Here is a 71,191-nt window from a genome sequence, read left to right as displayed (position 1 = left end):
TGAGTTCCCATAAAGAAGGACTAGAGGACACCAAAGGAAAGGACTGGGTAGCAGGCTTGAAACTAGTAAGAGAAAGTTGTTGTTGTTGACAAAGCAAATAGTTAACCTGTGGAACTCCTTGCTGCAGGAGGCTGTGAAGGCTACAACTAGAACAGAGTTGAAAGGGAAGTGAGATCAAGTCATGGAGGCTGGGTCCATGGAGTGCTATTAGCCAGAGGGTAGGAGTGGTGTCCCTGCCCAAAGTTTGTGGAAGGCTGGAGAGGGATGGCACGAGACAAATGGCTTGGTCATTGTCTTCGGTCCATCCCCTCCAGGGTCCCTAGGGTTGGCCGCTGTTGGCAGACAGGCTACTGGGCTAGATGGACCTTTGGTCTGACCCAGGACGGCCATTGTAAGCTCAGGGCTCAGTGTCGGGGGTCTCAGTGGACCCCCTTGATTTTCATGCACACCTGGTCCTGGGTGGCCAGGCTGGCAGCTCTCCTGCCCTAGACAGCCACTTTCCTGTGCCTAGTGCGGAGATCGTGGACGAGGTCCACGATGTCCGCACTAGCCCAGGAAGGTGCCCGCCTCTTGCGGTCCAGGGCAAGCTCCCGGGAGCCGCCAGCCTGGTCCCGGCAAGAGGGGGTGGGCTGGGGGGCATCGGGTGGGTGGCTCTGTGCCGTGCCAGGTGCAGGGTCTGCTGGCTGGGTGCTGGCAGGCTTGCACCTGGCACGGGCACCGTAGCCAGCCCGTGCCCCTTTAAGGGGTCCGGGGCCGGGAGGGGGGCATAGAGTTTCCCTGGTGTTGGCCAGAGTGGCCACCAGGGAAACCTGGGGAGGGCTAGCCTCCCACTAGTTCGAACTAAAGGGCTACACAGCCCTTAGTTCGAACTAGCTAGTTCGAACTAGGCGTTAGTCCTCGTAAAATGAGGTTTACCTAGTTCGAACTAAGCGCTCCGCTAGTTCGATTCAAATTCGAACTAGCGAAGCGCTAGTGTAGCGCATAGGAAAGTTAGTTCGAACTAACGTCCGTTAGTTCGAACTAACTTTCTAGTGTAGACATACCCGAGCATTTTACCCCCACGTTCCCACCACCTTTGGGTGTCTAGCACCAGGGCAGTTTCTAAAAACTTAGAGGTGTTACCCTCCTTGGAACATCTTTGCATTTATTTACAAGTGGGACTGTGACGGCGCGTTGGGGGTCCCCCGTCTCCTGCACCCCGAAATGGCACAAACAGACTGCACCAGCCGGTGGAATAGAGGAAGTTTATTGCCTCTCCAGGATACAGCACAGCACAGATGGAATCTGGTCACAGAGCTGGGCTAGGATGCCTCAGGCCCCCTTGAGATGGGGGAGACTGGGCCCCTAAACTCCAGCCCCTTTCCCTAGGCTGTCTCCTCCATGCTCCCAGCCAGCAACTAACTAACCCTCTTCCAGCCCTGCCCCCCAGCCAGGGCAGCATTCCACCTTCCTTTGTTCCTCTCCATGGGGGGTGTCTGGCCACTGGTTTGCATAGTGACTCATCCTGTTTTGCTGGGTCGTGGTACCCACGGCAGCCAGTGGGGGTTACCCCAGAGCCAGCAGCATAGAAACCAGCCAGGTACCCCCACTACGTCACAGGGACAAAAACAAAAGAAAGGAAAACAACTAATCTAATGGCTTAAAACTACGACTCTACTTGGGTTATGTAACTAATCTAAGTAAAAGAGCTAATCTCTGCGTGCCGGGCCTGCCGGCAAAGGGAGCTGGTGGGGCAGATGGGCACGTTAGCACGGTGGGAAGGGTTGGTAGGGCACATCTGCGCTCTTGGTGCTCAGACCCCTCCAGAAGGGCAGCTTTCTGAACGTTACCTCCGGTGGTTCGCTGCATGCGCCGTGCGTCGTGCTGGGCCTCGTGTTGCTCCGTCCCTTGAAAGTTTCCTTGACACGGGTGAGGACCCGCCGGAGAACAGGAGCCCTGCCCCTTGGTGGGGAGGGCGCCCCTGGTCTGCAGACCTGTGTGGGGGAACCCTCAGGGCTGCCTGGTGTTTTCGGCCCAGCTGGCGAAAGCTCGATTGAGCTTGTGGCCATGGACATCGCTGCTGGGTGACTGCTGGGAGCCTTTCTCCCCTTCCCATCCGGCGCCTGGCTTCTGCGGGCGGGAAGGAGCCACCCCACCGGCCTCAGGTGTTCTCTGGAGACCCCCTTCCTGTTCTGTGCAGCTCCAGCTTTTCCCCGCTCCCTGCGGCACCGGCCTCGCTCTGGTAAATGTGGAGTGTCACCGTCAGTGTCTGCTCTGTCCTGTCAGGCCCCGGAGGGGGCGATGTCGGGGCCGACCCTGCCAGCAGGTCACAGGGCTCGCCCGGCTGCCTGCCGCACCATCGCTCCTGCCCGTCTCCATGGCGATGTCTTGCCCCGGTGTTGGGGGGCGTTTGGAGCCAGAGGAGCCGGCGCTTTGCCCCTCTGTCTGCCACGCTGGGCGATGGGCTGGGCGTTCGTCCCCTCTCGCGGCCCTCGGATACTTCCAGGAGTACGAGCGGGCCAGTCGCTGCCTTGTGTCCGTGGGCAGGGCACGTGTGTCCATCCGCCTGTCAGAGAGCCAGCCTCTGCCTCGGGACGGGCGCCGTGAACTCCCTCCGGGAATCCTGCACCCTCCGGGGCAGCCCCCATCTCTGCTGCACCTGCAGCTTGGCCAGGTGGAACTCCAGCCGCTTCCTAGCATCACTCTCCAGGAAGGGCAACTCCCCGAGGATGGGAACCACCTCGACCTGGGGCCTCGAGGTCTCACCAGACTCCAGGCCACCTCTCCGGGCTAGGATGGGGGGAGGCATCTTTGCTGGGGACTCTGCCGCCCTCCCCTTCCCCAGCTCTCCAGGGCGCTGGGGTGGCCTGGCCGGGCTGGTGTCAGGGGCTGGCGCAGCCAGGGGGGTCCGTGGTGGCAGGGATCCCGTGGGGCAGACACAGGGCTCCTGGGTGCGCCGGCGTCTAGACTCAGCTCTCGGGGGTGGAGGGAGCTGTGCTGGAAATCCACGGGTGGGCGGAGCTGGGAGTAATTCCCACGGCTGCTTGGTGTCCCACTCAGCCAGCACTGGCTGCCCCGGGGTGGGGGGTTGCTGTGCTGGGGGCAGATGAGGGCTGGGAGGCTTCTGGGGGGCTGGGAAGTCCTGCTCCAGCTGGATTCTCTTAGTGTGCACAGCTCCTCCCACTCAGCATTGACCTGGAGGGGCACCTTGCTTGGGTCAAACATCTCCCTGGGGTGTCCCTCCGGCAGGGGCCGAGCAGGGCGGCTGGGGGCCACCTGGGCCAGCGACTCTGTGTCCGGGGGTGGGGGTCCCAGCACACGGGGCCCGAGCTCAGCTGGGGCTTTGTGCTATTCTAATAGAAAGATTAGCTACTCAATAGTGTGTGTGTGTGTGTGTGAGAGAGAAACAGACCCACCCACCCATCCACACCCACTGGAAAATTGTCCTCCTCTAGTGGCTGATACATTGGATGATGACAACCTACTACTGCTACCAGTTAGTGGAGTTTCTCCTTTTGCTCTAGTGAGGGAGGGCTGAACTATGGGCCTGAACATCCTGGGATGAACCCAGCTCCCTGGCCCAGCCGTCACCTCTCCATCCCTGGACTGTTCCTACCGCTCCTGGTTCCCCTCCTTGCTCTGGGTGTGCCGGGTCCGAACATGCCTCCCTCTGCCCAGGCAGGGACCGTCCTCTCCAGCAGCAGCCCCTCTCTGCAGCCGGCTTCTTGGCTTTCTCCACCCAGCCTGCTCCTGCCCAGCTCAGCCTGTTCCCATCCCTTCCCCACTGCTGTCCCTCCCTACAGGGACCTCTTGTTGGGTTCCTAGGCCCACCTGGCCGCCTTTGGCCCTGCCCTTGTGGGGTGGAGAGGGCACATAGCCCTGCTGCTGGGGCAGAGGGCAGGTAGCTCCCCCCCACATATGTCTCCTGCAGCCGCTTGCTCAGACTGTCCCTCTCCTGCCTGGTGTCCCCCATCACAAGAGGCTGGTTCCTTTTCTCCTCCACACTCACCCTCAGCTGTTGCTGCCGGGATGCCAGGGCTGGCTCAGGCTTTTGCCAGGCCTCCCTGCTGCTACCTCACGTTCCTGTCACGGGTCCCTGGCCTGGGCAGATAAAGCCTCTTGGGGGCTTTTCCCTGCTATTTTAGGATCCTGGAGTGTCTGGTTTTCCCTGCCCCTCTTCTCTGCATTCACTCCCCTCCCCGCGAGTCTGGTGCCCCCGTGCATGGTCTTACGTTGTCAGATCTTCAGCCAGGTACCGAGTCACGTCCTGTATCCTCTCCTCCACGAGCCGCAGGCTGTGAGCCAGGGTGAGCTTCTCCAGCGGCGTGTGGCGGCTGGGGACAGAGAGAGCAGAGCACTGAGTGCAGGCCTGGCCTCAGGCCCTCGCTTACCCAGGGGCGACTGAAATTCTTCCTGCTCCATCCCCATAGAGGTCGAATCGTGCCTGGCTGATGCTGGTGAGGGGGTGGCTGGAATGGGAGGTGAGCCCGGGCTAGTGCTGACAAGGTGAACATGTACCCTGCTGGCAGCAAGGCAGCATAAAGGATAAAGGCCTACTACCGCTACCAAGTGCTGGAGCCACCTCTCCAGCGGGGGGCTTTGTGCTGCGGGGATGAGGGTCTAGGTTTCAAATGCTGCTGGGAAGGGGCGTTACACAAAGCTGCCCTGTCCCCTCACCCTGAACAGTCTGGGGCCTCACCCTGCCCACTGTACCAGAAAGGCCTCTCCGCCGTACGTCCCTGGTGTGCACAGGGCTGCTCACACAAGGTATTCCCCCCCCCCCTTGGCAGGGGAAGATGGGCCAGTCCACCCCACAATCTCCCCCTGCCCCTCATCAGCTGCATGATGCCCTAGGGAGGGAATGAACCACTGCACAGACATGGGGGGCGGGGGGATTTGAGATGGCAGCTCCTGGGAACGAATTCCATGATTCCCAAGGAGAATAATGGCTCCTCTGGCCCATCGGTCAGGGCGGAGAGGGGCTGGGTGGGGGGAAATGCAGGAGGCCAGTCCAGAGGAGGGGCCTGGGCCAGGCAGGCTTTTGGGGGGCCTTGCTCACCATGTCCCTGGGGATTGACAAGCCCCCTCCAGCTGGTCCTCACAGCATCCGGAAGCTGCCAGAAGTGAGACATAGAGAGACACTGAGCGGCCTGGAGACCTGGCTCTCCCAAGCCCCGTGGTCTGGGGCAGCCTGTGACTGGAGCCCAGCCAGAGCCCCAGCACCACTCCAGGCACGGAGGGACCAGACCCGCTCTGCGTGGCATGGGGCCCACATCGGCCACCACAGCTGGGGGGCTGAGGGACTTACCATTCAGCACCTGTTGGTGTCTGCGCCTCGTCCTCCTCGGCGGGGCCTGCCACACGCAGAGAGAAAGCAGCCGGGTCAGGAGAGAGCGCGGTGAGGCTGGGAGGGCAGTGAGCCCTGAGCCAGGGGAGAGTCACGGAGCCCTGGGCAGTGGTCCCTAGTGGGAAGTGCTGCACCAGGGGACAGCATGGCAGGCCTGCAGCCGACACAGGGCACCCAGCACAACCTCACGGGCTGCCACGGACAATCCAGGGTGCCGGGAGCCTGCGGCGTTTCTAAGACTTGCAGGAGGAGCCGGCAACGTTCTGTCTCCTGCAGAGAACCCTTTGGGCCAGTGGGGCTGGGGGCGGGGCCAGGAGGGGGCAAGTCCAGCTGGAAGGGGGCCTGTGACCAGGGGCTGGGGAGAGGCTGCTGCTTCTCCTAAGCATAAGCCCAACGTGCTGGAAGTGGCACACGACCGGGACTCAACAATGGATTGGTCCTTGGTTGGATCATTCGCTTCCCTGGCCCCAGCCCGGCCAGAGACCACAATGTGAGCACCGATCCCTGCCCCCCTGAGGCTGCAGCTGGTCACAGGAATGGCAGGGGGTTGCTGGGTCTGTTCTCTGCCCTCCACAGCGGCAGCCACTGGGAGATGGGGCCCTGTGGATCCCACTACTGACACCACGTCTGCCGGCCTCAGGGGGGCTGATAAAGTCCTGCCAGCTTCAAGGGGGGGGAGGGGAAACACTTCTCCTGTGTGCAGAGAGGCGGAGCAGGCGGGGACTGTCCCGAGGGGCTGTGCTCAGAGCCGTACGATCAGTCCCAGCACGTACGACTGGAAGGGGCCGTTGGCTCAGCTAGTCGGAGCGTCTGGCTCACACAGGCCAGACCAGGCCATCCCGCGGGGAGTCCCATGGCCGGCGTGTGGCTCAAGGGATGGGCCTCCCTGCTCACCCGTGCTCGGGAAGGAACCCAGATCTCAGCCTGTGGTCGGTGCCTGTTGCTCCAAGTGGCGTCCAGGCCAGAGGTCTGATGGGAGCCAATGGGGCAGAGGGTTTTAAAAGGCTCCAAGGCGGCCCTGGGAGAGAGGAGCTCCTGGGAGAGAGGAGTCAGGCAGCCATCCAGCCTTTCCCCTCCCTCTGGGATGATTCTGTAACTTGCTGCAGGGGGGCAGCTCGCCAGATCCATGCCCAAAGTCCTACAGGAAGCGCCACCTCTTCTCCGCGCTGCAGGGTTATTCCCCAGGCTTTCAGGGCTCCCGTCTGTCTGTTTCTAGGCATCTTTGCAGGTTCGGGGTTTGTACAGAGAAAAGGGCACGAAAAATCAAGGACAGTGATCAAATGTGAGAACAGGGCTGCCGCTGCCGGGTTCTTCACCTGCACCGAGTGGCCACCAGGTGTCACTGGTGAGTCCAGTCGTGTGTGAAGCGGGTTCTACCCGTGCAAGCTCAGCCCCCGGTGTATTTGTTATCTCTAAGGTGCCGCAGGCCTGCTCCTGTTCACAGTCACAGACCAACCCGGCGACCTCGGAGACGTTTCCCGTTGTGGGTGCGGCTCCTTTGCCCTGGCCCCATCCTGGCTCGGGCAGGGCTTCCCAAACGCTCTGTCCGACACCGTCAGCAGCGAGGCCGGGCAACTGGGCCCCAATGCAGGGGTCACATGTTCTACCTTCACAGCCTCCCTTGTCAAGTTCTGCTGCCTGAATTGGGACGCGCCCCCGCCCCTTTTCGGGGTGTCTGCAGCAGGGCCTGTCAGCCTGCCCCGTTCATAGCATGAGCCGGGCCCGTGGGCGCTGCAGCAGAAATGCCCTTTGCGAGTTTCCCAGCGGTTCCCAGAGCACCCTTCGGTTTGGGATCTTGTCCTGCAGGGAGCGTGAGCCAGTGGGGAGGAATTTCTGGCCAATGAGCCGGCCTCCTCCTTGTTTGGAAAGACACCGGCCAGCCCGGCACCCCCTGCGAATTCCTGAGGCGCTGTTCAGATGAAGAGCCAACTCCTTGCACTCAGGGAACCCCCTGAAATCCCACAATAGCCTAGTGTTTGGGTGCTGGATTTACCACCGCAAGCTCCAGAGCCCTACTCCTGCTACGGGATTTATTACAGGCCCAAGAGCCTGCTCTGAACAGCTCCCTCCCCCCTGCTCCTTTGCTCTCCTTGGTCCTTCCCCCAGGGCAGGGCGGCTCATGGCCCTGCACAATTCCCTCTGTGTGTTCCCACAACTAAGGGGTTCTTAGCAGCCTCCAGTTGCTCCAGTGTTTTCCCATTAACTCCAGTGTTCCCCCATCATCTGTCCCAGCTTGCGCCCCGCTGGGTGCTTAGAGCCGTCTCCTCCGGCTGTGGGGTGGCCCCTCATTGTCTGGCTGGGCCACCCCCTGGAGTCAGGATGTTAAGTATCAGGTAACTGACCGATCCAATAGTCGATGTGTTTTTGCTTTGACTATTCGATGAGTCGATCCGGCGCCTTCGCCTCTGAAGCGTATCAATGACCCTAGGGCTGTTGCTACACTTCAGAGGTGAAGGTACCAGAGCCTGAGGTCCGTTGAGGACTCCCCCGCTGGCTCCGGGCTCCAAGCGCGCTGCCGCTTTGAAACGCCGCGAGGAGCCCAATGTTGGGTTTCCCGTGCATGTCAAAGGGGCAGCGCTGCGTGGAGTCTGGGGCAGAGACCTAGCGAGGGTGTTACGTGCCCGGGGGCAAAGGAAAAGTTTGCACCCGCCCCCCCCAATCTGGCACAGAGCTGAGCCCAACCCTGGCAGGAGGGCTGGGGGGAAGCTTGTACCATGTCTTCCCCTGCTGGTGGAGATGGAGGAGGGTCGGGCTGGGGGCAGAGAGGCGGGGAGGAGGGCAGGAGGCGGGCGATGGAGGAGCAGGTTGAGCCAAGGGATAACAGGGAGAGCGGTGGGGGATTAAATTGGCACCCCCCTAGCATGGCACCTGGGGGCAACTGCCCCCCCCCCCCGCCCGTCTCTGGCTACATCACTGGTCCAAGGTCCCCAGCTGATCCCCGGCTCTGTGCAGCACTGCAACTTTGAAGTCCCCCCTCTTCTCCCCGACCTTCTACCTCTATAGGCTAAAGGCAGCCAGGGGCAAAACGACTAGTCGACTGGTTCTTCACATCCCTAAGTTGTCCACACAGCAGCTCTCAAAGGGGCGGGGCAGTGTACTCCAGACTTTCCTACCCTCCGTCTTTCCCTCGTGCAGACGGCAGAGGCAGCCCCCTCCTCGCTGCTGCGGGGTTAGATCGGGCCCGTGTGGTCGGGGGCCAACAGAACCCGTCAGACTGACCCATGGGAACAAGGCCTGGGGGTTCCCTGCTCACCGCCGTGGCAACCCCCGTCAGCGTCAGCCGGAAGGGAGAAACTGGCCGACTGACACACACAGTCACAGCGACTGACACATGCATGCAAACAGCCAGCCAGACCCATCCCAGGCCGCATTGATTCTGCTCCATCGGGGGCCACGAATGTCAGTGAAACCGCCACGGCCAGAACGGGGCTGGCCCAGGTCACAAGGCGAGAGCCGCTCGAGAGCCCCCAGAGCCGCTCAGGGGGAGGCTCCACAGTGAGTTACTAGTCCCAGAGTTACTAGTCGCCCTCCTCCTAAGGTGGCGCGAGGTGGGGCAGGGGGCTGGGCTAGACGGCCTCTCGCATCCCTTCCAGGCCTAGGATGCGACAACAGCCTGACGTCAGGGCCCCGTGATGCCGGGGGCTGTACAAACACCTGGCGAGAGACAGCCGTGCTTCCCACCTGAACCGAGACAGCCAAACGCTTCCCACCTGAACCGAGAAGACAAAAGGGGGTGGGGGGGCAGTGTTCCCTGTAAGCCGAGCACTTGGGCGGTTGCCCAGGAGAGAGTTGGGTGCTGCCCAGCTGATTGGCAGGGTGCTCACAGCCGGCAGCATGGGTTTCTGTTGGTGGTTCACAGCTGCACATGGAATTATGAGGCCTTTTTTAAACAATTAACAAAACTATCCAAAGCCCAAGATTTGGTGGTGATGGGGGACTTCAACTATCCAGACATATGTTGGGAAACTAACACAGCGAGGCACAGGCTATCCAATAAGTTTCTGGACTGCATTGGAGACAACTTTCTGTTTCAGAAGGTTGAAAAAGCTACCAGAGGAGAAGCTGTTCTGGATTTGGTTTTAACAAATAGGGAGGAACTAGTTGAGACCTTGAAAGTGGAAGACAGTATAGGGGACAGTGATCACGAAATAATAGAGTTCATGATCTTAAGGAAAGGTAGAAGGGAGACCAGCACAATTGAGGTAATGGATTTCAGGAAGGCAGATTTTGATAAGCTCAGAGAACTTGTAGGTAAGGTCCCATGGGAAGCAAGACTGAAGGGAAACACAACTGAGGAGAGTTGGAAGTATTTCAAAGGGACGTTGTTAAGGGCCCAAAAGCAAACAATTCCGCTGTGTAGGAAAGATAGAAAATATGGCAAAAGACCAGCTTGGCTTAACAAGGAGATCTTGCACGATCTCAAAATAAAAAAGGAGTCCTATAAAAAATGGAAACTAGGACAACTAACAAAGGATGAATATAGGCAAGCAACACGGGAATACAGGGGCAAGATTAGAAAGGCAAAGGCACAAAATGAGATCAAACTAGCTACAGGCATAAAGGTAAACAAGAAGACCTTTTATAAATACATTAAAAGCAAGAGGAAGACCAAGGACAGGGTAGGCCCACTGCTCAGTGAGGAGGGAGAAGCAGTAACAGGAAACTTGGAAATGGCGGAGATGCTCAATGACTTCTTTGTTTCGGTCTTCACTGAGAAGTCTGGAGGTGTGCCTAACGTAGTGAATACAAGCAGAGAGAGGGTAAGTTTAGAAGATAGGATACACAAAGAACAAGTTAAAAATCACTTAGGAAAGTTAGATGTCAGCAAGTCACCAGGTCCTGATGAAATACATCCCAGGATACTCAAGGAGCTGATAGAGGAGGTATCTGAGCCTTTAGCTATGATCTTTGAAAAATCATGGCAGACAGGGGAGATTCCAGAAGATTGGAAAAGGGCAAATATTGTGCCCATCTATAAAAAGGGGAATAAGAACAACCCAGGAAACTACAGACCGGTCAGTTTAACATCTGTCCCAGGGAAGATAATGGAGCAGGTAATTAAGGAAATCATATGCAAACACTTGGAAGGTAATAAAGTGATAGGGAACAGCCAGCATGGGTTTGTGAAGAACAAGAAATGCCAAACTAATCTGATAGCTTTCTTTGATAGGATAACGAGCCTTGTGGATAAGGGAGAAGCGGTGGATGTCATATACCTAGACTTTAGTAAGGCATTTGATACGGTCTCGCATGATATTCTTATTGATAAACTAGGCAAATATAACTTAGATAGGGCCACGATAAGGTGGGTGCATAATTGGCTGGATAACCGTAGTCAGAGAGTTGTTGTTAACGGTGCTAAATCCTGCTGGAAAGGGATAACAAGTGGAGTTCCGCAAGGGTCTGTTTTGGGACCCGTACTGTTCAATATCTTCATCAATGATGTAGATATTGGGATAGAGAGTACGCTTATTAAGTTTGCAGATGATACCAAACTGGGTGGGGTTGCAACTTCTTTGGAGGATAGGGACATAATTCAAAATGACCTTAGCAAGTTAGAGAAATGGTCAGAGGTAAACAGGATGAGGTTTAATAAAGAGAAATGCAAAGTGCTCCACTTAGGAAGGAACAATCAGTTCCATACATACAAGATGGGAAGCGACTGTCTAGGAAGGAGCATGGCAGAAAGGGATCTAGGGGTCATAGTGGACCACAAGTTGAGTATGAGTCAACAGTGTGATACTGTTGCAAAAAAAGCAAATATGATTCTAGGTTGTATCAACAGGTGTGTTGTAAGCAAAACTCGTGAAGTCATTCTGCCGTTCTACTCTGCACTAGTTAGGCCTCAGCTGGAGTACTGTGTCCAGTTCTGGGCGCCACATTTCCCTCCCCAGTATTCCCATCCCTGTGAGTCTCCTCCTGCTGCCCCCTCCACGTCCCTTGTTCCTGGGAGTGAGGCCCCCCTGCTCTCAGGGCAGGGTCCGTACCACAGCTGTCTCGCCTTAGGCCACACAAGCTGAGAGATCAGGGGACTGGCTGCACCTCTTTGACCACTGCCCATGGGCCCTGCTCGCTCCAGAGGGGTAGATAGAGAGATTTGTAAGGGGGAGGGGGAGGATGAGGAGAACTGGGTCCTAGTCCTGGCTCTACCACAGCTGTCCTGTGCCTCAGTTTCCCTATCTATGGGTAGGACATTCTACCACCCCCCACTCAGGGCTCTGCTGGTGATCAGGCCCTCACATACTACACGGGGTCCCTCCCCCACACTCCAGTGCCGACCTGCCTCCTGCCCTGGCACCGCTCTACTCAGGTTCTCCCCTTTACGCAGCAGAATGACAAGCTGAACTCCAGCTCAGCAGGAGATTTGTGCTTGACCACACTGAGTGTGAGCCCTGCAGAGCGTCGCCCAGGAGAGCAGGTCGCTCACTAGGGACACGCTGGTGCACGGGGGTGAGAGCAGCCCGGGGCCCCCAGGGGGCAGAAGTGCCTTGTAGGATGCAGGGAGCTCTCTGCTGCCATCTGCTGGTGAGTAGGGGAAATGACTGAAGGGGCCTCATTTGCATTTCAGCTGTGGGACAGTTTGGGACATTTTTGTCAATATACAGAGAAATCTGTGATTCTGGAGTGATCAAAAATCATTGCCCCTGTCGGGTAACAAAAGGTACGAGAACTGCACCAAATGTGCCGGGGCTGAGGGGTCACCCTGATCTAATCCCGGGGTCGGGTATGGAACCAAAATACCCTCCAAAGGAAAAACAGGGGCAGGAGGGTGAGAGTTTGGGGGCCTTTCCCTGGAGCAAGCATATTCCCAGTGCCAAGGATTTTGTCCTGTGTTTCCGATCTCCCTGGGGACTGTGCAGAGAGGCCTTTGTTTAAGCCCCAGAAGCCAGCAGTTGAGGTGAGGGTCTCTGGTGAAGGTTTGTCTCCCTAGGAACAGAAGGGCTACGTCTACACTGGCATGATTTTATGGAAATGCTTTTAACGGACCTTATGTTCCGAGCCAAAAATACCTGGTACACTTGGTTAAGAGAGGACTCCCCCTGCATGGAGGAGGAGGTCCGCAATTTCCCCCCGTTTGTAGAAACTCACCTAGACCCATGGTTAGTCACTGACGGGAGCACAAAGAGACGTGATAAAGCAGGCATGTATTGTCTTAAGTGTGAGGAAATTGAGATCCCTCTACTCCCCCAGGGAACCGGAGCTCAGCTGGCTGAAGCCGAAGGTTTTCGAATGGGATTAGAGCATGTCTTTTCAGTCCACACAAAGTCTGATATTCCTGTTGTAGGTGTAGACTCACGTTATATAGTTAGTATTATTACTGGACACGCCCGAGCCCAAAAGGACCCAGAGTTTTGGGATTCCCTCTTACGAAGGGTAAAAGCTCATTGTAAAAGGGGCTATGTAACACATTGCCCATCGCATAAGTCTAATACATTCTGGGCCCATGCTTTCTTAGATTACTGTTTACAGAATGAGGGACCAGCCGAGCAGCCCATGGAGGCCAGCGTAGCTGATTCTGAGACCTCCCGGGGGCAAACCAAGCTAGCCGAATGGTTGCATAGGGAATGGGGGCATTTTGGGCCCCAAAAGAACCATGATCGGTACAAAGCCCACCTGGGCCTTGAAAAACCTGATATTTCTTTAAAAGATTGGGAGCAGGCCAGCCAGCGTTGTTTACAGTGCCACAAGGTTAAGGCCATGAATCATATTGCACACACTTCATCCGCCTTTTCCAGCCAGTACTTTAAGCCAGGAGAGACATGGCAAACGGATCTAATGGGGCCACTCCCTGGTGCAAAACAGTACCCAAAGGCCCTGGTCATAGTGGACCTCGGAACCCGACAGCTGTGGTGTGCCCCTATGAAAAGAACACACGCTGTAGCCGTAATTACAGCATTTAATGCATGTTTTAGTCATTGGGGCCTTCCAAAAGAGGTCCAAAGTGACGGAGGCCCACCATTTTATTCCAAAAAATTGGAAAATTTGTTCTGCCAGCATAACATTACTCACCACACACATCTCCCATATCACCCCGAGAGTAATGGTGTGGTGGAGCGCAAGATTGGCACCCTTAAGAATACAATACGTGCCAGCAGTAAACACCCAGATTACAAAGGGTGGCATTTGTTACTTTCAGAATCGCTTATAAACATTAATGCAGTTTGTTCAAGGTGGCCCGACCTGGTCCCTCGTGTATCACCTCCGTGGCTGCCCAAATATCAAAAGGATGACCTAATTTGGGTCACCCAGCCAGATGCCTCTACCGCCCGAAAGCCCGAACCTGCTGTGGTCGTAGGACCCGGCAAATACCCTAACACCTACTGGATAAAAGAAAAAGAAAAGCAACAGCAAACCTTAGTTCATCACAATTGGTTAAGCAAGCGATCCTAACAAGCGACTGAGGCGCGTGTGTTTTTGTTTTGCAGGATAATCAGTCAACCATCGAGGCATGGATGAAGGCGTACGCAGTCCAAAGAAACGTAACAGACTGTTTAGTCTGCTCTCTTCCAGTTCGTCACGTTGGTGAACCCCCATTTTTTGTTGCACCCATTTATCTTAATTTTTTCACTCCACATCCAACATGGAGCGCCAGCCTCACCCATTATCCTTTTTCCAAACGAGCTGCCACTTTAGATTCCCTTTTGTTAACATTGCCCTATGCTGCTAATCCACCACTGTCTACTCACTTTTGTATAGATTTACCAGGCATACCGTATAGTATGCAACAAAACTCAGAACACTTTTATATTGGCTCCCCCATTTACGTTGGTTTTCAGCCTAATTGTGCCTTTTATATGAATATCTCAGGAGTCTTTAACTCAACCAATCACAATGTTACCAAAGATTGGTACAATAGCACAAACAATGTTTTTGGCTGGAATCTAACCAGTATTTTGTACTATGATAAGTATCGAGAAACTAATCCACAGGTTACTCCTACCCCTATGCCGTATCCTTTTCTGTTTTGCAAACAGGAATTTTATGTGTCAGACGGAAAGTAATCGCCACGATGATGGTGGTCTGCGCATTACTCCATTCTATTCATTGCCTGGTGCTTATATAACCATCGTAGATGTAAACGATGAACTAGCTCCCTGGTGCAGTGACCATCCTCGCCTCCAATCGTTGTACCCGGGACACTTCTGGCTTTGTGGAAATCAAGCCCATTCTCGGTTACCTATTAATGCAAAAGGACGTTGCACCTTTGGCCATGTAGCCGTTCAAGGAGGAGGCATTTATGTACAGGACTCCTCACTGCCTCGTTTTGTGGGGCGGAAAACCCGCGATTTGTCCTCACTCTGGCAGTCGGTAGGCACCTGGTTTGGAAAAGCAGCTATAGCAATATCCACCTGGAATCCTGTTGGAAATCTGATAATGCGAGAACAACTTGAATTGAATGCCCTGGCTATTGAACGCCTCGGCAACCAAACAAGCAAGGGACTAAAACTACTATCAGATAAAATTGAAGAAATACGTGTATATGTTATGCAAAATAGATTAGCTCTTGATTACTTGTTAGCAAAAGAAAATGGTTTTTGTAGTTGGTTAGATGAGTCACAATATGGTTCTATGTTTAAAGATAAATGTTGTATGGAAATTAAGTCAATTGAACAAAATGTAAGTGATGTAATTGAGAATATTGAGCAAATTGTAACGGATGTCAGGGAATCGCGCACCTTTTTCGGACTGGGATGGCTAGCCTCATGGTTTGGTTTAGGACGATACAAAGAACTTTTTGTTTCTATTTTCATCACATTTATAACATGCATTGTTTGTCTTGTTCTAGGATGTGCTGTTTTAAAAGCCTGTACAAAACGCATTGTTGCGCAAGTGCTTCTCGTTGAAAGAAAATCTTTACTTGGCGCCGATAAAGGCGATGAGGAGGAGGAGGTATAATTGGTGGCGTTTGGGCCGCTCTGCCATGGCCACGGGGGCATGTTGTAAAGCAGGCTTTTTCTGTCCACGGCCTTCGCGTATAGCCCATCCTGCCACACAAGGCCCCTCACACAAAACCCAGATACTCAGAGGAGCATGGGAAGCACAATGCAGTTTTTGTGAATGGAATTTGATCTTATAGGCATTCTGGGACTCACAGGTGCCAAAAAAAATAGGGAGGTGAGCATGACTAGATAGTGCTTACAGATAAGCCTCATTTGACCGTAGCTTGACCAGTCTTAGGGGCAAGGGAAAAAGTAAACGTAGGGGAATAAAACACAATTGTCTTACACTGACTATGCCCCATCTGGTCCTGTCCACGAGGGGATCACGCATACATCACGAAAATTCCTATAGGGCAGTATTGTCATACTACCTCATCACTAGCCTATCAGGCCCTGCCAAATGCAGACCCTAGCATGGCACAGACACTGAAGTTTTGTATAAAAGACCCTCTACCCCTTTGTTCGACGGAGGTTCCGTGTATTGAGGGAACGTGTCTCTTTTTTTGCCCGGCTAAAGGATTGATCACCCTGAGGCTGCCTCCCCACCCTTCGAGTCAAATATAGGGGTGCACGAGTCCTGAGCATGCTCCGAGTTCTAGTGTGTCTTTTTGTTGTTATCGTTTCTGGATTTGTAAGTATTGCTTAAATTTATTAATTGGTGGTTTAGTTAATAGTTAAGCTGTATTAATTATATCCTATAATCCTGTGAAGTATAAGTAAGTCATATTAATTGTATTGTATAGATAGTGTGATTTTGTGCTATGTGAAAGGGTTAAGCTTTAGCCCAGGTATTAGTGTTAGAAGAAAACCCTTTGAGTTGTCAACTTGTAACAGTAAAAAATCAATGACTAACTCCACCAGCTGTCCTAAAGTGACATTGGAGGGATTGGCTGGGGGTGGTTCTTTTATCATCATTATTTTGGCTTTGTTTTTTATATTTTTCATTTGTATGCTACGTTGTCTTAGGCGAATTAGGGATAGTGATCTGATATAAGTGAATTGTAATCAAAGAATTGTAATCAGTTGGGTATAATTGTGCCCAAGCTTTTCTACGCTGTAAAAGTACTGAGCAATTGCTAGTTTAAACACCTACTTGTTAACTGCTGGTTTTGACCACTTAATAAAAATCATTTGTTTCACCATCATCCAGTAGTTTTCACTGGGTAGTCGGCTTTAACCCTTGAGGCTCCCATCACATCACCGAACCAAGGCGTAACAATGATCAGGGCTTTTTTGCGGAAAACAAATCTGAGCTGTCTCCACTGGCCCTTTTGCGCAAAAGTTTTTCGGAAAAAGACTTTTGCCCGAACGGGAGCAGCATAGTATTTCCACAAAAACACTGATGATTTTACAGGAGATCGTCAGTGCTTTTGCAGAAATTCAAGCAGCCAGTGTAGACAGCTGGCAAGTTTTTCTGGAAAAGCACCTGCTTTTCGGGAAAAAGTGGCCAGGCTAGACACAGCCAAGCTGTGAGCAGCCAGGTGATTCCCCTGAGCAGCCCACGCAGCGCTCCTCTTAGGGCTGGAGATGGGCCTGCCCACACTCAACACTTTGCTGACCCTGGACAACTGTGACAAGCAGGGTGCCGCAGAGGAGGGCCGTGGCTACTGGACGCTCATCCAGAGAGGGTGGAGTTAACCCCTGAGAAGACAACCAGCCTGGGGGGAACGTGACTGTGATCGATCTGACACTCCCCGGAATTGGTGATTTATTATTACTGGACGATCTGCTGTGTTCTGCCCCCTTTTCTCCCAGCAATGTCTTTGCTTTGTCAGTGCGCTCGGCGTGGGCGAGGGGACAGCACTGCCTGCCAGGGTGCCCACACAGGGATTTCATTTCCCAGGTTTCCGGGAGGGGCTTCAAGCCAGTGTGATGTTTTCAGCTGGAGCCCCATGGCAGCGTCTCCAAGAAACCTCCCTGCTGCACCTAGAGGGAGATGGTCAGGGATTCACTGGCTCAGAGGCTGTTCCGGTCTAACTCTGTCTTTCCCCTGTTTGGCTAGGGATGAGCTGGCCGTGGCTTTCAGGCAGGCTGGAGGGGGAAGGGCTGAGTCAATGGGACCTGAATCACTAAGTAAGCTGGGCCCCACACGTCTCGGTGCCCCAGCTGTAAACCAGGGACCCTTCCCTGCCTCACAGAAGCTTGGGAGGACACATGCATGCTCTGCATCCCATGGCTGAACAGAGCTCATTGCATAGATTTCCAGTATGGCCAATGGACGTGTGTACAGTGAGGAACAAGGAGCGTAGCCATGCTCACAGGGTGAGGAGCTCTAGCCTGGGGGGCAGCGAGTCTGGACACCGTGGGGGCCATGGTGGAGAATTTGCTGGCCAGGGGCTCCTAATGTGACACTCTGGCCGAAAGGGCTAACGTGAGCCGGGGATGCTTGCGTATGGGTATTTCGAGGGGGAGCACCGGGGTTACTCCACCTCTGTACTTGGCACTGGTGTGGCTGGGGTGGGAAGAGTGTGTGCACTGGTGTCCACTGGTCAGGAAGGCTGTGGACAAACTGACGAGGGGTCAGGGAAGGGGCACGAGAATGATTTTCGGCTTGGAAAGCCGGCCTTGTTAGTGATGGGCTACAGTAGCCATCCTGGAAATCCGGGCACATATTGTGCTGTAGAGCATTAGGAGATGCCCATTTACACGTCGGGGAGGGAGTCTGAGCACTTGCAAGTTAGCAGCTCCCACGGAAGTCAGTGAATGGGGATTCACTGGGGATTCACTGGGGATTTCTCTCTCACACTCAAGCAGGTTGCATGTGCTTGGGGTGCACACAGCTTTGAGGAGAGCCGATATGCTAGTGACTGAGTCAGTGGCTGTCCCTGCATCTAGCAAGTGAAGTTGAAGGAGGCATCAAAGCACATTTGCTCCCATCTAGTGACCAGCTGCCCCCAAAAGCAATTTCAATATTTCTTTTAGAATTGCACCAAACATAAGGCCTGACCTGTACCAGGAGCTCACTCGAATGTGGCTGCGTAAGGCTGATTTTCTAAACCGTGAGTCAATACTACCAGGCAAGCCCATTCTGTGGACTTTAGGGGCTGTTAAAGTTGATTTCTGTGCTCCTGAGGAATAACCACTGCATGCGATCTTGCATGGCAAACTTGCAAGCAGTGCAGACGCAGCACTGAGAAAGTCGATGTTCTTGGCCTCTGAGTGGGGTCCCACAGTACCCACGGTCACCGCTCTGGCCATGACTTTCCACTCTGCTGCTCTCAAGGTGAACGAGAAAAGCCCCGGGAAGATTTGAATTTGATTTTCATTTCCTGTGTGGACAGAGTGGTGAGCCGAGCAGGCAGCCCACCTGAGGAGCACACCTGGCCGTGAGTTCCATGAGTTCAAGTTTCAGGAGCTCCAGCGTGGAGCCAGAGCCGGACTAAGGGGGGGGGGAGTGGGCAGCTGCCCAGGAGGCCAGCCAATGGCGGGGGGTGCCTGTTGGCAGCTGTAAGGGGCACGTGGCATCCCTTATAGCTGTCATCAGGTGCCACGCGCCCGCCTCCCACAGTGCTGTCCCACCCCATCCCTGTGGTGCCGGCCAGCAGCACCCTTCCCCCCTGCCCGTGGGGCCCTGCACAGCCAGGTGCTGCGTGCCAGCAGCAGTGGCCAGAATGGGCGGGGCAGCACATGCGCCGTGTGCCCCGGGGGCAGGCCTGTGCTCCCTACGGGGGCAGGCCTGGGCATGCGCCACAATGGCTCGGACCGGCCCTGCATGGAGTGTGAAAGATCCTGGATTGCATGGGTGTGAGGGGAGAGGAATCTGTTCGCGTGGAGTTCTGAACCAGCAAATGAAAAGCAGAGAGCTAGGCAACGATCACACAGTCCGTGGTGGAGGACGGATACGCCAGGGACTCCCAGCGGCGCTGTGTGCTAATAAAGGTGCTGAGGCAGACCTACCACAAAACAACGAATCAAATGAACAGTCTGGAGCATCGCCACAAACATGCCATTTCTAGACGCAGCAACAGGCGATCCTAGGGAGACCCTCTCAGGGTAGCAGCATGGAGGGCAGCATGGTGGAAGAGAAGGAGGAGAACGGTCAGCAGGTGAGCAACTGAGGTGACCGATAACCAAGAACTTTTTATAACCTTGGAGACAATCCCCTCCTCCCAGGATGTCTCAGTCGGGCACTAATGCCAGGGAGGGCTCTTCTGGTGAGTTCACACTTCTGGGCTGTGTCTACACTGGCCCCCTTTTCCGGAAAAGGGATGCTAATGAGACAAGTCGGAATTGCAAATGCCGCAGGGATTTACATTTTCCCCGCGGCGTTTGCATGAACATGGCTGCCGCTTTTTTCCGGCTCGGGGCTTTTCCGGAGAAAAGCGCCAGTCTATACGGGATCTTTCGGAAAATCAAGCCTTTTCCGAAAGGTCCCTTATTCCTCTTAAAATCATTAACAATGATTAACAATAAGGCCATGAGGCATAACAGGGCAGTTGACAAGGGCTTCCTTTGTCGACCGTGGAGCGTCCAGACTACCGCGCTGTGCCACCAAACAGCTGATCAGCACAGTGCGGCAACCATTTTTATGTAAATGAAGCAGCGATTATTTAAATCGCCGCTTCATTTCCCTATGTCTAGAAAATTAATCTACATGGCTCCATCGCCGGACCCATGTAGTCTACACATACCCTAAGTGAGCTGAAAAGAGGCCAAACTAGTGTCCAAGTCAGCCCCGGGGGATTATGGATTTCTTTATCTCGTACGTGTGCAGCATCACCCCCATTCCGTGCAGACCAACTTTCCTGCCTCACCCAGTTGCCCTAGATTATGGGGAGGGGCAGTTCTCAAGGGAAGCCTCACACACAACCCCTAGGGAAGCATCACAAAGCAGAAGCTGCCCACTCATATTTCTGATCCTCCCCCCCACCGCCCGAGTGTCCCACCATGGACTCCTTTTCTGTCCCTGCTGGGTTCCCTAAATAGAACCACACGACTTCTGAGCAGCGCTCTCTTTACTGCTCGTATCAGAACTGGAGGGGTTTCCAGGCAAGCACACTGAGGGCAGCGGTGAGCTGAGATGTGCGTGGCTCTCAAAACTGGCCATTCCTACATCCTTCTTTCAAAGCCTCTCTGATTTGCACTGCCCGGCGCTGTGCTCTCCCTACTGCCCGGTACTTGGCTGCTCAAAACCTCTGGCTTGGTGATCTTCCCCCGCCCTGCCAGAGACCTTTCCCCCTTGTTCTCACAGAGATTATGGAGCACACAGCAGGCTGCCACCACCAAGGGCACGTGGCATTCGCTGAGGCCTCACCCAGTCGAGAGACTCCAAACCCTTCCCTTTAAACGCCCCAATGCACATTCCACCCCCGTTCTGCACTGGCCTAGCATGTAGTTGAAGAGCCCTTACCGGGGTCCAGGCTGCCCGTGACCAGCCCCATGAGCCACGGGAGCAAGGGGCAGGCTGAGTCCCCCAGGATCCCTGTTGGCATTTCCACCACTCCCATTCTAATATTCCGGTCTGGGGAACGAGTTCCAGCTCCCAGCTTGCCCAAGACTCCAGTTTCTCACAATGCACCTTTTCTAACCAGCCCTCATGGGTGTCAGTGATGCAAAGGACAGAGAAGGGGGGCCCAGAATGTCGGGGGGCTCCTCCAGTGGAGCAGTGGCTAAGGTGGCCATCGCCAGAGGACAAAGGTCAAGCCCCACCCCTCCCACCGCCCAGGGCCAGCCCACCCCAGCACCCCTAGGACAAAGGAGGGATAAGCAGAGGGCCAACCGAGGCTCCCAAGGGACAGAGTTGGCTCCATTGGGACATAGGATGGATAAGGAAGGGCCCAGAAGGTGGAGGAGTACCTCGGGCAGTTTGTGTGTCCTTGGCCAGGTGGTCTGGTGCACAGAGGGGGATGTGCGTTCCATCTACTGCCCCACTGCACTTAGGGAAGCCCATCACAGCAAAAGCATCCACTGTGGCAGCCACGTTTCCCAGTCACTACCCTCCATGGCAGAAGGGTACTGATCGCCTGGGCTCCCAGCATCCCCCACTCCAAATAGATTCCCAGCTGTCTTTGCCATGTGCATCTCCTGCAGGTATTCTTGTGCATCAAGGCAGGAGAAAGCCATTCACAGAGTTCCATGGAAGTGATCTTCAACATGCAAACGTTTTGCAGTCGCTGCTGATCATCCTGTACCTGCATCGCAATGCGATCCCACCAGACTGTGCTTGTCTGAGGGCATGGCATGTGGTTTGATATTTAGATCCAAGGGAAACCAGGACACTCCAGAGAGACTTAACCACTTTCTCATTTATTACAGGCTTTAAGCAGTTACCATAGTTGTTTACATTTCACAAGCCTTAAAAACAATGACTCTGCAATTGAAACCATGAATATGATACATTTAAAGCAATTAATACAGCACAAAGCAATGCAAAAGCAATTTCGAGAGAAGATTATTATAATACAGTAATAAAGCCCAATTCACTGACACTTCATCCGTATGCTACCTAAAGTACCAGGCAGGATATCATGGTCCCTTTGATTCCCACACATTGGAATGCCATATACGAGGTCGCTGGCGTGAAGGGTCTATTACTTCTAGTTACAATGAGCAGGACGTTTGGGTCAATCCTCCTCCCTGCCTCCCATCAATTCTTCTTACTAACCCCATTTTATAGCAAAGCGAGACTCGGTCGTTCTAATATCTACCAATCAACTGCGTATTGCGTAAGATTACCTGTTATGCCCATATTTGGGATACATCCTGCGATCCAGGCTGGTGCCAAATACTATATACTTGAATGGCAGCTCAATGATTGTATCTGTGATTTTTCCTTATTAGAAATGGTATGTACCAGTGCCAAGTTTCTCCCAATGTTCTCGGCATGGTGTCACTACAGCATACTCCCTATGCACGATTGTTTAAAGCACGCCTGACTTTCAATGCTCCCACTCCCCCTCGGCCTGGCCTGTGTGTGTACATGCAGCAGACTTGAGACAGGCCTGGGTTTGCTTTGTTAGAAAGCTGCACTCTGGGCAAGACAGCCGTCGTTAGTCTGGTGGAGGCAGGGCCGGAGAATGCAGACATTCTTATTCTGATCAAGACGGGTTGTCCAGGCCCCCTACATAGCACCCGAATTGGTGTTCCACTGTGTCCAGAGGAGCAAATGCTGGCAGCATTTCCAGTTCACTCAGTTCAAGGGATCGCAGGAACAGCCTGTCCATGACCTGTCGAGATTCATCCTCTTTCTGGCAGGCCATGACCGCTCAACACACTCCACCATTAGGTGCCCCCAGGTGAACATCCTCATCCCAGTGTGTTTATGCACAACGGGGTCCATGAAGAGATCCCTGCTCCTGCTGATACGGTACCTGCAATGGTAACCAGGGCCCCAAAGGGCACAAACAGACTGTTTCCTGCTGATCTCAAGCAAGGAGGAGGGAGTAGACAGATGCATTATGGGATGCTGACGACATGAACCCAGAACCACCCGCTGCACAATGTTGGTCCCAGTGTGCACCTTTGGCATAACCCAGAATACAGACTGGGATAGGCACTGTGGGATAGCTGCCCATAATGCATTGCTCTAAGAGTCGGTGGTAGTCTCCTTGCTGAGGACGTGTTACTTTAAACTGTGTTGAATTCTTGTGCACTGCAGGAACATGGACCTTTGACTTTAATAAACTTGGCATTACCTGGTAGTGCAGACATGGCTGAGTCAGAGAACTAGCATATGGGAAAGGTTCATTTAACAGAAGGGTACAACTTTAATTTTAATTCAAAGGAATGATGAGTATGGAGACTGAAAGACAGGCACGTGGCTCACTTCAGAGCGATAGCTTTGCTATTTATGCACGGAGGGGGAGGGTATTTTATTTTCTGTGCTTTGTGTCACTCAGGTGAGCACGTAGCTGAGAAATTCTCTAGCAATGATTGTTGTACACAGCCAGTCTGCCAGCTGCACTCTCCCCAAAGTGAGATCCACACAACACACACAGCAGTGATCAAAGCTGGGTCTAACCACTGTTCAGACCAGAGCTCTCCCGTCCATTACACGGTTTGGGGCAGCTGCCTGGGCCCCACACTTTGGGGGCCTCTTGACGGCTACTTCAACCATCGTCTGGACAGGATCTGCAGGATCAAGGACAGCCTGGGGGAATTAGCCTGGAGCAGGGTAGCATCAGGAGTCTGTTCCCCCCCCCCCCCCACACACACACACACATGCTACAGTGGCTGCCGCTGGAGCAATCTGGCAACCTGCTCCACTCTGCTGCCATCGCCCAGCCTTCACTGGGGGAGTGGGTGGAACAGAGACTAGGCCGGGTGGGGAAAGGGGGGTAGGTTGCCCCATCCCCCTGGAGATGGCCCTGATTCAGACACACCCGCACCCTCTAAAATCTAAACACTTGTAGACAATGAGTATCATGTAGCCCTATTGAACTCTACTGGAAATGCTTTTCCATGACGAGTGAATCACACACATTACATTGGGTGCTAGCAATACCCCGGGCTTTAATCCTCCCCTTCCCCCGACACAGATCTTCCCAATTGTTTAGAAAGGGCTCTGCCATGTCAACTTACAGTTATTCCTTCTGACTGGCTGAGGATTACACACGGCTCAGCTCTCTGAGCAGAGCATCCTTTGTGATGTTTCTCCATTGAGAAGGGATTTTCCCTTTGCCTTCAAATGTTCTACCATAGAGTTTTTCTATCTCAGGTTTGAAATGACACACAAACCATTTCCAGTAAGGTTGCTCTGACATGTCTGGTGTGATGCTCCACTCGGAGTAAGGGGGTCCTCCTTCCCAGTACCTCTTATAGGGAATGTGTTGATCGTCATTAAGTATGTATAGACAATCACTTGCTACAAGACTGGAACAAATCTCAGTAACTAGATGGTCTGTTTTATACCAACACCCACCACTCACCCCTCGAGGCCGATGGAAGGGCACACTGTGGTCTCCATCATGACCAGACACGGTGTTTATGCAAAGAGCTGAGCAAAAAGGGCACTGCTCCCAGCACCCACCGAGCTGTTCAGCGAGGATCTCATGGGGCTTTCGTGAAAATGGCTCCATATCAATGGCAGCAAAGTCTTTTCGCAGGTTTCCCACCACAGGAGTCAACGCCTTACTCAGGGCTTCCTTAAGAAACTCCATGTCAGTTACCTCCTGATGTTCAATGCTTTTTAGCTCACTTCTGGGAAGAGTTAAATACTCTTGAAGCCTCCTGCAGAATTCATCCAGCCAGAAGGAGACGTTGCCACTTTTGTCTTTAGTAACTTTAGTTGAGTCACGAATAGCTGAAAGGACACGTGTATGGAAATCATCCAGGGAATTGTTTAGGAAACGCTGCAGTTTTGGATTGTCCTTGTCTAAGCAATAATCATCAACACTCTGCTTGATAAAATCCTCAAAAAAGTGTTTTGGGGACTGAATGTATTGCCTGTACTCCGCAAAGTTTTCCTTCTCGGCCAGATACACAAGAATATGGTTTTCTAGGTTGGATCTGTTCCCATTGAAAGCTGGATGTATAGACTTCATCTCATTGGCGATGTCAATGACCGTCCTGTCATAGACGGCCTGGCGGAGGGCTGCAGCGAGCTTGCTGCATAGGAACTCAGCAAATGCTGCGATGGAGGTTGCTCCTTGGCAGGAAATCTGGAAGCACTTGAAGAAATCTTCCCTTTTGCTCTCCAGGTAGACGATCGGGTCGTGTGCTTTTTTAAATGCCCTGTGCATGGCTTCAAACCTTCCTGCTGCCATTTTGCATAAAGTTACTGATAAATCAGCTGTGTACTCAGGAGTCAATGTGAATGCTGGGTTCTTAGATGCCAACGTCACCTCTTGTCTTATTTTATTCAGTATTTCATGAATGTAACTGGGACTGTAATCCAGTCTCTCCCGCTCCTTGCTACTGATGATAGCTCTGACGCCCTGCATGATACGGGCTGTCACCTCCTTTATGCAGTCTCTATCGCACTTCTCTAAAGTCTTTTTGAACACAAGCAATGTTCTCTTCATGGTGACATGCTTGGATAAATCAGTGGAAAACCAATCGCTGGATGAAGCCTTAAGTTTTTCCAGTATAACAGATTTTGTTTCAAAACATTTGAGCAGGATGTTTTCTATATCAATCTTGATGTTGGGCTCCTCAGCAGAAGGGACATCCAAGGCCACTTCACAGACCCATTCGTTCCACAGGCGGTTAAAGTTCTCTCTCAGTTGATCGTCACTCAGTTTCTTGCCTTTTAACGACAGAGCCAGCTCTTGGCTCTTTTCAAAAAGCTCCTTTTCATACCCTGCCTTTCTCTCATCCAGTTTGCTTTGCTTCTCCCTTAGCCTAATAAGTTCCTCAGATTTCTTCATCATTTCATCAATAAGAGACGATTTAAGCTCTTTCAGTTTCATTTCCATGTTTGTTTTCCACTGAATCAATATTTCAGCATCTGGGTCTGCACTGAAAAACTTTTCGAGTTGATCCATGACAGCAGTGTATTTTTCTCTGACTGCTCCTTCAAGGCTTTCTCTGGTGATTTGGAGCATTTCTCTGTTCCTGATTTGATTGTTCAGTTTTATCTGCATGTCTAGCATGTGACTTCTCAGCTGCCAGCTCCATTGGCTGAACTCCGTTTCTAACCTGTTGTAGGCTGCGATCTCCAGCGTGTTCTTGAAGCTGAAAACAAAGTTCTCATTCAACAAAGCCTGCCACAAATCACCGATTCGGACTTTGAACTCTGACAGCCTTAAAACTCTGCCCTGGGATTCCTGCTTGGCAGCCATGAGAATCTTGCTCTTTAGATCCTGCACGTTTTGGCTGTAGCTGGGGTTGGGCGGTGCCATCGGGGGGTCCCCTTCCCAGAGGTGAGCAAAGTAATGGATGTGAGTGTTCACATCAAATCGGATAACGTCACTAAAGCAGGTTACGTCACAGCACTCTTCCTGGGCTGCTGTAACGGCCATTTCATCTAATTTCTGCTGGAGGCGTCTTTGTCCTTCCATATTCTTCTCCTTTGCTGTTATTTCTCCGACATTCTGGTGCACGAACAAGCAGCTTGGGGAGAGCTTGACTTTCTTCATCCTCAGAAACGCCTGCACAGCGATCTGCAGGATATCTTGCATTTCCGAAGGGTTCTCGCCAAAGATATTGATCACTGTCATGTTACCAATCCCAATGACAAAGGTGGCCAGTTCGTTATCATGACTAAGGGATAAATTATTGGCCATCTCTATGGCCCGAAGCCCTTCCGTATCAACAACCAGAATATAATCAAAGTTCAAATCCTGCTGGAGATTTTCCTCAACCTTAATCAGCTGCATGAAGGCTCCCCTGGTGCATCTTCCCGCACTGACGCTGAACTGGAGACCAAACATGGCGTTCAGGAGGGTAGATTTCCCAGTGCTCTGGATGCCAAGCACAGAAAGAACAAACACCTTCCTGTCTCCCAGCTTCTCAATTAATGAGTCAAAAACTGCTCCCACCCATTTCAGTGGCACGTAGGAAGCGTCACCGTCCATCAGCTCAATGGGATACCCCGACACCATCAGGTCAGCTACTATTTGAGGTAGTTTAAGAAAACATTTGTCCTTTGTGTCCATCGCATCCAGTGCTTCGTAAATCTGGCCTGTCTCTCTCCAAATGTGTTCAAGGCCAATTGTAGAGTCATTGATCTCAGCTGAGAGTTTATCTAAATCCACTTGCGACTGAGTTTTCAACCTATTTCCTTCTGTTTTCTTTACCAGCATTTCAGACCATAGCGTGTGGTATTTCTGGTGAAGTTTTACAAGACGGTCAGAGGACAAGTCATCCATAAACACTTTCATCCACTGCAGGAAGTACTTTTGAGAGGCCTCTGGATGTGAGTGGAGAAATTCCAGCACTGATTTCATTAGCGTATTGAGGGGAAATGCCTTACTCAGCTGATCACGTCGTATTGCAGCTTTCTCCGATTCGATCTGGCTCCGGTGCTGTTCAATGCTTCTGTTCTTTTTATCATGCAAGCGGGTAAGTTCCTTGTCCTTCCTACACCACCGGTGCCATAATTCCCCTTGCAGAGGCAAGAGCTCTCCCTTCATGCTTGCTAAGGGATGCTCTTTCAAGAAACCCATCAGTTCCTGGGCCTTTGCCTTGGCTTCCTTGCACTCTTGCTTGTCTGCATCAACGAGGAAGCCCTGCCGGCGAGCCGCAGTCACACAAGCATCCAGACTACGAGTGGTGATGGAGCCTGCCAGTAAGTCTCTGATTGTTGCTGTGATTTCATCTATTAATTCTGCCTCGTTTCTGTTCTTGATGCCTATTCTGATGTTCTGGCTTGATTTGCCAGCCACAGTGTTCTCCTTTTCAGCAAAAAGGCAGATCAAAGGCTTTGGGGATTGCCAGAGATCACGGAGAATTGTCTTGCCCCTCGTGTCCTTCTGATCCGTATCTGACAAGAGAACCACGTTGACCGATGCGATCTCCTGTAAGAATGTGGCCTGTGGCTCGTGCTCTCTGGCGTCCCCGTGCAGGTTGGTGAATGCGACACAATTGTCGAATCTGTCGTCGTCCTTTCCCCCTGGGCAGTACCAGGCGATTTCTACAACCCCCTTCATGAGCAGGCAGTGTCTGCTGCTGCCCCTGCAGTGACGGTGGAAAAACACGTCATGCTTGTGCTTGCTCAGCAGGGCGTTCAGGATCTGGGACTTAGACGAATGAGGCGACTGGCCAATCCGGGTGAAGGACACCAGGGGCGTCTCTGCTTGGTAAATCAGTGTGTTATAATTTGTAATGCTGGTCTGCTCTCCTGACTTTTTGGCACTTTTCCAGCTCTTTTGAACCTGGCTCAGGGCCCACAGGGGGAATTCTATTTGTGCGGTGTGAGGATTTGGCACCAGCAAGGGGAGTGCAAACTGGCAGAAAGCGAGCTTCGTTGCAACATATTGTCTCATGAAATCATCGGCACAGTGAAAAATTGCCATCTGGAGATCCATTGGGTATACGTGTCCCTGGCTTGTAGCAGATTCATGGGCTCCCTCACTAAGATCATCAAAAAAGTCATCAAACGTCTCTGAGGAGTCACACTCTTTGTCTGTGGCATTCAACCCCCTTGTTATAGCTGGTTTGGTTTGACCCTCATCCTTACAAACCAGGTATCGGACCCGATAGTCCCCCATTAACAGCTTTTGCAAAAAACAAAATGGCAGCTGATTTTCTGTGCAGGGCTGTCTGTCCTGCAAAGACGTCTCGGTAATGAGTTTGAAAATGGCTGTCCCCATTTTCCTATGATAGTACTTATCAAGTCCAAGTCGTTTCATTAAATTCAAGAACTCCTGATTTTCATTAGTTTCACATCTCACACCACTAGTAAATGGCACTTTGGATTCTACTTTTGACACCTTGGCTCTTTGACAAACATCTTCTAGTTCTTTGATTATCTCCTGTTCCTTCAAACTAACGTTCTCCACTTCAAAATTCCCATTTAAAAGGCAATTTAAGTCTCTTTCCAGAACTTGCCAATCATTCCATGCACCATGCTTTCTAAGAATACCTGATATTTCATTGGACAGTAAGTTTCCCATGTGATGTTTCATAAAAGTCAAACGTTTATTCTTCTCCTCCAGAGTTACACTGTTGAATTCAGGGGTCACTGTCAGACCTGTCCACAGCAGGAATGCCTGGGCTCTGGAAACATTCCGATCTCTGTGACTCAAATACTCCGTATGTGCCCTTTGCATTGTGTTTAACAAGAAAGTAATTTCTGGGCACCCGAGGAGATACTGAAAAGTGTGACTGTCCACGTGGTACCCTGTGCTGGCTGCAATGCAGAGCAATAACAGCTCAATGTCCATCTGCGATTTCCCTCTGAGCGCCTGTAGTAGGGAAGACAAAGCCAGGCTCACATTTAAGGTGGCCTTTACCTTTGCTGCCTGCACTGTTGCTTCAGAGGATGTGGGGCCGTGGGTAACTTCCTCTATGTGAGTGTTCATTTCCCGTAGGACTGGCAAGAGACCACCTAATTCGGAGATAGACTCATTCTTTAGCTGCGTCTTACCTTCATGAAAGATCCACTGCATAATGCAGGAAGATTTGGGGAAGTTCTTAACTGAATAGACATGAGGGTCCAGAAGGAAGTGCAGCAGAGATCTGATGTATTCAGTATTTTGTGATGGCAAATCTTTGCACCGTGACACTGTATTTGCCAGGAAATCCTGGAGCGCCGTATCCGACAGGCACACGTCAATCCACACACCGTAGTTCTTGGTTTTTGTAGTCAGGCTTTGTTTGAGATTGAGCAGAGTCACCAGCTGTTCTTCATCCCCCGTGGCTTCCCAGGATTCCACTCCCTCTAAGAACGCTCTGGCCTCATCCACTGCACTGGCTAATCCCTCCCCCAACAACGTATCGACGCTCTGGTTAGTTAGGGCGCCATAGGCATCTCTGAGCCTGCTGCTGACTTGATGAACATCTGCAAAGTCTGGTCTGTGATTGGCCAGGATTATCTCCCACACGGGAACTAGCTGAAAGCCTCTGTCAATCACAGACCAGGTCTTGTTACTGGCCAGCAGCCCAGATTTCCATGCTGCGAGTGAATCCACCCCAGGGGGGCCGCCCGTCTTGGTCACACGCAGCTGAATCTCTGTTTGCTCCTGTTTTCGGTCTGTGCCCTGAAATGAGGCTTCAGCCCTTGACTTGGATACAGTGACACCGGCTGCAATGCCCCAGCCCAAGCCGCTGTAGCTGCCCCCGACGTAAGAGCTCAGCGTGTCAGATGCTCGTTTCTTCACCTCGTCCAGCTGCTCTGCCCGGAATCCCTGTGACGCCGCTTTCCACCAGAATATCCCGCCCAGGTGGAGGGGGCCCTGGTTCACGTGAGACCCGAATCGCTTGAAGAAATTCCCGGCCTGGCTCTTCAGCAGGGGGAGCTTGTCGGGCTCTGGGGTGAGACTCAAAAGCTGCTCGATCTCTTTTAACTCCTGCAGCGCGGCGCTGGACAGTCGGAGCCGGTGCTTGGGGAAGTAGCAGGAGGCCAGGGGGATGTAACTGTACTTGGTGGTGCAGAGGTAGGTGTGCTCAGAGCGGGACCTGTGGGTGCTTTCGGACTCTGAAGAGCTGCTGCAGTCGGTGGTGGTGTCCACACTAAACTCCCCAAACCCATCTTTGGCTGAAAGACTCAGGCTGTATCCCAACGTTTCCATGGTCCGTGTGAATGTGGACTCTGCTGCAGCCGATGGAAACTCCTTCATCTCAAACAAGGGCCCTTGCTCTGGGCCGAGGAGCTCCAACCCATCTGGGAGCTCCAGGAGCTGCTCGCGCTTCTCCACCATCTCGGCAAGCTGGTTGGTTTTGTAAATGCCCTGCAGGGCCAGCCCCCCCGACGCCCGTCTCACAACTTCCCTGTCAGGGAGAGTCTCGCTCTGGGACACCGACTGCTCCAGGAGGTCTAACTCCTTGTGCGCATTCTCCACCACCTCTCGTAGCGGCTTCTCAGCCGGTGCCCAATACTCGGGGGCTACGTCCATCGCTCGCCGCAGCTCCTCCTCTTTCCTCCTTACAACCTCGTCCTGGCGGCTTCTGCCTTGCTCCTGCATCGCCTTGAGCTCCTGCAGCGCCGACTTCGCCTGCTCCTGCCTCTTCCTCAGCCCCTCCACGCGCTCCCCCTGCAGCTGCTGCATCGTGGCCTTGGGGTCTATCTTCAGCAGGTCTTGGAGCGCCTGCTTTTCCCACGCGTGTCGTATGTCACGTTCTAACTTCACGCAGTCTTCAGACTGCAGGTGTTTCAAGGCTTGGGCAGAGGTAACGCCCAGCTGTGTGTGCAGTTTAGGCAGCCAGTACTCTGCACTCAGACCCACGGCTTCCAGGATCTTGGCTAGATCATCCTTTGCAGCATCTCCCTCCACGGAATGCCTGGGGCTTTCCTCTCCCGCAGACATGGCTGTGAAATGGAGCAGACAAACATATCAGGACTTTCATAATGCTGTCCCACCTTCCTGCCTCTGCTTGTTGTCATCGCAGCCTTATGTAATATATGCTATACCGTGGCACTCAGCTACAGCCAGGGTGGATTGATTACTTTCATGGATTGATAACTAGTTAGAAGACAGGAAACAAAGGGTAGGACTAAATAGTCAATTTTCAGATTGGAGAGGGGTAACTAGTGGTGTACCCCAAGGGTCAGTCCTGGGACCAATCCTCTTCAACTTATTCATAAATGACCTGGAGAAAGGGGTAAGCAGTGAGGTGGCAAAATTTGCAGATAATCCCAACTTGCTCATGATAGTTAAGACCAAAGCAGACTGCAAAGAGCTTCAAAAAGATCTCACCAAACTACATGATTGGGCAAATGTAATTTCATGTTGATAAGTATAAAGTAATGCACATTGGAAAAAGTAATCCCAACTATCCATACAATATAATGGGGACTGATTTGGCTACAACTACTCCAGAGAGATATCTTGAGTCATTATGGATAGTTCTCTGAAAACATCCACTCTGTGTGCAGCAGAAGACAAAAAGGCAAACAGGATGTTAGGAATCATTAAAAAGGGATAGAGAATAAGACAGAAAATATCTTATTGCCTCTATATAAAACCATAGGATGCCAACATTTTGAACACAGCGTATAGATGTGGTCACCTCATCGCAAGAAACATCTCTTGGCATTGGAAAAGTTTAGAAAAGGGCAGCAAAAATGATGATGGGTTCGGAACGGGTCCCATATGAAGAGAGATTCAAAAGACTGGGACTTTTCAGCTTAGAAAAGAGGAGACTGGAGATGGGGGGGAGATAGGCTAGAGGGCTATAAAAACATGATGGCCGTGTCTAGACTGGCATGATTTTCTGGAAATGCTTTTAATGGAAAAGTTTTCCGTTAAAAGCATTTTTGGAACAGAGCGTCTAGATTGGCACTGATGCTTTTCCGCAAAAGCACCTTTTGCGGAAAAGCGTCCATGCCAATCTAGACGCGCTTTTCCGCAAAAAAGCCCCAGTCGCCATTTTCACAGAAAACAAATCTGAGCTGTCTACACTGGCCCTTTTGCCCGAACGGGAGCAGCATAGTATTTCCGCAAGAACACTGACAATCTTACCTGCGATAGTCAGTGCTTTTGCGGAAATTCAAGCGGCCAGTGTAGACAGCTGGCAAGTTTTTCCGGAAAAGTGGCTGATTCTCTGGAAAAACTGGCCAGTCTAGACACAGCTGACAGGTATGGAAAAAGTGAATAAGGAAAAGATATTTACTTATTCCCCCAATATTATGTCTACACTGCAGAGTTTTTCCGGAAAAAGTATACTTACATTCACACTGCTATTGTGTACTTTCAAGAAAAAGTGAAAAGCACTGAGGGTTTTTTCCAATGGTGGTAAACCTAATTCTACAAGGAAAAAGCCTTTTTCTGAAAAAGGTCTGTGACGGCGCGTTGGGGGTCCCCCGTCTCCTGCACCCCGAAATGGCACAAACAGACTGCACCAGCCAGTGGAATTGAGGGTGGTTTATTGCTCCTCCAGCACAGCGCAGCACAGATGTAATCTGGTTACAGGAACTGGGCTAGGATGCCTCAGGCCCCCTTGAGATGGGGGAGACTGGGCCCCTAAACTCCAGCCCCTTCCCCTAGGCTCTCCTCCATGCCCTCCGACAGCCAGCAACCAACTCCCTAACTTCCAGCCCTGCCCCCCAGCCAAGCCAGCATTCCACCTTCCTTTGTTCCTCTCCATGGGGGGTGTCTGGCCACTGGTTTGCATAGTGACTCATCCTGTTTTGCTGGGTCGTGGTACCCACGGCAGCCAGTGGGGGTTCCCCCAGAGCCAGCAGCATAGAAACCAGCCAGGTACCCCCACTACGTCACAGTTCTCCCCCCTCCGAGAGCGAACTGAGCAGGGTCACTCCGCTCGTGACCTAGGGAAGTTCGGGTCCTCTGCGTGGGAACCCGCCCTGGGGACATGGGTGCTCCCCTTGACTCGGGCCGGCCGTGGCGAGGCCCCACATGAGCTGGCTTCCCTCTGTCCACTCGCCGCCCCGCTCCAGGGCGACTGGCACAGGCCTGTCCTCGGGGGTCACACCCACCCTTCCGCTGGCCTTGATCTCTGGCCAGGGTCTCTCGGGCTGGGGCCATGAGCCCAGCGAGCCTTCTCTGGACAGCCAGGGCGGCTTCCACCCCCGATGCTCCATCCAGGGAGGACTTCCCCTCCCATAACTCTCTCAGCAAGCCCAGAGGGTCCTCTATCTGGGGTAGAGACCCCCAAGCCGCTTTCCTCCTGTCTTGGGCCTTCCCGCCCCTCTGGCAGGAGTCACAGGACCGGCAGTACCGCTGCACGGCCGTAAAGATTCCCGGCCAATAGAAGTGCTGGAGCAGCTTCAGCCGGGTGCTCCGGATCCCCCGGTGGCCCCCAACGGGGACATCGTGGGCCAAATACAGCAGCTTGAGGCGATACTTTCGGGGGACGACCAGCTGCCGCTGGACCCCCCATGCCCTCACCTTCCTGGGGGGGAGCCACTCACGGAACAGGAGCCCACGCTCCCGCAGGAATCTCTCCTGGCCACCTCTCCCCCGGGGCTGAGCTGCATGGAGGCCAGCCTGGTCCCTCAGCCTCTGCAAGGAGGGGTCTGCCTGCACCTCAGCCTGGAATTCAGCTGCTGAGGCAGGGATCGGGACCTGTCCCCCACCTCTGCCTAGGTCCGGAGTCCCAGCCTGGCTGGACCCCGTGTCCACTGGGATGGGACCCTGAGGACGCTGCCAGGAGTCCTTCCCTGGACCCACGTTGTCAGCCCCCCGCTGGCTCTGGCTCCAGGTAGTGACTAGAGCCCGCTGGGATTCATGGGGCCACTCCTCTAGGTCATTCCCCATCAGCACCTCGGTGGGCAAGTGCGGGTGCACCCCCACTTCCTTGAGGCCTTCCTTCGCCCCCCATTTCAGATGCACCCGGGCTACAGGCACCTTAAACGGGGACCCGTCTATGCCCTTCAGGGTCAGCTGCGCGTGGGGTAGTATCCGCTCTGGGGCCACTATGTCGGATCGGGCCAGAGTCACCTCCGCCCCCGTGTCCCAGAAGCCCGTCACCTTCCTACCATCCACCTCCAGGGGTATGAGGCACTCGCTCCGCAGGGGCCGTCCTGCCCCCACCCGGTACACGGAGAAATCCGCCTCCTGAGAATCAGACCTCCCAGGGGAGGTGCACTGAGCATCCTTCCCCTCTCTCTGAGCTGAGGTTTGCCTGCCAGCCCCTGCCTCTGGGGCAGCCTGCCCTTCCTCCCGCCCCAGCCAGTTAACCCTGGAAAGTCCCCGGTCCTGGGACCTGGTGCACTGAGCCCTCTTGTGGCCTTTTTGCCCACAGCGATGGCAAGTTAGGCTTTGGGCTGTCTCTGTCCCGGCCCTGGCTGGTTCTCTGGGGCACAGATGACCTGTTCCTTGGTCTCGCCCCGTAGTTGACTCCCTCCGTCGCTCAGCCGAGATCCGGTCTCTGCGCGGTTCCCTCTCTCTCCGGGACTCCCGTTCACACCCGGACCGGCTCTCCGTGAACTCATCCGCCAGTCTCCCGGCCTCCTGGGGGTTCTCTGGTCTCCGGTCCTTGAGCCACAGCCTCAGTTTGGGTGGGCACGCTTCATAGAACTGCTCCATCATGACCAGCTTGAGCAGCTCCTCTGCGGTCTGGGCTCCGACTCCAGACACCCACTTGCGGCAGTATTGCGCCAGGCGGGAGGCCAGGTCCACATAGGTCTCCCGTGGCCCTTTCTGTACCCCCCGGAACTTCTTCCTGTACATCTCGGGGGTCAGCCCGAACTTGTGCAGCAGGGCCTCCTTGACTCGGTTGTAATCCCCTGGCTGTAGGTCCTCCAGCTGACTGAGCACTCCGGCCGCCTCCTGGCTCAGTGCGGGGATGAGCTCCTGCAGCCAGTCAGCTGGGGGAACCCGTTGCAGTCCACAGGCCCTCTCAAAGGCACTGAGGAACCCGTCTATGTCACCCATGTCCTTCAATTGGGCCACCACGGGCCTCTCCAAGCATCTGGCAGTCCTGGGACCCTGGGGCCCATCCGCACTTGGCGCAGCCGGTGCCCCGCCGGTTCTCCGCTCTGCCATGGCCAGCTCATGCTGCCGCTGCCTCTCTCGATCTTGGCGCTCCCTCTCTCGGTCCTGGCGCTCCTTCTCTCGGTCCTCTACTTCCAATTCCCTGATCCGCAGCTGGATCTCCAGGCGCCGCAGCTCCGCTGGGCTGTCCCCTGCCCTAGATGGGCTACGGCTTGCAGGCCTCCCGGGAGACGCTGTCTCATCTCTCCGTTGGGTTCCAGCGCTCCTCCCCCTCTCTGAGCCTGACACACTCTCAGGGGGGGTCTGGCTGCTTCCCCTGGGGACAAGATCCTGGCCCTGTGGCTGGTCATTATCTTCCAGCTGGGCAATCAGCTGGGCCTTGGTTGCTTTCTGCACAGGCAAGCCCCTCTCTCTGCACAGCCCCACCAGCTCTGCCTTCAAGAGTCGGGCGTAGGCCATCTGCCCGCTGGGCCCCTCGGTGCAGACTCACCAGTCTAGTGCTGCAGCGCCCCACGATTCCCAGGAACCGCTTCGCTCTGTCTCCAGCACGCCTGGCTCCAGGGCTCTTGCTTCTACAGCGCCTTGTCGCTCACCGCTGGAAGCTCCATCCACGGGGTGCAGTGGATCCCACTTCTGACACCAGTGTGACGGCGCGTTGGGGGTCCCCCGTCTCCTGCACCCCGAAATGGCACAAACAGACTGCACCAGCCAGTGGAATTGAGGGTGGTTTATTGCTCCTCCAGCACAGCGCAGCACAGATGTAATCTGGTTACAGGAACTGGGCTAGGATGCCTCAGGCCCCCTTGAGATGGGGGAGACTGGGCCCCTAAACTCCAGCCCCTTCCCCTAGGCTCTCCTCCATGCCCTCCGACAGCCAGCAACCAACTCCCTAACTTCCAGCCCTGCCCCCCAGCCAAGCCAGCATTCCACCTTCCTTTGTTCCTCTCCATGGGGGGTGTCTGGCCACTGGTTTGCATAGTGACTCATCCTGTTTTGCTGGGTCGTGGTACCCACGGCAGCCAGTGGGGGTTCCCCCAGAGCCAGCAGCATAGAAACCAGCCAGGTACCCCCACTACGTCACAAGGTCTATGAGGACATGGAAAAGAATCAAATATCAGAGGGGTGGCCATGTTAGTCTGAATCTGCAAAAGTGACGAGAAGTCCTGTGGCACCTAGGGGTATGTCTAGACTGAATCCCTCTGTCGGCAGAGGGATGAAGATTAGGTAGGTCAGTATTGCAAATGAAGAGGGGATTTAAATATCCTGCACTTCATTTGCATAAAAATGGCTGCCGCTTTTTGCAGACTCAGCACTTTGTCCGCAAAAAGCGGCAGTCTAGAGGGGGATCCGTTGAGAAAGAAAGCCTTTTTCGACAGATCCTGTAAACCTCCTTGCAGGAGGCATAAGGGAACAGGGGACTGCAGACAGGGGAGTTGAAGAGGGAGTTGAGCAGAGGGAGTGACTGATGGTGATGAAGACCCAAAGCGCTTGTGCCAGTACTTCTCCTGTCTCCTCCACCTGTGCCTGTATCCAGACAGAGAACCTGAGCATGGATGCCTCTACCCAGGTCCTGGTGTGGTCTTGCTGTAGTTGTGGCTTGCAATTCCCACTGAGTGATCTCCAGGCTGGGGGAGACAACCGTTGTGAAAGGTGCCTGCTGGTGGAATCTCTCAGGCAGCAGGTGGGAGAGCTACAGGAGGAGGTGGCCAGGCTGAGAAGCATTCGAAGCCATGAGGAATTCCTGGACAGTATTCCTGTGGAGTCCACGGAGGTCACTGTCCTAGGATGTGGGACTGTTGACCAGCCACTTATGGAGGAGGCAGTGGTGCAGGGAGACAAGGAGTCACCCCCCACAATGGAGGAGACCAGGCCTTGCACCACCAAGGTTGAGCAGTCTCCTGCCACCACTGCGAGGAGGAAACGTAGGGTAGTGGTGGTTGGAGACTCTCTTCTGAGGGGAACGGAGGCACCCATCTGTCGCCCTGACAGCTCATCTCGAGAGGTATGCTGTCTGCCAGGGGCCTGTATTCGAGATGTTACGGAGGCATTGTCGAGGATTATCCGGCCCTCTGACTACTACCCCATGCTACTCATCCACGTGGGCACAAATGATACTGCCAGGTGTGACACTGAGCGGATCAAGTGTGACTACAGGGCTTTGGGAGTACGGGTGAAGGAGTTTGGAGCGCAGGTGGTATTTTCTTCTATCCTTCCTGTCAAAGGTAGGGGCCCGGGCAGAGAGAGGTGCATCCTGGAGGTGAATGCCTGGCTGCGAGGAAGGTGTCGCCAGGAGGGCTTCGGCTTCCTTGATCACGGGGTGCTCTTCCAGGAAGGACTGCTTGGCGGAGATGGAGTTCACCTTTCCAGGAGCGGGAAGGCCTTGTTTGGACACAGACTGGCTAACCTTGTGAGGAGGGCTTTAAACTAGGTTTGTCGGGGGCAGGTGAGCAAAGCCCACAGGTAAGTGCTGCATGTGCGGGACTGGGAGATGGGTTGGAAATGGGGGGGACTACGGCCTATAATGGCAAGGAGAAAGGAGGGTCAGGGAACAACAGGGAGGCAAGATCAAATCAGTATCTTAGATGCCTATATACAAATGCGAGAAGTATGGGTAATAAGCAGGAAGAACTGGAATTGCTAACCAATAAATACAACTATGATATCATTGGTATTACAGAAACCTGGTGGGATGGGACGCATGATTGGAATGTTGGTATGGAAGGGTATGGCTTGCTCAGGAAGGACAGACAGGGAAAAAAGGGAGGAGGGGTTGCCTTGTACATTAAAAATGTACACACTTGGACTGAAGTGGAGATGAACGTAGGAGATAGCTGTGTAGAGAGTCTCTGGGTTAAGCTAAAAGGGGTAAAAAACGAGGGTGATATCATGCTAGGAGTCTACTACAGGCCACCTAGCCAGGTGGAAGAGGTGGATGAGGCCTTTTTTAAACAATTAACAAAACTATCCAAAGCCCAAGATTTGGTGGTGATGGGGGACTTTAACTATCCAAACATATGTTGGGAAACTAACACAGCGAGGCACAGGCTATCCAATAAGTTTCTGGACTGCATTGGAGACAACTTTCTGTTTCAGAAGGTTGAAAAAGCTACCAGAGGAGAAGCTGTTCTGGATTTGGTTTTAACAAATAGGGAGGAACTAGTTGAGAACTTGAAAGTGGAAGACAGTATAGGGGACAGTGATCACGAAATAATAGAGTTCATGATCTTAAGGAAAGGTAGAAGGGAGACCAGCACAATTGAGGTAATGGATTTCAGGAAGGCAGATTTTGATAAGCTCAGAGAACTTGTAGGTAAGGTCCCATGGGAAGCAAGACTGAAGGGAAAAACAACTGAGGAGAGTTGGAAGTATTTCAAAGGGACGTTGTTAAGGGCCCAAAAGCAAACAATTCCGCTGTGTAGGAAAGATAGAAAATATGGCAAAAGACCAGCTTGGCTTAACAAGGAGATCTTGCACGATCTCAAAATAAAAAAGGAGTCATATAAAAAATGGAAACTAGGACAACTAACAAAGGATGAATATAAGCAAGCAACATGGGAATGCAGGGGCAAGATTAGAAAGGCAAAGGCACAAAATGAGATCAAACTAGCTACAGGCATAAAGGGAAACAAGAAGACCTTTTATAAATACATTAAAAGCAAGAGGAAGACCAAGGACAGGGTAGGCCCACTGCTTAGTGAGGAGGGAGAAGCAGTAACAGGAAACTTGGAAATGGCAGAGATGCTCAATGACTTCTTTGTTTTGGTCTTCACGGAGAAGTCTGGAGGTGTGCCTAACGTAGTGAATACAAGCAGAGAGAGGGTAAGTTTAGAAGATAGGATACACAAAGAACAAGTTAAAAATCACTTAGGAAAGTTAGATGTCAGCAAGTCACCAGGTCCTGATGAAATGCATCCCAGGATACTCAAGGAGCTGATAGAGGAGCTATCTGAGCCTTTAGCTATGATCTTTGAAAAATCATGGCAGACAGGGGAGATTCCAGAAGACTGGAAAAGGGCAAATATTGTGCCCATCTATAAAAAGGGAAATAAGAACAACCCAGGAAATTATAGACCGGTCAGTTTAACGTCTGTCCCAGGGAAGATAATGGAGCAGGTAATTAAGGAAATCATATGCAAACACTTGGAAAGTAATAAAGTGATAGGGAATAGCCAGCATAGGTTTGTGAAGAACAAGTCATGCCAAACTAATCTGATAGCTTTCTTTGAAAAGATAACGAGCCTTGTGGATAAGGGAGAAGCGGTGGATGTCATATACCTAGACTTTAGTAAGGCATTTGATACGGTCTCGCATGATATTCTTATTGATAAACTAGGCAAATATAACTTAGATAGGGCCACGATAAGGTGGGTGCATAATTGGCTGGATAACTGTAGTCAGAGAGTGGTTGTTAACGGTTCTAAATCCTGCTGGAAAGGGATAACAAGTGGAGTTCCTCAAGGGTCTGTTTTGGGACCCGTACTATTCAATATCTTCATCAATGATGTAGATATTGGGATAGAGAGTACGCTTATTAAGTTTGCAGATGATACCAAACTGGGTGGGGTTGCGACTTCTTTGGAGGATAGGGACATAATTCAAAATGACCTTAGCAAGTTAAAGAAATGGTCAGAGGTAAACAGGATGAGGTTTAATAAAGAGAAATGCAAAGTGCTCCACTTAGGAAGGAACAATCAGTTCCATACATACAAGATGGGAAGCGACTGTCTAGGAAGGAGCATGGCGGAAAGGGATCTAGGGGTCATAGTGGACCACAAGTTGAATATGAGTCAACAGTGTGATGCTGTTGCAAAAAAAGCAAATATGATTCTAGGTTGTATCAACAGGTGTGTTGTAAGCAAAACTCGTGAAGTCATTCTGCCGCTCTACTCTGCACTAGTTAGGCCTCAGCTGGAGTACTGTGTCCAGTTCTGGGCGCCACATTTCAAGAAAGATGTGGAGAAATTGGAAAGGGTTCAGAGAAGAGCGACAAGAATGATTAAAGGTTTAGAGAACATGACCTATGAAGCCAGACTTCATGAACTGGGCTTGTTTAGTTTGGAAAAAAGAAAATTAAGGGGGGACATGATAGCGGTTTTCAAATATCTAAAAGGGTGTCACAAGGAGGAAGGAGAAAATTTGTTCCTCTTGGTTTCTGAGGACAGGACAAGGAGTAATGGGCTTAAAGTGCAGCAGGGGAGGTTTAGATTGGACATTAGGAAAAAATTCCTAACTGTCAGGGTGGTCAAATATTGGAATAAATTGCCAAGGGAAGTGGTGGAATCTCCCTCTCTGGAGATATTTAAGAACAGGTTAGATAGACATCTGTCAGGGATGGTGTAGGTGGAGCTTGGTCCTGCCTTGAGGGCGGGGGGCTGGACTCGATGACCTCTTGAGGTCCCTTCCAGTCCTATTATTCTATGATTCTATGATTCTATGATTCAACGGATCCCCCTCTAGGCTGCTGCTTCTTGCCGACAAAGTGCTGAGTTGGCAAAACGCAGCAGCCATTTTTATGCAAATGAAGCACGGGATATTTAAATCCCTGTTTCATTTGCAATGTCGACTTGCCTAATCTGCATCCCTCTGACGACAGAGGGATTCAGTCTAACATCCACGGGTTCATTCACCTGCTCGTCTACCTATGTGCCAGCAATGCCCCTCTGCCATGTACATTGGCCAAATTGGACAGTCCCTATGTAAAAGAATAAGTGGACACAAATCAGATATCAGGAATGGCAATATACAAAAACCTGTAGGAGAACACTTCAATCTCCCTGGACATAGAGAAGCAGATTTAAAGGTAGCCATCCTGCAGCAAAAAAACTTCAGGAACAGAATTCAACTGCTGAGCTATAGTTCATCTGCAAATTGGATACCATCAGTTTAGGATTAAACAGCAAAAGCAGTTTCTCCTCCCTTGATCCGTGAGTCAAGACATAGATCCGTCGGCAGGGAAAGCCTTTGCCAATTGATCCTGTATACCTTGTTTCACGAGGCATGAAGATCGGTCGGCAAAAGCTTTCCCTGCCGTCCGATCCGCTTCTTGACTCGTGCGTTGTGCCGACAATCAACTGAGCTGGCACAGCGCGGCAGCCATGTTTATTTTAATGAAGTGGGGATTATTTAAATCCCCGCTTCATTGACTATGTTGGGTTGCCTATTTTATATGCCTCTGTTGCCAGAGGCATGTAGTCTAGATGCACCCGTTGGCTGTGTCTAGACTGGCCAGTTTTTCCGGAAAATCAGCCACTTTTCCGGAAAAACTTGCCAGCTGTCTACATTGGCCGCTTGAATTTCCGCAAAAGCACTGACGATCTCATGTAAGATTGTCAGTGCTTCTTGCGGAAATACTGTGCTGCTCCTGTTCGGGCAAAAGTCCTTTCGCGCAAAAGGGCCAGTGTAGACAGCCAGGTTTGTTTTCTACAAAAAAGCCCCGATCGCGAAAATGACAATCAGGGCTTTTTTGCGGAAAACCGCATCTAGATTGGCCACGGACGCTTTTCCGCAAAAAGTGCTTTTGCGGAAAAGCGTCCGTGCCAATCTAGACGCTCTGTTCCGAAAATGCTTTTAATGGAAAACTTTTCCATTAAAAGCATTTCCAGAAAATCATGCCAATCCAGACGTATCCTTTGTGTTCACACCTCCATATCAGCTGCTAGAAGTGGGCCTCAGCCTCCCTGACTGAATTGACCTTGTTATCTCCAGCCTTACTCTCGATTGGAACTCTTTTCTTATGCCTGTATATTTATACCTGCCTCTGGAATTTCCACTACATGCATCTGACCAAGTGGGTCTTTGCCCACGAAAGCTTATGCGCCAATAAGGTCTATAAGGAGCCAAAGGACTTGTCGTCACTTTTACAGAAAAGAGTGGTTTTTTTAAAGAAGAGGCCTGCAGGAAAAAGCACAGGTGCCCTGATGGCTACTCCATCCACAGTAATCACAATTTAAATGCAAGATAGCATCCAATGAATGTGGACACTATCTTTCAAAAAAGCAGATCACTTTTTCATTGCGCTTTTGCTGTGTGGTTGCTCTCTTTTGAAAGAAGTTTTTCCAGACGATCTCTTCCAGAAAAGCATCTTCTGAAAGAAGCCCGCCATCTACACATAGCCTAAAAGAAGTAGTGGCCACCAAATGAAATTAAGAGGCAGCAGGTTTAAAACAAACCACTGGAGAGGGAGGGCCTGCACACCCCTGCTAAGAGATGTAACCCCCTCCCCTATCTCCTGTCTCTTTTCAGGGATCTATACAACACTGTGAATTGGGGTGAACTTATTGATTTAATGAAGTTTTTCTTCACACAGCGCACAGTCAACCTGTGGAACTCCTCGCCAGAGGATGTGGTGAAGACCAGGACTTTAACAGGGTTCAAAAAAGAGCGAGATAGATTAATGGAGGTTGGGTCCATCACTGGCTATTAGCCAGGATGGGTAGGGATGGTGTCCCTGCCTCTGTTTCTCTGGAAATGAGTGACAGGGTAGGGGTCACATGAGGATTCTCTGTTCTGTTCACTCCCTCTGGGACACCTGGCATTGGTCGCTGTGGGCAGACAGGACCCTGGGTGGATGGAGCCTTGGTACGACCCAGTCTGGCCGTTCTTATGTTCCTATTTTCTTGATAAGAAATTATGACTTTAATAACATTTAAAAAAATAAAGGACTGTGCTTAAAATACATTTTTCTTTTTAAAACTAAATGTATTTGAAATTATTACAGAACATATTAAGGCCTAATCTTAGAGCAAGGTATTCAAATCATTTAAATTACATAATATTAAGAAGTATGTTTGCTGCCTACTTTTTAATAGCACCTGCAATCAGAGTTTGTTGAAGGGCTAAACCAGCTTTTGACAACAATAGCCTCTTCTGCAGGTGCAATAAACGTTTTCTTTATCTTAGTTTATTAAGCTAAATCAGTTCATTCTACGTTAAGAAACCAACTGGGAGTTGATGAAGCAGGAACTCTTGTTTTCCTCTTTCAATTTCTGAATAAAAACTAAGCATGAGAGAATGCTTAGTTCTAAAACTCTGAAGTTTGGGGTGAGCAGAGACAATCATTGCATTCATTAAATACAGATAATACTTCCTTTAATAAATCTGTCAGCTTAAAATATGAAATACATTTGATATACCATCCAAATTAATGTATATTTGGCTAGATAACTGCTCAAATAATTTGCATAAGAACATAGGAACACAGACACATGCTGGGGTGTGCAAGGGTTAGGTAAGGGTTCTTGGTTGGCGCGACCAGGGTACTGGGGCACAGCCCAAGAAGGAAGACCCTGCGTCTATTGATTTACAGACTTGTTTTAATTCCTCCTTCCCTGCTCGTTCAGGAGAGATGAGGATGCAGCTGGACCCAAGATGTAACTTTTTAATGAATGGCCTATGTGTTAGCAATGCTATCCTCCTTACTTCCTTATCCTTTGTGAATTATACATTCAGGGTCACATCTCCTGTACCCCTTGAAAGTTGCTGATGCCAGGAGCTTTGTGATGTGAAACCTGCTGACATCAGCCAAAAAGCTGTAAACAGGGATGGGTATAATTATATTTACCACATGGTTATGAATGATTATGCATTATATGGGTGTCCACATTACTAAATGAGGACCTAAAGAGTGAAGTAATTGATCAGTATACTTACATACTAACTAAGGGTATGTCTACATTTACTCCCTATCTCGAGATAGGGATGCAAATGTAGTGTACCGAAATTGCTAATGATGAGCGGGATTTAAATATCCCATGCTTACTTAGCATAATTGCGTCCGACCGCCATTTTGAAATCACATTATTGTGAAATAAAATGCCCAGTGTAGATGCGTTATTTCGAGAGAAAACCCTTCTTTTGAAATAACTGTTAAACCTCACTGTATGAGGAATAATGGTTATTTCAAGAGAATGGTTGCTCAAGATAGGGAGCAAGTGTAGACATACCCTAAGATAAAAAGCTTCGGAGGGGTAGCCAAGTTAGTCTGTAATAGGAAATATTTTTTAAAAAAAACAAATAGTCTGTGCCCATGAAAGCTCATGATGCCATCTTCATATTTAGTTAGTCTTTAAAGTGCTACCAGACCATTTGTTGTTTTTAAGATAAAAAAGTGTACTTGTGTTAACTCATTGCTCTCTCGCATCCCAGATAGGTGGGATCCGAGACAGAACAAGTATCAGCGTCTAGACTGGCGCTTTTTTCTGGCAAAGCTCCGTGCCGAAAAAAAGCGGCAGCCATTTTTATGCTAATGAAGCGGGGGAGATTCAAATCCCCGTTTCATTAGCAATTGCGATACGTCTAATTTGCATCCCTTTTACAAAAAAGGGATGCAGTCTAGACACAGCCCATGTCTACACTGGCATGATTTTCTGGCAAGTTTTCCGTTAAAAGCATTTTCAGAAAAGCGTGTCTAGATTGGCAGGATGCTTTTCCGCAAAAGCACTTTTTGCGGAAAAGCATCCGTGGCCAATCTAGACGCAGTTTTCCACAAAAAAGCCCCAATCACCATTTTCGCGATCGGGGCTTTTTTGCGGAAAACAGTACGGTGCTGTCTACACTGGCCCTTTTGCGCAAAAGTCTTTCAGAAAAAGACTTTTGCCTGAACGGGAGCAGCACAGTATTTCCGGAAAAGCACTGATGATTTTACAGGAGATCGTCAGTGCTTTTCCAGAAATTCAAGCGGCCAGTGTAGACAGCTGGCAAGTTTTTCCGCAAAAGCAGATGATTTTGCGGAAAAACTTGCCAGTCTAGACACAGCCTATGTGTTTAGTGGTTAGCAAACAGAAGAGACAGGGACACCATTTCAGATTTTGATAGGAGTTGCCGACCTGTGCATGCCAAGAGTGGACTGAGGATAGATACCTCAGCAATGTTATTGAGCATGCTCAATATAAGCCAAGCACTAAATGGGGGAGGGAAACAAACTCATCTGCCTCTCCCACCCACCCCATATCTCACCTCTATCCAAGGGCTACTAAGGCACTGAAAAACTCTTTTTTTTTTTTTTGACAGACAGCTTAGTAGATAGCTGACAGGAGCACTGTATCTAATTCCTATATAAACAAAATAAAATTAAATAACTATTAGACCCACTCGGCTCTAACAAGAACATGTTCTGACTTCTTATGGCAAGTCACTTAAAGGACATTTGCTAGCTTTAAAATTTTAATGTATATTCTTACTTTGTTACTAAGTCTGTGGAGAGAGGCCTGCTCGGCTCTGTCTCAGCTCTGGGAGGGGAGTGGAGTCTAGTGAGTTACAGCAGGGGGCAGATACATTTGGGCTCTATATAAGATCAGAAAGGCCAGACTGGGTCATACCAAAGGTCCGTCTAGCCCAGTGTCCTGTCTGCTCACAGTGGCCACTGCCAAGTGCTTCAAAACGCACAAAAAGACGAGGCAAACACCATGATCCATCCCTGTTCCCCATTCCCAGCTTCTGGCAAACAGACACTAGGGACAGCGTCATGAGATCCTTTTGTAGCACTTAGCAATCAGCTTTTGACTTAACTGTTTTGAGTAATTTTTTAGTATCTGCAAATTTTGCCTCCTCACTGTTGACCCCCTTTTCATCTGAAGTGGGTTGTGCCCACAAAAGCTCATGATACTATCTACATTTTTTGTTAGTCTCTAAGGGTATGTCTACACTGCTGCCCTAGTTCGAACTAGGGTGGCTAATGTAGGCATTCAAACTTGCAAATGAAGCCCGGTATATTTAAATCCCGGGCTTTATTTGCATGTTCCCGGGCGCCGCCATTTTTAAATGCCCCGTAGTTCGAACTCCCTGCCTGCGGCTGCATGCAGCACAGACTAGATAGTTCGAATTAAAGCTCCTAATTCGAACTACAGTTATACCTCCATGAAGGAGGAATAACGGGAGTTAAATTAGGAGCTTTAATTCGAACTACCTAGTCCATGCCGCGTGTAGCCGTGGGCAGGGATTTAAAAATGGCACCTGCCCGGGGCCATGCAAATGAAGCCCGGAATATTTAAATCCCAGGCTTCATTTGCAAGTTCGAATGCCTACATTAGCCACCCTAGTTCGAACTAGGGCGGCAGTGTAGACATACCCTAAGGTGCTGCTGGACTATTCATTGTTTTTTAAGTTTTTACCCTTTTCCCAAGAACATTTATAAGGTTAACAGTACTGATCCAAATGCAAATCCCAGCAGCACAATGCTCATTCCTACTCTTTTTTTATCTTATCTTTCAAGAGGAGTGCCCAGCAATATTTTCATGATAATTTAGTAATCCTCCAGGGTATGTCTACACTAGCCCCCTAGTTTGAACTAGGGAGGCTAATGTAGGCATTCGAAGTTGCAAATCAAGCCCGGGATTTAAATATCCCGGGCTTGATTTGCATCTTCCCATCTGGCCGCCATTTTTAAATCCCCTTAGTTTGAACGAACTGCCCGTGGCTACACGCGGCGGTTTAAAGTTAATCCGAACTAAGTCCTTAGCTCGGATTAACTGTTACACCTCATTCCACGAGGTTACTTGAATAACTACTCTTGTTATTCTTAATCACCTGCCTCCCTCTTTTTTATAACAAACTCCCTTTCCCAGAAGCAAAACTACAAGCAGCCCAGGGGGCGGGGATGGGGGCAGGGGCGGGGGGCAGGGAAGGGTGTCTGAAGAGTATGGTGAGAGGCTGGTCTCAGTGGGGTCAGGTGGCAGAACGAGGAGCAATGGGCTCAAGTTGCAGTGGGGGAGGTCTAGGTTGGATATTAGGAAAAACTATTTCCCTAGAAGAGTGGTGAAGCCCTGGGATGTGTTACCTAGGGAAGGTGTGGAATCTTCATCCCTAGAGGTTTTTAAAACAAAGATTAACAAAGCCCTAGCTGCAATGATGGAGTTGGGTTGGTCCTGCTTTGGGCAGGGGGCTGGACTCTATGCCTCCTGAGGTCTCTTCCAGCCCTGGGGTTCTGTGATTCCATGATAACCAAGGAAGATCAGTGAATGTAGGAAATGGAGTTAATTATTGAAACATCTAGCAGATGAGCAAGTGGGATTCAGGAAAGATAGAAGTACCAGACAGCAGATATTGGCACTAAGATTGATTGATCGATTTTCAGAAGGCATTTGACAGTACAGATCAGAAAGTGACTTGGGCGGTGTTGGAGTCACACAGAGTGGATAGGAGACTGATACAGTTGTCGAAGGATATCAATGATAATGCGGAGGCAGCACTGAGAATGACTCATAGACTCATAGACTTTAAGGTCAGAAGGGACCATTATGATCATCTAGTCTGACCCCCTGCACAGCGCAGGCCACAGAATCTCGCCCACCCCTCTTAGAATAATCCTCTCACCTATGTCTCAGATATTGAAGCCTTCAAATACTTTGAAGGCCCCAACATGCAGAGAGTCCTTCAGCTGTGATCTGTGCCCAATGCTACAGAGGAAGGCGAAAAACCTCCAGGGCCTCTGCCAATCTACCCTGGAGGAAAATTCCTTCCTGACCCCAAATATGGCGATCAGCTAAACCCTGAGCATGTGGGTAAGACTCACCAGCCAGACACTCAGAAAGTTCCCTATAATGAATGGTCAATTAGTTACCAAGATCATGTTATTTCATCCAACCATCCCCTTATCATAGAATCATAGAACTGGAAGAGACCTCAGAAGGTCGTCAAGTCCAGCCCTCCGCTCTAGGCAGGACCAATCCCATCTAAATCAACCCGGCCAGGGTTTTGTCAAGCCGAGACTTAAACACCTCTAGGGATGGAGACTCCACTACTTCCCTAGGTAACCCATTCCAATGCTTCACTACCCTTCTAGTAAAATAGTTTTTCCTAATATCCAATCTGGACCTCTCCCACCACAACTTGAGACCATTGCTCCTTGTTCTGCCATCTGTCACTACTGAGAACAGCCTCTCTCCAGCCTCTTTGGAACCTCCCTTCAGGAAGTTGAAGGCTGCTATCAAGTCCCCCCTTACTCTTCGCTTCTGCAGACTAAACAGACCCAAGTCCCTCAGCCTCTCCTCGTAGGTCATATGCTCCAGACCCCTAATCATTTTGGTTGCCCTCCGCTGGACCCTCTCCAATGCGTCCACATCCTTTTTGTAGTGGGGGGCCCAGAACTGGACACAGTACTCCAGATGTGGCCTCACCAAAGCCGAATAAAGGGGAATGATGACATCTCTGGATCTGCTGGCAATGCTCCTCTTAATGCATCCTAATATGCCATTAGCCTTCTTGGCTACAAGGGCACACTATTGACTCATATCTAGCTTCTCATCCACTGTAACCCCCAGGTCCTTTTCTGCAGAACTACTACTTAACCGGTTGGTCCCCAGCCTGTAACTATGCTTGGGATTCTTCCGTCCCAAGTGCAGGACTCTACACTTGTCTTTGTTGAATCTCATGAGATTTCTAGTGGCCCAATCCTCCAATTTGTCTAAGTCACTCTGGACCCTATCTCTGCCCTTAAGCGTATCTACCTCTCCCCCTAGCTTAGTGTCATCTGCAAACTTGCTGAGGGTGCAATCTATCCCCTCATCCAGGTCATTAATAAAGATATTGAACAAAACCGGTCCTAGAACCAAACCTTGGGGTACTCCACTAGAAACCGACCGCCATCCTGACATCGAGCCATTGATCACTACCCGCTGGGCCCGGCCTTCTAGCCATCTTTCTATCCATCTTACCGTCCATTTATCCAATCCGCATTCCCTTAACTTGCTGGCAAGAATATTGTGGGAGACCGTATCAAAAGCCTTGCTAAAGTCAAGGTATATAACATCCACTGACTTTCCCATGTCCACTGAGCCAGTTACCTCATCATAGAAGCTAATCAGATTGGTCAAGCACGACTTGCCCTTTGTGAATCCATGCTGACTATTCCTGATCACTTTCCTCTCATTCAAGTGTCTCAAAATGGATTCCTTTAGGATCCCTTCCATGATTTTTCCAGGAACCGAGGTAAGACTGACCGGCCTATAGTTCCCTGGATCGTCCTTCTTCCCTTTTTTGAAGATGGGCACTACATTTGCCTTTTTCCAATCATCCGGGATTTCGCCCGATCTCCATGACTTTTCAAAGATAATGGCCAAAGGCTCCTCAATGACATTTGCCAACTCCTTCAGTACCCTTGGGTGCATTAAGTCTGGACCCATGGATTTGTGTACATTTAGTTTTTCTAAATATTTCCTAACCTGTTCTTTACCCACCAAGGGCTGTCCATCTTCTTCCCATCTTGCGTCGCTTAGCACAGTAGTCCAGGAGCCTACCTTGTCCGTGAATACAGAGGCAAAGAAAGCATTGAGTACTTCAGCTTTCCCCACATCCTCTGTCACTAGGTTACCTCCTTCATCCATTAGGGACTGCACACCCTCTCTGATCACCTTCTTCTTGTTGACATGCCTGTAGAAACCTTTCTTGTTATCCTTTACATCCTTAGCTAGTCGCAACTCCATTTGCGCTTTCGCCTTCCTGATAACCCGCCGGCATTCTCGAACTATACATTTAAACTCCTCCCTAGTCATTTGTCCAAGTTTCCACTTTCTGTAAGCTTCCTTTTTGTGCTTAAGTACACCAAGGATTTCCCCTGTAAGCCAATCCGGTCTCCTACCAGGTTTGCCTCTCTTGCTACGCGAGTGGAGAGTTGGGAAGTTGATTTAGAATGAGAAAAGGTATGAGTTAAGGAGATCCGATATTGCCGAGTATCTTCATCATTCACTTAGAGAGAGCGATGGACAAGGTCAAAGAGGAGGTAGAAGGGATATTGGTGCACAGGATGCGAATTAACAACTTGAGGTTCATGGATGATATCGTTATCATCGAGGAAGATGAAGAGAAACTAGCGAGAACGGTACAGCTGCTAAATGAGGAAGGGAAGAGGTATGGACTGATTCTGAATATCGATAAAACCAAGATAATGGTATTTGGAGATAAGGAAATAGGAAGGAAGATAAGTGTGGATGGGCTCAAACTAGAGTACGTAGACAAGTTCTTGTATTTGGGGAGCAATATGACAGATGAGCTGGACTGTAAGAAGGAAATAGCAACTAGAATAGCGCAAGCAAGAGCGAGTTTGAAGGCAATGGATAAGATCTGGAAAAGTAAAGCAATTAGCTTAGGAATTAAGCTGAGTGTCTTGAAAATGTGTGTATTTAGCAGCATGTTGTAGGGATGTAAGACATTGGTGCTAACAAAAGATTCAAAGAGAAGGATATTGGCATTCGAGAGGAGTTGTTATGGAAAGATCCTGAGAATAGGATGGATGCACGAGGTCACCAAAGAGGAATTCTATAGGAAGATACAGCTGAAAGAGAACCTACTGCAGAAGGTTATACAACGGAAATTACAGCTATTTAGGCATATCTGCAGAATGAACAACGAGTGAAAAGTGAAGACGCTGGTATTCGGCATAATGGATGGTCCGAATAGGAGAGGAAGGCCCCCCAAAGAATGGGTAGATGATATAGTAGATTGGTGTGGGGTTGGCTACAGAAACCAAACCACTCTGCACTTGACAGGGAAAAATGGAAGGAAATAGTGAGGGAGGCATCAGACACCAACAGGCGCTGAGCCCATGCTTGTTGATGATGACGATAATGAATTACAATCAAATACCTGGAAATGCCCTAACCTGGAAACCATTTTAAATAATCCATTCAATCTACACAAGCCAAGGGATCTCACCTGTCAACTTTTCAATTTTATCCCTCACAGAGTTGTAGTTCCCATGAAAGAGCGAGCTTAAGGAATTATGAGACAGGAAGGAAAATGTAACGTGACCCTTTTTAAAAACTGTCAAAGCAAACCTGAGGTGATATTTTCCTCCCCACTTGGCACAGAGAAATCAAGCTGTGCACAAATGACAACAGACGGTCTTGCTCGAAGCACTTCTCCATCATCTGAACTGAGACCTTCAGTGTCAGCTGAGACATTAAGGCCAGGCTTTGTGCACTGTGTCTCCTGGGATGACTGCCTTTTGCATTTTTATTCACAGCTGGACCAGCTCTGAGTGCAATGCATCGACCACCTCCTCCACCATCCTCCTGACCCCACGAGAGCCGCAGGTGCTAGTGACCCCATGACAGCTTGGAGTAGGAACATCTGGAGTGCCTCCATTCCTTAAATAGGAACTTTGAGGAGGACCGCTACAGGCACCGTGCTGACGGAGAGCTGCAGTGCAACATTTGGCAGCATCTGTCCCAGCACCAGGAGACAATGTGCATGGCATATACTAGCACCACTAAGCACATGGTTGCCACCAGGGAGCGGTTCAGCAACCACCCTCCAGCACCCTCTCCCCCTCAAATCCACCTAGCACCCACCCTTGTGTCTGCCCCTCCAGCTTCTTCTCCTTGGGTGTGTCTAGACAACATGGCTCCGTCCACGGAGCCATGTAGATGAGGCAGGACGACAAAGGGAAATGAAACTGCGATTTAAATAATCGCCTCTCCATTTAAATCATAGAATCATAGAATAATAGGACTGGAAGGGACCTCAAGAGGTCATCGAGTCCAGCCCCCCGCCCTCAAGGCAGGACCAAGCTCCGTCTACACCATCCCTGACAGATGTCTATCTAACCTGTTCTTAAATATCTCCAGAGAGGGAGATTCCACCACCTCCCTTGGCAATTTATTCCAATATTTGACCACCCTGACAGTTAGGAATTTTTTCCTAATGTCCAATCTAAACCTCCCCTGCTGCACTTTAAGCCCATTACTCCTTGTCCTGTCCTCAGAAACCAAGAGGAACAAATTTTCTCCTTCCTCCTTGTGACACCCTTTTAGATATTTGAAAACCGCTATCATGTCCCCCCTTAATCTTCTTTTTTCCAAACTAAACAAGCCCAGTTCATGAAGCCTGGCTTCATAGGTCATGTTCTCTAGACCTTTAATCATTCTTGTCGCTCTTCTCTGTACCCTTTCCAATTTCTCCACATCTTTCTTGAAATGTGGCGCCCAGAACTGGACACAGTACTCCAGCTGAGGCCTAACTAGTGCAGAGTAGAGCGGCAGAATGACTTCACGAGTTTTGCTTACAACACACCTGTTGATACATGCACGATATTCTTATTGATAAACTAGGCAAATACAACTTAGATAGGGCCACGATAAGGTGGGTGCATAATTGGTTGGATAACCGTAGTCAGAGAGTTGTTGTTAACGGTGCTAAATCCTGCTGGAAAGGGATAACAAGTGGAGTTCCGCAAGGGTCTGTTTTGGGACCCGTACTGTTCAATATCTTCATCAATGACGTAGATATTGGGATAGAGAGTACGCTTATTAAGTTTGCAGATGATACCAAACTGGGTGGGGTTGCAACTTCTTTGGAGGATAGAGACATAATTCAAAATGACCTTAGCAAGTTAGAGAAATGGTCAGAGGTAAACAGGATGAAGTTTAATAAAGAGAAATGCAAAGTGCTCCACTTAGGAAGGAACAATCAGTTCCATACATACAAGATGGGAAGCGACTGTCTAGGAAGGAGCATGGCGGAAAGGGATCTAGGGGTCATAGTGGACCACAAGTTGAATATGAGCCAACAGTGTGATGCTGTTGCAAAAAAAGTAAATATGATTCTAGGTTGTATCAACAGGTGTGTTGAAGCTCAGGGATCAGAGTTGGGGGTCTCGCTGGACCAACTTCATTTTCTTGCAAACCTGCTCCTGAGTTCGCATGTGGCCTTTGGTGGCCAGGCTGGCAGCTGTCCTGCCATAGATGGTTGCATTTCTCCATCTAGTGTGGAGATCATGGACGTTGGGGGCATCCCCCCCAAACCTGAATAAGGTCCATGATCTCCACCCTGGACCAGGAAGGCGCCCGTCTTCTCCAGCTCTGTCAGGCTCCTGGGAGCTGGCAGATTGCTCCTGGGGAGTGGTGGAGGGCTGGCTGCCAGTGGCTTGCTGGCTCATGTTCTGGGGCCACCGGGTCAGGGCAGTGACTGCTGGCTCTAGGCCGGCAGGCTTGGAGCTGGCACAGGCGCTGTGGCCAGAGTCAACCCCTTTAAGGGCTCCGGGGAGGAGTGTTCTTGGTTGAGCCTGGAGTGGCCACCAGGGCTCCCTGGGAAGGCTGGAGGCCCCCTATTTCGATATAAGTGTCTACACAGCACTTAGTTCGAATTAGCTATTTCAAATTTGGTGTTACTCCTCATAGAATGAGGTTTCCCAAATTCGAAATAAGCGCTCCAGTATTTTGAATTTATTTCGAAATAGCGGTTTGGCTGTGTAGATGCTAGGAGAGTTATTTCAAATTAACTTGCTGTGTAGATAAACCCTCACAGGTTTGCCAGACCCCTGAGGAGTTCCCCAAGCCCAAGCCCCTTCCCACAGCAGGAGCAACTCCAACCAAACCATCCCAGGCAGGGCTTTGTGAAGGCAGGACTGAAAAACCTCTAGAGAGGGAGATTCCATGTCCCCTTCCCTAGGGAACCCCATTCCAGTGCTTCACCACCCTTCTGGCACAATAGCACTACAGCCAAATCTGCATGAGCACGGCCACAACAGTCAATCTCCCCACGTTGAACTGGTTCCTGATGGAGCAGTAGCTGTCCAGCGAGGAGAGCTTCCAGAGGGCGATGTGATGTGCTTCTTCATGGGGATGGTGGGTCTCATATGGGTGTTCCTTCACTGGAGGGCAGGGACGAGCCACTCACACAGCTCCAGGAAGGTGGCCTTCCACACGCGGAAGTTCTGGTTGTCCTACCACTCCATGACAATCTGGTCCCACCACTCAGTACTGATCTTCCGGTGCCAGAAGGGGGAGTGCATGGTGTGCAGAGGGGGTGGGTGGGAGAGACCATGGTGCATGAGGAGCACCAGGTCTGGGTGAGGGAGTCACCCCTTTTGAACTGCTTGTTGTCCTCAAGCAGGGCTGGGGGGACAGCCTGCACAAACTGCGCCAGGAGGTGCAACAGGAGGTCTAAGAGCCGGTGAGTGCGTTGCAGCAGGTCCAGCTCCATGCTCAGAGTGCTGTGGTATTTGGAAGGGCAACCAGAGCATGCGGTGTGGTGCTTGCTGTCCCTCAAGGAGATAGGCAAAGGTGAAGAGTCTGAGATACGGCTGTAGATGGGAGCCCCTTTTAAGCACAAGTCTCAGCTAGCTCAGGCACCAGCTACAGAAAGAGACTGCTGTCCCAATGCCCTTCCCAGGGTGCTCCGGAGGGCTTTAAATGCGATTCAGGCTCTAATGAGTGTGGATGCTCTATTTTGATATAGTTATTTTGGGAGTTACTATTCTGAAATAACTTATTTCCAAATAACATTGTAGTGTAGCTATACTCCACATTGCTGATCAAGCAAGCTAGGAGGGTGAGCTCCTGTTTCCTCCATGGCCTTCCAGCTGGGGAAGGAATGCAGCACTCCCCTTCTTTCCCTGCTCCTAGTGGCTCGTCAGCCCTGCTTGCTGAATTTGGCTTTAGCAAATAAGTGCTTTTGCAGAAAAGCATCCGTGCCAATCTAGACGCTCTTTTCCGAAAATGCTTTTAACGGAAAACTTTTCCGTTAAAAGCATTTCTAGAAAATCATGCCAGTCTAAACGTAGCCAAGGTGTTTGGCTTACAGCACTTGTGTGCTCCAGTCCTGCAGTGCCCTGTAGCATCTGTAAGGGTGAAGTGCTAAGGTGGGTTATTCACATTCTGAGGCCCCTCTCACATGGGTTAGGAATAGGGGAACTGCATTACAAGGGTAGCATTCACCTTCATTTTATATTTCCTGTGGTTTGGAGATCAGGTTAGCCTCTCTCCACACACTGGAAGGGCACAAGGCAGCACTAGACAGCCTTAGTTCTGTGTTATCAAAGTGTTGGACAATTAATTGTTCTATAGTAGTTTGGATTTTCAAGGCTGTCTGCAGAGTAAAGCCCTAAAAACTTACTTTAAAAGAATTAAAGCTGGGATTCTCCTTTTGAGTGAATCGGGAAATCATGAACCTCTGTTCTCCCTGCCCTGTGACATTCCTCGTGCAATGAGGTTTAACAGTTATTCTGAGAGAAGGGTTTTCACTCAGAATAACGCATCTACACAGGGTAACTTATTTCGCAATACTCCGAATCCAAAATGGTGGCTGGCGGCGAATATGCTAATTAAGTGCAGGATATTTAAATCCTGTGCTTCATTAGCAATTTCGGTATGCTCCATTTGCATCCCTACTCCGAACTAGGGGGCAAGTGTAGACATACCCATAGTCATGGGAAGCAGCATAAAGTACCATTTTCTGTGATTATTAAAGAGAAGAAATAAAGGCTGCCTAAGTGCTCTTGTATAAGCTGCTCTTCCACCAAAAGCAGAGTGCTAACAATCCAGGAAACTAAACTACATCCAAATGATTAAACCAACTCTTCAAAAGAAAAATGTTATTTACAAAAAGGTACCGAAGACTCAGCCCCCCCTTAGTCGTAGAGACAATATGCAGACTCTGTACTGTGCCAGACTGACAGAGACTGGGCTTTCAGTTTATGGTTTCGACAGGTCACTGCATCACTGATTAGCAACTAACAGATCTCAGTAAAATAAAATACATAAGTAAAACCTATAAGGGAAATGATCTGAGTGTTTTGGAGAAAAGAGGAAGTGGGCAAAGCAAATTGCTTTTACCGGGATCATATTAAAGTTAAAACTAATCCTTAAAAAGAGTTAACATCGAATCCTTTTAATTCGTTGGGCTGCATCCAGTGTCAGTGTAGAAAGGAAAGCAAACTCTTGCCAAGCGCTGCTCGCCTCTGAATCTGTAAGTGGGAGGCAGTAGGGAAGGAAACAAGGGTAACTTCACCCTTAGGTGAAATTCAAGTATTAACACTGTTACTTGCGTATTTGTACTGGCCAACTGCAGTCACACCCTTGGGGGTCTCAATCAGTTGCTGCAGCATCTTGGGTCCGGAAATAGGCATCAAGTCAGTTGCAATTTCAAACATACCGACTATGTCTAGACTGGCATGATTTTCCACAAATGCTTTTAACAGAAAAGTTTTCCGTTAAAAGCATTTGTGGAAAAGAGCGTCTAAATTGGCACGGACACTTTTCTGCAAACGCACTTTTTGCGGAAAAGCGTCCGTGCCAATCTAGACGCACTTTTGCGCAAAAAAGCCCCGATCGCCATTTTTGCGATCGGGGCTTTTTTGCGGAAAACAAATCTCAGCTGTCTACACTGGCCCTTTTGCGCAAAAGTTTTACGCCAAAGGGACTTTTGCCTGAATGGGAGCAGCATAGTAATTCCACAAAAAGCGCTGATTTCTGACAGTAGGAAGTCAGTGCTTTTGCAGAAATTCAAGCTGGCAAGTATTTCTGGAAAAGCGGTTGATTTTCCAGAAAAACTGGCCAGTCTAGACACAGCCACCAAGTTTGGTAAAAGAAACCAGCAACATATGTTCTTCTGCGTTACACAGGATGTACCTTAGGAAAAGGCAGCTGCCTTTGTTACCCACAATCCAGGTATTGTTACAAGGTTTAATTGTACAGAAGAGTATACTTGACCTGTCGCTTGCAATTCTCCCTTTTAAGGAGCCTGAACAAATACAGTTAGTATTTTAATATTTGCTGATACTTTACATAATTTTGCTGAGGAATAAGAGTAGAACACAAAGCAACGCAGCCATTCTGGCCTGTCCCGGAGAACATGTTCATTACAGAGGCAACAGCAAGGAAACTGCTGTTATGTAAGGCCCTAGCCCAGGGTTTCTCAACCTCTGGGTCAGGACCCAAATATGAGTCACCCTTGCATTACAAAAGGGTCACGAGTGTCTCCCCAGGTGGCTCTGCCTCCCCCCCCCCCCCCCCCGTTTTTGAATTGCCCTGGGTCACCAAGACTTCCTGAATTGTCAGAACGGGTCCCCATCTGGAAAAGGCTGGAAACTGCTGCCCTGGCCAGTCTCCTCCAGACAGACGCCTTCGTTAGCAGGGCGCTGTTTAATCACTGCCCAGGCTGTCCCGTCAGATCCTTTGGCACAGGGGGGCCCTTTAAGAGGCTCCCAGAGACTGAGGGTGTTCAGCAGAGGAGGCTCCATCACGGGCCCTTTGAACAGTTAGGCTGGGGGAGGCCACAAGGAGTTTTATTCCCACCCTCTACCGGGTGGGTCGGGGGGGTCCCTACGCCCAGGCTGACTGGCTCCGCCAATGTGAGTCTGAACCAGACGGAGATGGGTCACTAGTTCCCCCTCCCTGGGGCCCACCTGGACACTCTCCAACCAGGCAGCAGGTCCCAGGCTCTCCCCAGCCCCCCCCACTCAGCCCCCTGGCCAGGCCTCCTCTGCTCCCGCCCCTTTCCCGGTGTCTGTCTTGTCTGCACCTGAGTGCGGCCGCTTCCCCCTCCCCCCTGCCTTGGCACAGCTGGGGAGCCCTGAGCCCGCAGGGGAAAGAGGCTCCGGGCCAGCCCAGAGGCTCCGGGAACAGCAGTTTCAGGGGACTCCTGCTTGGCCCTGCAGCGCCGCGCTGCCCCATGCTTAGCACCGCCGGCCGGGGGGCGATTTCCCTTCGAACCGCAGGCACGTCTCCGCCGGGAACCATCTCCAGGGACTGGCGCTGGGGCACGGCTGGGAGAAGGTTCCCGGGGACGGCGGGAGAGGCACCTTGCTGCCAGGCTGCCCCTCCGGCGCATGGCCGGTCCCTGCTCCCAAGCTGGGGGCCACTGCCCGTCTCGAGGGAGAGTCTGGACAAACGTTAACGGGGCAGCAGTGAGTCTTGCCCCAGGCCTGTTCGTGGGGGGGTGAAGCTTTGGCTGAACCTTTGCCCAGCGGAGCCCGGCAGGGAAACCTTCACTCGGACAGTTCCCCTTTGGCTACGTTAAATCACCTGGCAACAGGCACCTCTGTGGAAACGCTCGGCCCCATAGCTGGGGGCAGCCCCACCCCCACCTGTAAGACTAGAGTCTGGTGTATTCTGATGGCCTTTGTCCTACCAGCTGGCTCCTGTGTCCAGGCTCCCCGTCCTCAGAGACTCCACCGGGCTGTGCTAACATCCAACCCTTCTCCCCATTGCACCCTGCGTCTTGGCCCACGAGCCCCCTCTGCCCTGGCAGCTCGGATCTGAGGCTCCCCAAAGCCAGAACGGTACCTTCCAGCCCAGAGTGCCCAGGTCTCTGCTCGGTCCTGCGCCTGCTCTGCTCTCACCTCGCTCACAGGAGACCACGCAGCTACTTATACAGCAAAGGCTCAGCTCCGGCAACCTGAAAGCCACTTGTTGATTTCCTGTAAAGCAGAGTCTGCAAGAGAAGTGAACAAAGGTGACGTTCTGACCAATCTGTCACGTACCCTAACGTCTATAGAAGTTGAACAAAACACAGGCAGAGGGGTACGTGTAGAGTAGGGAGAGATAATCTAGCATTTTCCTAGTGCCAATGCAAAGGAAAAGTTAATAATTTAGAACCAGATCCACAAAGCTATTTAGCCTCTTAACAACCATTGAGGGGTGTGGACAGCAGCATGGTGGGTAGGGATGTCACACTATCAAATAAATGATGTGGTTTTGTAACTGTTATTTCACAGAAAGGACGCTCTGCCGCCACACACCCACGCAAAGCTCTTGTATACTGCACTGTGTGCACACACTTTATGTGTTGCATGAAAAAAGCCTCCGCCTGAGCTCACTAGATTTATATACATGGATTTTCTGAAGCTACACCAAACTGTAAGGTCTAAGATTTTTAACTGTAACTCATTGTGATTTTTGTCAAGTTTTGAGATCTGTGTAACTCTCAAACTTACTGTAAACTGCAACTTTGTAATCTCTGTAACTCTCAGCCACCTTGCTTGTAACTTTCCCTAAGCTGCATTCTCCCCTGAGTGAATGGAGAGAGAGTGTGAGTGTGAGAGTGTGTTTGAAGAAGACTGGGAACAATGAAGCACATGTCAATGAGGGAAGTCTGGGCATGCTCTCTGCTGGATACAGGGAAGTCTGGGCATGCTCCCTGATGACGAGGTGAATGAGTCACAGGAGCCATTCAGACACTATATAAAGAGAAGGAGCACGTGTGAGACTCTCTTTGGGTATGTCTGCACGACAGCACTAATTTGAACTAACTTAATTTGAATTAGTTAATTTGAACTAAGCTAATTCGAACTAGTGCATCTAGACCTAAAAACTAATTCGAATTAGCATTTTGCTAATTCAAAATAGCATGTCCACATTGAGTGGACCCTGAACCGAGGTTAAGGCTGGCTGGAACCAGTGCCGGCAGGGCACCAGGTTAGGACTTAGGGTGTGGAGCTGCTGTCTCAGGCTAGCCGAGGGCTGCGCTTAAAGGGACCCGACCCCCACCACGGACAGACAGTTCTCAGGGTTCCCCGCTTGCTTGTCTACCTCAATGAGGGACAGCAAAGCAGTCCTGTCTTGGAGTGCCCTGAGTGCTCACACTCGGCACATCACAGCATTCGGCCATCAGCCCGGCTGCACTTGCTGCAGGCTGCCATCCAGGGGAGGGTCAACTGGGGAGCTGTTAGGATCCAGGAGGCCCTGCAGGAGAGCTTCCACCCCGAGGAGCCAGCAGAGCCACCCCAGTCCTCCCCATCAGGGGCTCGTGCCCCATTCCTCCCTCACCTCCTTCCACTTACCCCTCCCTAGCCTCCCTTCCTGATATAAAAAATAAAGGACACGTGTGTTCAAAAATAGAAACTCTCTTTATTTAACAAAACTGGGGGGGATTAACCTCTGGGGAGACTGGGAAAAGGAGGTGGAAGAGGGGAGGGGGAAATCTGGGAGGAGGGAGCTGGAAGGGGGAAGCCAGGGGAAGAAGGAGGAGGGGAAGTATAAAACTATGGAACGCCGTATCTTCAGTACTGTGTACAGATGTGGAATCCTCACCTCAAAAAAGATATTTTGGCTTTGGAAAGGGTTCAGAAAAGGGCAACTAAAATAATTAGGGGTTTGGAACAGGTCGCTTATGAAGAGAGGCTAAAGAGACTGAGGGTATGTCTACACTACCCTCCTAGTTCGAACTAGCGGGGTAATGTAGGCATACCGCACTTGCAAATGAAGCCCGGGATTTCAATTTCCCAGGCTTCATTTGCATAAACTGGGCGCCGCCATTTTTAAATCCCTGCTCGTTCGAACCCCGTGCCACGTGGCTACACGCGGCATGAACTAGATAGTTCAGACTAGGCTTCCTAGTCCGAACTACCGTTACTCCTCGTGGAAGTAACCCTACCTAGTTCATGCCGCGTGTAGCCACACTGCACGGGGTTCGAACGAGCAGGGATTTAAAAATGGCAGCGCCCAGTTTATGCAAATGAAGACCGGGAAATTCAAATCCCGGGCTTCATTTGCAAGTGCGGTATGCCTACATTACCCCGCTAGTTCGAACTAGCGGGGTAGTGTAGACATACCCTGGGACTTTTCAGCTTAGAAAAGAGGAGACTGAGGGGGGATATGATAGAGGTCTATAAAAGCATGAGTGGTGTGGAGAGGGTGCATAAAGAAAAGTTCTTCATTAGTTCCCATAATATAAGGACTAGAGGACACCAAATGGAATTATTGGGCAGCAGGTTTAAAAGTAATAAGCTAAAGTTCTTCTTCACACAGCACATAGTCAACCTGTGGAACTCCTTGCCACAGGAGCTGTGAAGGCTAGAACTATAACAGAGTTTAAAGAGAAGTTAGATAAATTCATGGAGGTTGGTTCCATGGAGTGCTATTAGCCAGGGGTAGGAACAATGTCCCTGGCCTCTGTTTGTGGAAGGCTGGAGATGGATGGCACGAGACAAATGGCTTGGTCATTGTCTTCGGTCCATCCCCTCCAGGGTAGTTGGTGTTGGCCGCTGTCGGCAGACAGGCTACTGGGCTAGATGGACCTTTGGTCTGACCCAGTATGGCCGTTCTTATGTTCTAAGCTCAGGGCTCAGGGTCGGGGGTCTCACTGGACCAACTTGATTTTCATGCTAACCTGTTCCTGGGTTCGCATGTGGCCTTTCGCGGCCTGGCTGGCAGCTATCCTGCCCTAAATGGCCGCGTTCCTGTGCCTAGTTCAGAGATTGTGGACATTGGAGGTCTCCCCTCAAACCTCGATGAAGTCCATGATCTCCGCACTAGACCAGGCAGGCGCCCGCCTCTTGCGGACCTGGGTAGGCTCCTGGGAGCCACCACCCAGGTCCTGGGAAGATGCGGAGGGCTGGGTGGCAGCGGGTGGCTGGCTCTTGCCGTGCCAGATGCAGGGTCTGCTGGCTGGGTCCTGGCAGGCTTTCAACTGGCACAAGCACCGTAGCCAGACCGTGCCCCTTTAAGGACTCCGGGGCTGGGAAGGGGGCAGAAAAGTTTCCCTGGTGGTGCCCAGAGTGGCCACCAGGGCAAGCTGGGGAGGGCTAGCCTCCCACTAGTTCAAATTAAGTGGCTACACAGCCCTTAATTCGAACTACTTAATTCGAACTAGGCGTTAGTCCTCGTAGAATGAGGTTTACCTAGTTCGAATTAGGTGCTCCGCTAGTTCAATTTAAATTCGAACTAGTGGTTTGTATGTATAGCCCCTATGAAAGTTAATTCAAACTAACGGCTATTAGTTTGAATTAACTTTGTAGTGTAGACATACCCTTATAGACCAACCTGGCGACCCTCGGAGGTCATGTGCACACTGCGTGCCAGACAGGGGTGACGGGATTCAGAGGCCTCACCCCTGGGCAGACACTGCAGCAAGCAGGCGCGGTGGGCCGTCCCTGCCCCGCCCCCACACCCTTGCGGTGCATGCTCATGCCACGCACCGGGTATTTTAAATGCCGGCGGCATGGCAGACAAAGGGGAGGCTGTCCACCCAGGCCCAGGCCAATGAGGTGAGCACAGCTCAGCTCAGGGAAGCGCCCACTCTCCTGTAGCAGCCGGAACATGGCATACAATACCACGGGGCGGATGCTCAGACTCCGCAGTCCCAGAAGAAACAGGCAACGGATACCAGAGCGGCCTATGTCCCCTCAACAGACAGTGGGGCAGCAGGGCCTGATCGCAGACTCCAGCCCCCCTGCCCCGCAAACTGGAAGACAGAAGGTAGGGGAGGGGGAAAAATAGGGGGAGGGGTGGGAGAGGAAGGGGCTTGTGATGAGGAGAGGGGGACAGGTCAGGAGAAGAAAGGGGAAGGCACCAAGGGACAGGGTGCAGGAGAGACAAATGCCAGGGGGCCAAGTACAGACAATGAGGGAAAGGGCAGGAGGGGAGGTGTCATGGGAGGGGGGACAGGGTGATGCTGAGAGAAGAGAGGGTAAAGCCACTGGGGGCTAGAGGGCGGAGGGGGAGGTGCTGGGAGAAGGCTTGAAAGAAGGGGTGGGCATGAGGAAGGCAGGGATGGAGCAAGGCATGTGTGAGGGCATGAGGGGAATGGGGGCAGAGGATGGGCATCAGGGAAAAAGAGGGCAAAGGGCACAGGGGCAGTGAGGGAAGGGGGAGGCACCAGTAGGGGTAAGGGAAGGTGCAGGTGCCAGGGGATTCTGGGGTGAAGCAGAAGGGCAGACACCTGCGGGGGAGGGACCAGCACCAGAGGAGAGAGGCAGGGCAGGTGTGTAGACGGAGGTGTTGGAAGAGGAGATGAGAAGGGGTAGCTCACTTGATCAGGGTGGGGCACACATTGGGTTAATGCAACCACGGGATAGCTGCATGCAGGGGGTGTTCTCTGTAATTTTAACTCTTGGCCCACCACCTAGCCTGGCCAAAAGACTCCAGCTCCCTCTAGAATAATATTCCAAAATAATAAAGAGACCCCTTGTGGAGTCTGTTTAAGTCTATCCTTAGAATGAGAGATGGGGGAAGGGAGAAACAGGTTGAACCAGTCTTATAACTCATGCCTGGAGGGTATGTAGCTGGCTGATTCAAGCTCCTCCCCCTCCCCAATCCAATCCAATCGAGTCTGGGAAGGGGAGGTTTGTCCATCTGAGACTCTTTACAATGACAGTGTCTCTCCTGCAAGCACTGGGGTGATATTTTACAATTCCTACATTTAGGGTTAACATAGTGTGTGACCCCACAACAGCCAACAGCCAAATTAGTTACAACACACCACATTCCATTTAACAATTGACCATCCATCAGGCCTATAGCACTGGCTGAACTAGATTTACATAATCACCACCCCCCCCCATTCCAGAATGAGCATGAGCTGTATTTACATAGCAACCGTTGGATACCTTGCAGGGCAGCTGGCTGCATTAGTTCAGACCCTGTTTACACAGAGAAAATAACCCCCCTGTATGCAACATCCCTCACCCTTAATATAGTGATTTTCCATCTCATAAAGCTGGAAGTGACCTTGAGAGGTCATTGAGTGCACTCCACCACCCTCATAGCAGGACCAAGTACCATCCCTGGCAGGTTTGCCCCAGATCCCTAAATGGCTCCCTCAAGGATTGAGCTGACAACCCTAGGTTTAGTAGGCAAATGCTTAAACCACTGAGCTATCCAACCCTTACCTGTCCGTCTGTCTGCACCAACATGTGCTACAGAAACCACCTGGCTTGTCAACGCAGCCACATCACCGTCTGAGTCTTTCTCCCAGTCCCCTCTTCCACCACCTCAATCTCCTTGTTTTCACTGCGGAGGCTCTTTGTGGCCTGTCCCTGCCCAGCCTTTCCCTGCTCGCAAGGTAACAAACCCTCAAGCCCCCACTCGCTCCACCACTGGTGCCAGCCACTGGGGTCTGCCACACACAATGGCTATGTCTACACTGGTGCGTTCTTGCGCAAAAACATGCCGCCTGTCTACACTGGCCACGCATTCTTGCGCAAGTAAACTGACGTTGTACTGTAGAAAATCAGGGCTTCTTGCATGAGAAGTCTGACGCTCCTTCTCAGGAAGGAGAAAGATGGGGGTGGAGCAAGTCATGTGTGAGGGCACAGAGGGGCAGGAGGGGAATGGGGCAGAGAATGGTGAGGGTTGGGCCTCAGGGAAAAAAGGGGCAGGGGCAGTAAGGGAAGGGGGAGGCACCAGAAGGGTGCAGGGCTAAGGGAAGGTGCAAGTGCCAGGAGATTCTGGGATGAAGCAGAAGGGCAGACACCCGCAGGGGAGGGACCAGCACCAGAGGAGAGAGGCAGGGCAGGTGTGTAGAGAGAGGTGTTAGGAGAGGGGATGAGGAGGGGTAGCTCACATGATCAGAGTGGGGCTACTGGAGGAGTGGGCACAGGGGGGAGAGAAGGGCTGGTGGAGGGGGGCAGGTTGCAGCAGGGCTGAGGGCAGTGAGAAGGGCAGGAGTCAGGACAGTAGAAGAGGGTGAGGAGTTGGGGACAGCAGGCACCAGAGGAGATGATGGAGCAAGGGGAGGAGACATGGCAGCAGACAGAAAAGGTCGAGGTTTAAAAATATTTATTAATAACTTGGTATGCTGCCCACAGCCAGTTTGTTTGCGCCCCGTGGTGCAGTTTGGGCTTATGTGGGGATCAACATGTGGCCGGCGAGTGGGAGCTGAAACAAAAAAGTATTCAGTGTAATGATCTTCTGTTGAGATGCGGTTTAGTAGTTAAATTCTTGGACTGCCATTGCTCATGAAAAGTGCTGTCACATGGGTAGAAATCGTGTAATTATTGCATTTTATGAATATCAACAGAACTGACTTAAATGGGGCCTGTGTGTTGTGTGTCTTGCCTTAATCTTTGTATTCATGCCTGTCAGTGTGAGAGAAGCTATTTGTATAGATTTGCTTGCATATGCAGCCACGCTTAAGTTGCGGCCCTCAGCATGTTCTGTAAGTATCAGTGTGGCCCCTGGGGCTTCCAAAGTTGAGTTGCCCTAGCTCATCCCTGACAGGTGTCTGTCTAACCTGGTCTTAAATATCTCCAGTGATGGAGATTCCGCAATTTCTCTAGGCTTTTTTTTCCAGAGAATAACGTCTAGACTGGTGCTTTTCTCCGGCTTTTCCCCAAGACGGAAAAAAGCGGCAGCCATGTAAATGCAAATTGCAGCCATCCTTTTCCGGGAGGGATGCCAGTGTAGACACAGCCTTGGAGTGAGATGGAGATAGACGTAGGAGACATGTTGAGAGTCTCTGGGTTAGGCTAAAAGGGATTAAAAACAAGGGTGATGTCATGCCAGGAGTCTACTACAGGCCACCTACCCAGGTGGAAGAAGTGGATGAGGCTTTTCTTTAAACAACTAACAAAATCATCCAAACCCCAAGATTTGGTGGTGATGGGGGACTTCAACTATCCAGACATTTGTTGGGAAACTAACAGAGCGGGGCACAGACTATCCAATAAGTTCTTGGACTGAATTGGTGACAACTTTCTATTCCAGAAGGTTGAAAAAGCTAGCGGGGGGAAGCTGTTTTAGACTTGATTTTAACAAATAGGGAGGAGCTGATTGAGAATTTTAAAGTGGAGGGCAGGATGGGTGAAAGTGATCATGAAATCCTAGAGTTCACAATTCTAAGGAAGGATAGAAAGGAAAACAGCAAATTAGAGACAATGGATTTGAGGAAGGCAGATTTTGGTGAGCTCAGAGAGCTGATAGGTAAGGTCCCATGGGAAGCAAGACTAAGGGGGAAAACAACTGAAGAGAGTTATCCGTTTTTCAAAGGGATGTTATTAAGGGCCCAAAATCAAGTTATTCCACTGCGTAGGAAAGATAGAAAATATGGCAAAAGACCACCTTGGCTTAACCACGAGATCTTGCATGATCTCAAAATAAAAAGGAGTCATATAAAAAATGGAAAGGACAAATTACAAAGGATGAATATATGCAAACAACACAGGAATGCAGGGGCAAGATTAGAAAGGTAAAAGCACAACATGAGCTCAAACTAGCTATGGAAACAAAGGGAAACAAGGCGACTTTTTATAAATACATTAGAAGCAAGAGGAAGACCAAGGACAGGGTAGGCCCACTGGTCAGTGAGGAGAGAGAAACAGTAACTGGAAACTTGGAAATGGCAGAGTTACTTAATGACTTCTTTGTTTCTGTCTTCACCAAGAAGTCTGATGAAGGAATGCCAGACAGTGAATGCTAGTGGGAAGGGGGTAGGTTTAGAAGATAAAATAAAAAAAGAACAAGTTAAAAATCACTTAGAAAAGTTTGATGCCTGCAAGTCACCAGGGCCTGATGAAATGCATCCTAGATTACTCAAGGAGCTGATAGAGGAGGTATCTGAGCCTCAAGCTATCATCTTTGGAAAATCATGGGAGACAGGAGAGATTCCAGAAGACTGGAAAAGAGCAAATCTAGTGCCCATCTCTAAAAAGGGAAATAAGAACAACCCAGGAAACTACAGACAGGTATAACTTCTGTGCCAGGGAAGATAATTGAGCATTAAGGAAATCATCCGTAAACACTTGGAATGTTGCAAGGTGATAGGGAACAGCCAGCATGGATTTGTAAAGAACAAATCATGTCAAACCAATCTGATAGCTTTCTTCGATAGGATATTGAGTCTTGTGAATAAGGGAGAAGCGGTGGATGTGTTATAGACTTTGGTAAGGCATTTGATGTGGTCTCGCATGATATTCTTATCAATAAACTAAGCAAATACAACTTAAATGGGACTACTATAAGGTGGGTGCATAACTGGCTGGATAAAAGTACTCAGAGAGTAGTTATTAATGGTTCTCAAACTTGCTGGAAAGGGTATAACCAGTGGGGTTCCGCAGGGGTCTGTTTTGGGACTAGCTCTGTTCAATATCTTCATCAATGATTTAGTTGATGGCTAAGAGAGGACGCTTATTAAGTTTGCAGATGATACCAAGCTGGGAGGGGTTGCGACTGCTTTGGATGATAGGGTCATAATTCAAACTGATCTGGACAAATTGGAGAAATGGTCAGAGGTAAACAGGATGAAGTTTAATAAAGACAAATGCAAAGTGCTCTTCTTAGAAAGAAACAATCAGTTTCATACATACAGAATGGGAAGCGACTGTCTAGGAAGGAGTACGGCAGAAAGGGATCTAGGGGTTATAGTGGACCACAAGCTAAATATCAGTCAACAGTATGATGCTGTTGCAAAAAAAGCAAACATGATTCTGGGCTGCATTAACAGGTGTGTTGTGAGCAAGACACGAGAAGTCATTCTTCCGCTCTACTCTGTGCTGGTTAGGCCTCAGTTGGAATATTGTGTTCAGTTCTGGGCACCGCATTTCAAGAAAGATGTGGAGAAATTGGAGAGGGTCCAGAGAAGAGCAACAAGAATGATTAAAGTTCTAGAGAACATGACATATGAAGGAAGGCTGAAGGAATTGGGTTTGTTTAGTTTAGAAAAGAGAAGACTGAGGGGGGACATAATAGCCGTTTTCAGGTATCTAAAAGGGTGTCATAAGGAGGAGGGAGAAAACTTGTTCATCTTGGCCTCTGAGGATAGAACAAGCAGCAATGGGCTTAAACTGCAGCAAGGGAGGTTTAGGTTGGACATTAGGAAAACGTTCCTAACTCTCAGGGTGGTCAAACACTGGAATAAATTGCCCAGGGAGGTTGTGGAATCCCCATCTCTAGAGATATTTCAGAGCAGGTTAGATAATGTCTATCAGGGATGGTCTAGATAGTTCTTGGTCCTGCTATGAGGGCAGGGGACTGGACTCGATGACCTCTCGTGGTCCCTTCCAGTCCTAGTATTCTATGATTTTGGACAGACTTGTTGCTTGCCCAGGGAAAGGGCGGTAAGACAGGGGAAGAGTCAGAAGATGTTGGGGTGATGAACTAATAAGTGAAATGCAAATAGCACGCAACAGGAAGCGGTGTTATCAGTAATAAGCTGCACTTCTGAGAATTAGAACTAAGGTGAGAATGAAGAAGAAACCACAATCAGAAATCAAGACAATCAGCTGATCTGTGCCACTTGAGCCAGCCACCATGAGAAGTTTAAAGCAGCTCATTTGGTTTTCAGAATGTGGTAACAGGAAAGATCTTGGTAGATTCATAAACTCCAAGGCCAGAAAGGATTCCTGGCATTGTCTAGCCTGACCAGTGTGCATTGGCCATAGGCCTATTGCAGAAGCTGCACTGACGTGTCATTTCCAAAGAGATCTCTTGTTCTGAAGAGCTAAGCCACAGGGAGTCCACCCCCCTCGCTTGGCAAGCTGTTCAGTAACCATGAGCTCATCAGGACAATCTCAGCTATTCCCCAGCACCCACCACCTCCCGGGGGAGCAATGTTTTACAAGCTATTTAGAGTAAACTTTGCACCTCCAATGTGGCACATGTGAAAATCACAATCTGTGGCTCGTCGACTTGGTTGAGCCTCGTTGGAGTCCAACGCTTCCCTTGAACAGCTGCCAAACCCTCGCTCAGCTGAGAGGTGGTGGGCGCTGGAGAAGAGATAAGATCAGTCATGATGAGCAAATGATATTAGCTCAAGGAGGGCCAGAGCCATCGTTTTAGCACAAACTGTGTGCAAAAAGTTGTAAGAACTCTCCATTAAGATATTGTGTGTCTGTGGACACCAAGGGTGTGTCTAGGCTACAGGTCTTATCGACAAAAGTGGACTTTTGTCGACAAAACTATACCTCTCCCTACACTACCGCCGAGTTCTTTAGAAAGTCAACAGAATGAGGCAGTTTTGTCGATGGCTGTAAACCTCTTTCTACAAGGAATAATGCCTTTTGTCGACAGAGTTCTGTCGATAAAAACGCTATTGCATCCACACTGTGTGTTCTCAAAAGAGAGCATCTAGACTCTCTGTAGAAGAAGCAGCTTGCTTTGTCAACAGAACTGGCTGTAGTCTAGACACACTTTGTCGACAGAAGCTTTGTCGACGGTAGCTGCTCCCAGCTATGGGGCCGAGCGTTTCCACGGAGACGCCTGTTGTCAGGTGATTTAACGTAGCCAAAGGGGAACTGTCCGAGTGAAGGTTTCCCTGCCGGGCTCCGCTGGGCAAAGGTTCAGCCAAAGCTTCACCCCCCCACGAACAGGCCTGGGGCAAGACTCACTGCTGCCCCGTTAACGTTTGTCCAGACTCTCCCTCGAGACGGGCAGTGGCCCCCAGCTTGGGAGCAGGGACCGGCCATGCGCCGGAGGGGCAGCCTGGCAGCAAGGTGCCTCTCCCGCCGTCCCCGGGAACCTTCTCCCAGCCGTGCCCCAGCGCCAGTCCCTGGAGATGGTTCCCGGCGGAGACGTGCCTGCGGTTCGAAGGGAAATCGCCCCCCGGCCGGCGGTGCTAAGCATGGGGCAGCGCGGCGCTGCAGAGCCAAGCAGGAGACCCCTGAAACTGCTGTTCCCGGAGCCTCTGGGCTGGCCCGGAGCCTCTTTCCCCTGCGGGATCAGGGCTCCCCAGCTGTGCCAAGGCAGGGGGGAGGGGGAAGCGGCCGCACTCAGGTGCAGACAAGACAGACACCGGGAAAGGGGCGGGAGCAGAGGAGGCCTGGCCAGGGGGCTGAGTGGGGGGGGCTGGGGAGAGCCTGGGACCTGCTGCCTGGTTGGAGAGTGTCCAGGTGGGCCCCAGGGAGGGGGAACTAGTGACCCATCTCCGTCTGGTTCAGACTCACATTGGCGGAGCCAGTCAGCCTGGGCGTAGGGACCCCCCCGACCCACCTGGTAGAGGGTGGGAATAAAACTCCTTGTGGCCTCCCCCAGCCTAACTGTTCAATGGGCCCGTGATGGAGCTGAAGACCCTCTGCCTCTGGGCACCTTTTAAATGTTCCACTCTGTGCCAAAGGATCCATCCAAGTGCTGACGGGACAGCCTGGGCAGTGATTAGACAGCGCCTGGCTAACGAAGGCATCTGGCTGGACAAGACTGGCCAGGGGCCATATGCAGCAGCAGTCTCCTCGCTGTTGCCTCTGCAGTGCGCAGGGTGCTGGTTCCGGAAATCACCACGTTGCTTTGTGTTCTGCTCTTATTCCCTGATATCACTATATAAAATCTTACACAAATGCTGAAATGTTAACTTGTTGCGGCTCCGTAACAGGAAGAACTGCAAGAGAGCAGTCAAACGCATTGTTTTGTCACATTAAAGCTTGTAACAATAACTGCACTGCGGGTAACAAAGGCGGCTGCATTTTCTTAAAGAACTTCCTGTGTAACTCAGAAAGAACGTATGTGGCTGGTTTCTTTTACCAAACCAGGTAGGTTTGAAATCACAAGTAACTCGACACTGTTTTTAGAATCCTGATGTACAGCAACCAATTCAGACCCCCAAGGCTGTGACTGCAGTTGGTCAGTAAACATATGAAGTGACAATATTAATACTTGAATTTCACCTAAGGGTGAAATTCCCCCTGATATCCTTGTTTCCTTTCCTACCACCTCCCACTTACAGATCCGGTGAGGGGGTGAGCAGTGCTTAGCAAGAGTTTGCTTCCCTGTCTACACTAACACTGGATGCAACCCGATGATTTTAAAAGCTTGTAACTTTAAGATTTTGATTTTAACTTTTTTTAAAATGATTAGTTTTAACTTTATTATTATTATTATTATTGTAAAAGCAATTTGCTTTGCCCACTTCCTCTTTTCTCCAAAACACTCAGATGCATTTCCCCTATAGATTTTTTTTATTTTACCATGATCTGCTAGCTGCTAGTCAAACATGCAGTAACCTTAAGCATAGTATCTGTCAATCTGACAGAGAATGGAATTTGGATGATAGTTGCACATTGACCTGTTCTCTGAAGAGGTCTTCTTTGAGGTGACCTATCAAATGGACAGCAGCCAGTTTCCTGTACGCATTCTTGTCTGGGTCAAACATTGGTCATGAAATTGTGAATGAGACAAACAAGGATCATGCCATTGTACAATCTTTAGAAAAAGAACAGCTGTCTCGGTTAAGGTGAGGTGTCACAGAGCCCAGCTCTCTCACTGTTCCCACTGATACATGCTGGCAACCCTCCAACATGTGGATCGCTCCTTTTCTAACCTTTGAAAACATTTGGGACAATGCCAGCTCAGCAATTGTTCATCTTTTATTAGGTCAGGAATCTTTCCCAAGCTGGGTTATGTCATGCACATTATAAACTCTAATCTCTCTTCCTGTGACAATCCCTGATTCCTTGTTATGTCGGGTTAACTACCCAGTTAACTTCCTCTTGTCACACATAATCTATGCTGTTGAATCTTTCAAACATCTACTCGGTTCTAAATTGACATTCCTGAGCCAACCAGTCCTGTTAGGGACTCCAAAACTCCAATAGGATTTAAATCACGTTTTCCCCTAGAGCAATGTATCTT

General features: G+C 50.6%; 1 protein-coding gene across 2 annotated transcripts; it reads right to left on the bottom strand.

Moving 5' to 3' along the window:
* Window positions 1-21,492: 21,492 nt before the first annotated feature.
* Window positions 21,493-58,506, bottom strand: LOC102463811 (interferon-induced very large GTPase 1-like). Of its 2 annotated transcripts, none has more exons than XM_075925942.1 (2): window positions 58,202-58,506; window positions 21,493-31,117 (listed from the first exon to the last, which is right to left on the bottom strand). In XM_075925942.1, exon 2 carries the CDS (start codon window positions 31,113-31,115, stop codon window positions 23,814-23,816), a length of 7,302 nt encoding a protein of 2,433 aa, XP_075782057.1. In that variant the 5' UTR covers window positions 31,116-31,117; window positions 58,202-58,506; the 3' UTR covers window positions 21,493-23,813. The 2 variants fall into 2 exon arrangements, with proteins under 2 accessions (XP_075782057.1, XP_075782058.1); XM_075925943.1 differs by having other exon boundaries at window positions 58,258-58,506.
* Window positions 58,507-71,191: the final 12,685 nt, after the last annotated feature.

The sequence above is a fragment of the Pelodiscus sinensis genome, chromosome 3, assembly GCF_049634645.1.
Source record: "Pelodiscus sinensis isolate JC-2024 chromosome 3, ASM4963464v1, whole genome shotgun sequence".
Classification (NCBI taxonomy): domain Eukaryota; kingdom Metazoa; phylum Chordata; order Testudines; family Trionychidae; genus Pelodiscus; species Pelodiscus sinensis.
This window is presented reverse-complemented; position numbering and strand designations above follow the sequence as displayed.

Coding starts and splice junctions, on each gene's coding strand:
- LOC102463811 (XM_075925942.1), bottom strand. CDS start 31,115: ATGTCTGCGGGAGAGGAAAGCCCCAGGCATTCCGTGGAGGGAGATGCT.